Raw genomic sequence first — 72,089 nt, 5'->3', positions numbered from 1 at the left:
GCCTCACATTGCCAGGGACCTGTGTTCAATTGTGGCCTTGGGTTTCTGTCTCTGCGGAGCTTGCACTTTCTCCCAGCGTCTGCGTGGGTTTCCTCCCACACCCAAAGAGGTGCAGGTTAGGTGGATTGGCCATGCCAAATTGTTCCTTAGCACCCAAAGATGTGCAGAATAGGCAGATTGGTCAAGTTAAATTGCCCCTTAGTGCGCAGTAATGTGTCGGTTAGGTCAAGAGGTTATTGGGATCGGCTGCTCAAGTGAATGGCCTCCTTCTGCAATATTGGGATTCCCGGATTCTATCCCTCTGCAATCTCTCTCCATTTAGATATTAAGGATCTCTCTTTATTCTCCTTGCCAAAGGGGACAATTCAACACATTTTCACATAGTTGTGTTTCCCAGATTCCTGACCACCCGCTGAACCTATCCACGCCCCTCCTTATGTCCTCAGCGCAGGATAGGGTATTTAATGATAATAATCACTTACTGTCACAAGTAGGCTTCAAATGAAGTTGCTGTGAAAAGCCCCTAGTCACCGCATTCCGGCGCCTGTTCGGGGAGGCCAGTACGGGAATTGAACCCACGCTGCTGGCCTTGTTCTGCATTACAAGCCAGCTTACATAGAACGTAGAACTTAGTGCAGAAGGAGGCCGTTCGGCTCATCAAGCGTCCACCAACTTACTTCAGCCCTCACTGCCATCCTATCCCCGTAACCCAATAATCCCATCTAACCTTTTTGGTCATTAAGGGCAATTTATCATGGCCAATCCACCTAACCTGCACGTCTTTGGGCTGTGGGAGGAAACCGGAGCACCCGGAGGAAACCCACGCAGACATGGGGAGAACGTGCAGGCTCCACACAGTGACTCAGCGGGTAATCGAACCTGGGACCCTGGCGCTGTGAAGCCACAGTGCTAACCACTGTGCTGCCCACTCTGCTAAACCATCCTGGGTATTTCTCTGGGTGGCCAGCTTTGCAGTACCTGCTGGCCCTCCCCACTAATGTTTATAACAGCCGGGTGTCCCCGAGGGCGGGCAGTATGGTGTGGTTAGCACTGCTGCCTCCCACTGCCAGGGGCCCCGGGTTCGAATCCCGGCTTGGGCGAACGTGGGGAGTCTGTACGTTCTCCGCGTCTTCTGGGTGGGTTTCCTCCGGGCGGTCCAAAGACCGCGGGTTAAGGTCAGGCGGACTGGCCGTGTTAAAATTGCCCCTCGAGTGTCCTAAAGGTTGGGTGGGTTCAGTGGATGGGGTGAGAAGAGTGGGTCTGGGACTAGTGCTCCTAAAGGTGGGGTGATGCAGACTAGATGGGCTGAATGCTCTCCTTCCGCGCTTTTGGGGGTTTTGAGCCCCAAATTGATCCCTCTGATGAGTGGGGGTGGGGGGAGGGGGGGTTGTTTGGGGGCTTCCATTCTTGCTGGCTCCCCTCTCTGAATTCACCCTCTCAAATAATGGAACAACCCGGCCGTTTGCAAAACGCGGGGCGGATCGAGGCTCCCGGATCCGCCCAACAACCTGGGGCAGACCCCTTCCCGATCCTGGATCCACGCTCCAGAATTCGCGACCGACCACGAGACCATTCCCGGTCGGAGGGGGGGAAAGGAAAGGAAACGGGGGTTGCTGAAGCGGCGGCCGACTGAAAGCGACTCTCACCGGTGCCGGGGTCGCCGTAGAGCGCGTGGCACTCGCGCAGCACCCGCTCGCTCACCGACTCTGCGCCCCGTTCGGCGTTGGCCGCGCTGCGCGACTTAGTCGCCTTGCTGGCCGCCATCTTGCCTCCCGCTGTTGTTGTTTTCGACGTCATATGGAGCCGGCGCGCATGCGCAGCGGCCCTCTCCGCCCCAGTTCAAATCGCAACCGTCCCGCCTCCACCCCAAGCGCGTGCGCGCGTGCGGGGTGGCCGCGTGGGCCGCCGGGAGTTGTAGTCCCCCTCCGCCTCCTCTCCATCCCCGCCTGGGCTGAGGCGAGGCCGGCGGGACTACAACCCTTGCCGGCCCCCGCTCGCCCCCCCCCCCCCCACACAAACAGCGCCCGGGGTTTGTCCACCCTGATGTCAGGCCGCCATCTTGAACAGTGGCCAAGTGGTGGTGGAGGGGCCGGCTGGGCCGCCAACCGTACTGTCCCGGTTAGCACGGCTGCCTGCCGACGCCGAGGCCCCGGGTTCCAATCCCGGCCCAGGGTCACTTCGTCCATGTGGAGTTTGCACATTCTCCCTGCCCGCGTTTCGCCCCCGCACAGCCCAAAAATGACGTGTCGGCTAGGTGGATTGGCCGCGCTAAATTGCCCCTTAATTGGATCAAAAAAAGTTATTCAGTACCCTAAATTAAAATAATGTTTATTGTTAAAGGCTGTGACTCGAATGGATCAGAGCGGGCAAAATATACACAGAATACACGCCATTGTGTGATGAACGGATCGCAACAGACAGCGTATAGACAATCCTGTCTCGAATGGATCGCAACGGACAGCATGTACATCGTCCTTTCTCGAGTGGATCTCGGTAGGCGAAATACAGACCATCGTGTCCCGCATTGAACGCAACAGACAAATATCGATGATTGTGTCTCATATTGAACACAACGGACAGAATATACTCCATTGTGTCTCGAATAGTTTTGCAATCAAACTATGTTTCACCCCAATGCCCGATACGTCTGACAGTGCCACGCGTTTGAGCCTCAAACCCCCTCATCACCCACCGGCAGACTAGATATCACCTCGGTGTCGTGGAGGGTCCAAGGTGCCCGCCAGGCAGAGAGGAGGCCCATCGTTCCCTCTGTGTGGCGATGGATTTGACCTCAGGACCACGGATCATTGGAAAGGTCAGTGGCATCCAATAATCGGGATTAAGTGGGCTGACTGATTTCTCCGCAGGTGATTCTTATGAGGTTTAATGCAAAAGTAGAGGGAGCTGTACCCTGTCTGTAATCCCCTTGGCTACCCCCAATTCCCAAACCTGTGATTCAACGACGTGTTCTGGCCGCTTTTCTGTGTGCCACAGTGACGGGCTGATCGAATCAAGCAGCATGTTGCTTCGCTTGATCTTAATCGACTGGCCGCACTCAAGCTGCCGTTACAACACCGTTGGCTGAAACAGGCGGACAATTCCAGCCCCCGCTTTGACCCGGTGTCGTAAGTGAATAATTCTTATAACATTTCAAGATCTTTGGCCCTAGACTGCTGCAGGACTAAAATGCATCAGATTTGCAAGCAAAACACAAAAACTGTTTATTTACAACACAAAAAGAGTTAAACTGTGCAATAATGTAACTAGAATAATGGCCTGCTAACCTATTACTTCTTTTCATTGTCCCACCCTCTACACTCAGGGAAATGGGTAAAATGTTAGGGATTAAAATATGGAAGTAAGAGAGATGTGCTCTTATTGCTGATGCTGAAGGCTTTGTAGTAGGCTATCTTCTCAGGAAGCAGAGTATTGAAAACCACTAGTTGAATTGGATCTTCTGGCATGTGCATTCAGTCAGAACTCACAATTATCAGCCTCACTGAGGTATGATTAGAGTTCTCCAATTATCAGACTTTAAAAGGAAGTTTTCAAATAACTCGGCCTGCCTGCAGCTGATGTTGACCTGGATCTTCCTGCAGGTTTAACTGGCTGTGGAGAGAGAGAGAGAGAGAAGCTTTTCCTCAGGACCTTAGAGGGGTCATCAGGAGAGAGAGAGAAATGAGAACCTGTGGCTCTCCAAGCCGCTTCATCTTCAAAATGGAGCATATCTGAGTTTGGCAGAACATCAGCATCAATCAGCACAGACAATTAGCTATCGCCTTGGAATTTGACACAGTTGATTGGCTGCCAGCCAAGTCCATCAAAATGTGTCATCATTGGGCCAAACCAAACAGCACATTGTACCGGGGGTCCCCAGAGGCCAAATCTAACAGCACATCTGCTGCTGGGGGGGGGGGGGGGGGGGGGGGGGGGGGGGGGGGCTCAGTAATCATCCATATACAAACATTATAACAGCCAAGATAACAGAAAATAAAGGGAAATACATAAGAGAAATCGGGTTTAAATAGGAGGGTCCTGACACTACCCACGCTTGCAAATCCCCAGCCCAACCGTTTGCTGATTCACTGTTTGGGCGGCACTCATGGAACAATCCTGAGTAGGTTGATAGCTACATTAACAACTGATTGAAGATAATTGGTCGATCCTTAAACGGGAGGCCTCATTCATTCGTTGCTCAAGGATGTATGTCCATTCTCAGGGGACCTGTCCGCTGCGAGCTAAAGTGATATGCTTTGGCCTTGCGACTTTCTGTTTGAATCGCCTGGGGAGCCGATAGTGGCAAGTCCCCTTGTCCAATCATCACACTTTACTCCGGCTGTATCAATTGTGGTCGTCCCAGATTCGGCATTCTTGTGGTTTGTCCCGATGAGCCCGAAACGAGAGGCTTGAACAGCAATTCCTCTCTTTTTCAAAATTGCACTTGTCACGTTAAACTTCGAAAGGACTTTGGCGGGTGGAAAGAGTGATCTTATCAACCCCCTCCACACGCCCAAGGTCACGCCGGGCGAGGGGCAAGAGCAGAGCAAATGGCCAATGTGGTCGGGAGAAGGAAAAGGCAGAATATTATTTCAGCGGAGGAGAACTTCAAAAGGACACAGACAAGTTGTGGGAGTGGGCAGGCAAAGTGGCAGATACAGTTTAACTCGGAGAAATGTGAAGTGATTCATTTGGTGGGAGGGACGCGTAGAGACAATATAAAATAAAGGGTTCAATTCTAAAGGGGGGGCGTTGCAGAAGCAGTGGGGCCTGGGGATATATGTGTATCGATCATTGACGGTGGCAGGACAGGTTGAGAGAGAGCGCGGTTAATAAACACAGTCCACGAGGCTTTATTAACAGGGGGCACAAAGTGTCAGTCAGTTCCAAGCCAGTTAGTGAAGTCGAAACCAGACACGTCACTTTGTTGAGAGTTTATTGATGTTGTTCCGTCTCACATCTCTCCCTCGACTTCTCAGTGTTGCAGCCGTCCCATATTAAATGCTCATAAACTCCCCAAAATATACAAATCAGCAAGTTGACGGTCCATTAAAGGGTCACGTTAACAGAAAGCAACCACTGCCGTGTACCATTCAGTCACGGAATGGGCTGAAATGTGCCGGTGGTCACTATTACAATCCCAGACTAGACCCAATAGTGGCCTACAAACCCCATATTTTAGTTTAATTTTGTAAGACTGGTCCTGCCTCCAGGAGTAAGATCACACAAAATGGGGATGTGGTAGATTCAAACAAGCTTTATTCCGAACACAGTATTAAGATATCTTTAACGTCACACCAGGAAGGGGGGCATGGTGGCTCACTGGTTAGCACTGCTGCCTCATGGTGCAAAGGTCCTGGATTCGGTCCCAACCCCGGGTCACTGTCCATGTGGAGTTTGCACATTCCCCCCCCGTGTCTGCATGGGTCTCACCCCCACAACCCAAAGATGTGCAGGCTAGGTGGATTGGCCACGCTAAACTGCCCCTTAATGGAAAAGAATAATCGGGTACTCTAAATTTAAAAAAGGAAAAAAAAACATCATATCAGAAACTAGTTCAGAATTACTCCTTAGCCAACAGCGTGGCACAGTAACCCTTAACTGCTATCTTTATTTGCACTCAAACAACAGAATCATCTTAGTTCTCATAGAATCACAGAATCCCTACAATGCAGAAGGAGGCCATTCGACCTATCAAGTCTGCATCAGCCCTCTGAAAGAGCACCCTACTTAGGCTCACTACCCTGCCTATCCCTGGAACCCCACTACCCCACCTAACATTTGAACACCAAGGGGCAATTGATCATGGCCAATCCAGCTAACCCACACATCTTTGGACTGTGGGAGGAAACCGGAGCACCCGGAGGAAACCACAGCAGACACGGGGAGAATGTACAAATTCCGCACAGTCACCCGAGGCTGAATTGAACCCGGGTCCCTGGCGCTGTGATGGCAACGGTGCTAACCACTGTGCCACCGTGCCGCTCTCAATCCACTTTTAAATACATTTAGAACAGCTCATTTGCTGTTTAGGGGTGTCATGGACACTCCACTTTGAGATCTTGTGTTGATCTTTCAGGAATCACTGGAGGCAGGACAGGGTCCCAGAGGGACTGGAAAGTGGCTAATGTAACACCCCTGTTTAAGAAGGGAGGGAGGCAAAAGACGGGAAATGATAGGCCGGTTAGCCTGACTTCGGTCATTGGTAAGATTTTAGAGTCCATTATTAAAGATGAGATCGCGGAGTACTTGGAAGTGCATGATAAAATAGGACTGAGTCAGCACATCTTCGTCAAGGGGAGGTCATGTCTGACAAAACTGTTCGCGTTCTCTGAGGAGGTAACAAGGAAGTTAGACAAAGGAGAACCAGTGGACGTGATTTATTTAGATTTCCAGAAGGCCTTTGACAAGGTGCCGCATAGGAGATTGTTAAATAAGTTAAGAGCTCATGGTGTTCAGGGTAAGATCCTGGCTTGGATAGAGGATGGCTGACTGGCAGAAGGCAGAGAGCGGGATAAAGGGGTCTTTTTCAGGATGGCAGCCGGTGACTAGTGGTGTGCCTCAGGGGTCGGTGCTGGGACCACAACTTTTCACAATGATCTGGAAGAAGGAACTGAAGGCACTGTTGCTAAGTTTGCAGATTATACAAAGATCTGTAGAGGGGCAGATAGTATTGAGGCAGCAGACGGGCTACAGAAGGATTTGACAAGCTAGGAGAGTGGGCAATGAAGTGACAGACGGAATACAATGTGGAAAAAGTGTGAGGTTATGCACTTTGGAAGGAGGAATGTAGGCATAGACGATTTTCCAAATTGGGAAATGCTTATGAATCAGAAACACAAGGGACTTGGGAGTCCTTGTTCACGATTCCCTTAAGGTTAACGTGCAGGTTCAGTCGGCAGTTCGGAAATGCAATGTTAGCATTCATGTCGTGAGGGTAGGCAGCACGGTGGCACAGTGGTGCTGTCACAAACACACAAACATACCCCTTTGTTTCCACGTCCCAACACACACCCACACAAATATGCACCCCTGTACTCAGGTACACACACCCATTCACACCCTCAAACACACTGACAGACATTCTCACACACAGACACACAACCCCTCACACAGTCACACACACATACACACACACAGACATTCTCACACACAGACATACAAACCCTCACACAGACACACACACATACACACACACAGACATTCTCACACACAGACACACAAACCCTCACACAGACACACACACATACACACACACAGACATTCTCACACACAGACACACAAACCCTCACACAGACACACACACATACACACACACAGACATTCTCACACACAGACACACAAACCCTCACACAGACACACACACATACACACACACAGACATTCTCACACACAGACACACAAACCCTCACACAGACACACACACGTACACACACACAGACATTCTCACACACACATACAAACCCTCACACAGACACACACACATACATACACACAGACATTCTCACACACACACACAAACCCTCACACAGACACACACATACATACACACAGACATTCTCACACACACATACAAACCCACACACATATACAAACACACACATTCTCACACACGCACACATACAGACACACACACACCCATTCAAACCCTCACACACACATTGACACACACATACAGACACACACGCACCTACAGACACACACATTCTCACACACCCTCACATAGACACACACATTCTCACACACAGTCACACACACCCTCACATACACATATACAGACATACACACACTCACACACACATATACAGACACACACACACTCATACAGACACACACTCTCACACCCATTCACACTTCACACATGCATACATATAAACATGTACTCATTCTCTCTCACACATTTCCTCACACATTCACCCTTTCACACCCTCACACAGACACACACACAATCATTCATACTCTCACACAGACACTCTCTCACACGCACAAACATTCTCTCACAGACGCCCATTCACACTCTCACACTACTGCGATCCCAGACCAGACGCCAACAGTGGCCGGGATGCTGGACAGAAACCGCAATGTTTAATTTAATTTGTAAGACGTTGAGGAAAGGATTCCTTGCTCCAGGAGATTTCACACAAAATAGGGATGCAGTAAAGTAAAACAAACTTTATTACGAACACAGTATTAAAATATCTTTAACATCACACCAGAAAATAGCTGACAATTACCCCTTAAACAATGCTAATCAATACAGTGACACAATAACCCTTAACTGATATCTTTATTCCCACTCAAACATCAAGAAACCAAATCAAGAGGGCATTGTGGATAGCATAATTGCTTCACAGCTCCAGGGTCCCAGGTTCAATTCCGGTTTGGGTCACTTGTCTGTGCGGAGTCTGCACATCCTCCCCGTGTCTGCGTGGGTTTCCTCCGGGTGCTCCGGTTTCCTCCCACAGTCCAAAGATGTGCAGGTTAGGTGGATTGGCCATGGTAAATTGCCCTTAGTGTTGGGTGGGGTTACTGGGTTATGGGGTTAGGGTGGAGGTGTTGACCTTGGGTAGGGTGCTCTTTCCAAGAGCCGGTGCAGACTCGATGGGCCGAATGGCCTCCTTCTGCACTGTAAATTCTATAATTCTATGAAACCCATCTCTGCCATCAATCCACTTTTAAATACAGTTAGCAGACTCCGGAATATCTGCTGTACAGAGATTCTGGACACTCTACTTTGAGACTGTTGTAAGAGATAGACCCGAATCCTGGCACAACAACGCAGGATCTCCAGCTGAAGTCTTCATAGGACCAACGGCAAACTCACGCCTGTCTCGACTCACTGCCGAAATTGCCTACCCTCTTCCCGCCACATTCTACTTCTGGCCTGTCCCGAGCCAAATCTTTAAGTTGTGACAGTTGAGGAGTATTTATCTAAGATCTTCCCGATTAGTCGTGGTTGTCAGCTACCAGACAAGGTCTTGTGAATATCTAAAGTAAGACTCTAATTATAGTATACACAATGTGCCTTGTGTTCACTACCTTCAGTGTTCAGGGTAGACTGTGACTTAGATGACTATTTTTTCCTTAACGTCGACTAAATGTTTCTAATTCTTGAGGGCTAGGCATGGGCAAGTGACCCTCCAGATAGCCTCAAAGGGTGAGAATCTGATGATTCTTAGTTAAATGTGACTCTTATTTATTAAAATATGCAGCCACCTGGGTTGGCCACTTCCTCACACAAAATGGAAGAACGCAAAGGATACAGGGAAAAATGGACGGTTGCAAAGAGACAAGCAGTTTGCAGAACCTCTCTGTGGATTCTGTCTGTGGAGAAACCAGACAGCACAGAAACTAGCAGTTTGCACACTAATGAAGCGATTCCCGGTGATTCCCAGGCACAATGGACACAACAGTTAACTGCAATCGCTACATTCTATAGCAGGTCAGACATCCCGGCCCCAGTGGAGTCTGAAACAATAAGCCCCAAGAACCGCCCAGTGTTCAAGGAACAGCCCCGTTATTGGGGAAATTCAAATCAATCGATTGGGAAGCGACCCAATCGATTGCAAGTTTATAGAGGGTCCGCCCAGAAGGGCGCGAAGCCCCTGGGACCTATAAAAGTCAGGTCCCAGGATTGATTCTTTCTTCTTGACCAGCCGGCCCTCCCAGCAGAACACCTTTGCAGCAGAAGAACCTTGAGAAGGAGAGGCCTGGTCAGCAGCTGCCATCAAATAAGTGTCATACAACGCACGCTACGAGAGTAGACACTCCTGACCCCTTCAGTCCACACCGACTGGAAACCTGCGGACCCAGTGCAGAGCAAGAGGCCATTGTTCCCTGATCCAGCAGTTCCCTTATTCCAGATAAGTATTGGCCTATTAGTGGTAGGAATAGTTTAGTCTTAGTATTATATGCATGAGTAGTAAATAACTGTGTTATAATAAACGTGTCTTGTTTTGAACTTACTAACTGGTGTATTGAGTCATTGATTTGAACTTGAACCTTGTGGCGGTATCATAAAGATACCTGGCGACTCCAGAGCTAAGTAATAAACAGAGCCAATTGAGTGTAAAGCACACTCACCCAGAACGAGCAACAAATAGACACGGATCTGTAAGGTAAAATATATACGCAATTTATTGAAAGAAAAAAGGGTAATACAAGTGTTTTGATAAATGATACAGTTTGACAGATACAGGATTCGTGATGAGTTAGCCTCTGATCTTCTTTAAATACTTATTTGCTTAAACTATCAACATGTCATACTCACATCGACAGGTTGTCACGGAGTTCCATACTCAATCAGGAGTAGAACTCAACGAGTCGAGATATGTCTGTGGCTTTATCAGGCAAACTGCTCAGCTATACAGCTCTCGAAACGAAGAAGAAGAAGTGCCTTTGCAGCTTTCTGCTTCAACCTTTATATTGTTTTTACACTCAGAGAGAGCTAGGGAGTTCGAGGGGAGTTTTAGCATAGCCCCTGCTTCTGAAAAACAAGTTAACTCCCCACAGTTATTTCGAGACAGTCTCTCTTTTGGCCGGCAAGACCTTGGTTTCTAGGGAAGTCTAACAAGGCACTTGTTCTTAAAGATACGAGGCTGATACCTCTGGTAACTATCTCCAGAACAACACCAGCCTCCCTTCTTGGCAGGGTCTCTTGCCAAGCAGTAGCTCCCCCATAGTGGCCAGGCCACTAGACAAGTGATATCCTCCCTTAGTTGGCAAAGCTTATTTCCAGACAAGGCCACAAGACTAATGAGTTCACTTCATCTGGACTTTTCCAAAGATAATACATATTTAAAGAAAACATTATTGCGTTAAGTAATGGTTTACATTGATAATGGACTTCATCAGTCATCAGTTTTTAATATAGGGTTAAATACATGATTTAATATAGCATCAACTCTGATCAGCTTTTAATATAGTGAATATATGATTGAATATAAAATCAGTTCTGATCAGCCTTTAATATCGGTGGATACCGCCACAAGTGAACTACGGTGGAGCAGCTGCTTGACTTCTGCTCACAGCCCCATCTAAAACTCACCTTTCTGCAAATGCCTATTACTCTAACTCCTCCCAATAATTGCATCATCTCACTAAGCTGGGGGTGGGATTTACCGACCAACCCGCCACGTGTTTTTCAGCGGCAAAGGGGGCCCGTCGGCGGGATTTACTGGTCCCACCTACGTCAACATGAAACCCGTGGGCCAGCATGAATAACTGATAAATCCCGTCCAATGTATCTAATTAACTCCACAAGGAACCAGCTTAATCCAAAAAATGCTTCATCAGCCCAAGCTTTTATGATGCTTTAATTGCACCTTTAGCTACCAAAATCTTTCAAACCGGGATTCTTGAAAAATATGACTGCAGCTGTCACACACACATACTAGTCCAGGCTGACTGCACCAGAATATAATATAATATCTCTGAAATTTCAACATTCAGCACACCTCCCCCTTAAGAAAAATGATCCAGCAATATAAACAGATGGCTTCATTTTCCAAAATCTTTCAACTCTAAACATTTATCATTACTAACACTTGCTTCACAGCGCCAGGGTCCCAGGTTTGATTCCCGGCTTGGGTCACTGTCTGTGCGGCGTCTGCACGTTCTCCCCGTGTCTGCGTGGGTTTCCTCCGGGTGCTCCGGTTTCCTCCCACAAGTCCCGAAAGATGTGCTGATGAGTGAATTGGACATTCTGAATTCTCCCTTTGTGTACCTGAACAGGTGCCGGAAGGTGACGATTAAGGGTAACCTTATTGCAGTGTTAATGTAAGCCTACTTGTGACAATAAAGATTATTATTATTATAAAGCTAATACTTCATAAGATATATACCATATTACACTTAAGCATGCAGACTTCCGTGTGGAGGGTGCACATTATCCCCGTGTTTGCACCCCTACAACCCAAAGATGTTGTACCCAAAGGGTAGGGATTGGCCATGCTAAACTGCCCCTTAATTGGAAAAAAATAATTGGGTACTCTATAAATTTATTTTTTTAAACTTATAAGAAAAACCGTTCAAACATAAAACATGAGAAAAGTCCAATTTAGTCTATTTCTACCTTCGAACGTTCCATTTTTGTCACATTTCAAAGTGGAGATAAAGCATCTGCAATCACGTTTTTGCTTTCTGCTGCATGTGTCGATTTTAAGTTAAATGGTTGTGACAATAAACTATCGAAACAGTCTTGCATATCCAAACTTAAACCTTCTGAAAACTTTTATGTAATTTGGTCTGTATATACAATTGTCTGCGATGAGTTGTTAAATTCCTACATTCATGACAACACATAAACACTTACATTTAACCCTCTCACACACTCACACGCACAACCTTTCACCCTCTCACACACACTCACACGCACACCTTTCACCCTTTCACACTCTCACACTCACACACTCTCACACGGTCAAACACACACACAACCTTTCACACACACTCTCACACGCTCAAACACACACACAAAACTTTTCACACTTTCACACACACTTTACATGGTCAAACACACACAACCTTTCACGATCACACTCACACACGCTCACACAGACACTCTTTCTCTCTCTCTCTATCTCTCACACAGACACACACACACCCATCCTTTCACACCCTCACACACACACATTCAAGCACATACACACTCACCCAAACTTTCACACTCTCTCACACACACACTCGCACACGCTCAAACACTCACACAACCTTTCACACCCTCACACTCTCACACTCAAATACACTCACACAATTTGTACACCCTCACAGGCTTACACACACTCGCACTTTGTCACACTCACTCACAGACACACACTCTCACTCAAACACACACATATTTACTCACACTCACATATGCACATCCACTCTCACACGTACATTCGCCCTCTGACACAAAGGCACACATACTCACTCTCATGTGCACACACACACAGTGATGGACACATACATTCTCACACTCTCAAACATACATGATACTCACTCTCTCACACACATGCACACAGAGTCACAGACACACACACTATCTCACTTCCATACACTTACATGCATGCATTCACAATCACTGGAAGACACTCACAAACTCTCTCATACACACTCTCTCACTTGCATACTCGCTCTCTCTCTCTCACACACTCTCTCTCTCTCTCACACACTCTCTCTCACAGATACTCTCTCTCACACTCACACATTCTCACACACACACTCTCACACATATATTCTCACATACTCTCTCACACATACTTTCTGTCACACACTCACACTCTCATTCTCTCGTTCTCACACTCACACACACTCTTTCTCTCACACACACTATCTCTCTTTCTCACACACTCTCTCTCACACACTGGGCGAAATTCTCCGCACCCGCGGAAAGTCGTAAAACCGTCGTAAAAATCGGGAGCGTTTTACGACGGTCGCGAAGGCTTCATTTCCCGACGGATTCACTTCCTCGAAATGGGCTAGTAGCGCGGCCGCGTCAATTACGTGCGTGATGACGACGGAACGCGGCGACGACACGATCACGCCCACGTGACGCCGCCCGACGCCGTAAAAAGGCGCGGGCGACCACAGAATCTGTCGGGCAGGATGTCGGAGCCGAGGAGAGCTGCTCCTCGCTTTGTTGATGCTGACGTCGAGGCGCTGCTCGATGCCGTGGATCAGAGGAGGGGCATCATCCGCCCGCGGAGAGGGCATCGCCAACCTGCCAGCGCGGTACGCCAGGCCTGGCGTGACGTGGCTGCTGCCGTCAGTGCTGTGGGGCAGACCCCTCGCTCAGCTGAGCAATGTAGGAAGAAGCTACACGACCTCACCAGGTCTGCCAGGGTAAGTGCCATGAGGGTGCCCCCTAGTCACAACCATCCCTCCCCCTTAACTTAAGCACCCCCCCCCCCCCCCCCCCCCCCCCCCGCCTCCCCCCCCCCCCGGCACGGGAGGGGGGGGGAGAGGGATTGGGGCAGAGTTATTTGAGGATGGTTCACAAAGTTGTCGCAGACCCAGCGCTCTGGCCCCGAGGAGAGATGCAATCGTCTTATGACAACTTGCCCCTCCCCAAACTGTGCCAGTATCTGAACGGACTGCTGATACCTACCGTTTTGTAATGATCTACCTATGTTCCCTCCCCCAACAGGCCAAGGCCGCTCACAACCACCGTGAGCGGCACAAGACTGGAGGGGGTTCGCCCAACCTGCACCCCCTCAGCACCTTTGAACAGAGGGCCCTGGACCTTGTTGGGGGGTCTGCCAGCCGTGATATCGCGCTATGCGAGGTTGGCGGAACTGCAGCAAGTGAGACAACCCTCCCTGACAAACACTCACCCCTCCCCCATCCTCTGTCCCTTCACAAACCCTGCCCACTGGGACACCTCCCCCATCCTCTGTCCCTTCACAAACCCTGCCCACTGGGACACCTCCCCCATCCTCTGTCCCTTCACACACCCTGCCCACTGGGACACCTCCCCCATCCTCTGTCCCTTCACACACCCTGCCCACTGGGACACCTCCCCCATCCTCTGTCCCTTCACACACCCTGCCCACTGGGACACCTCCCCCATCCTCTGTCCCTTCACACACCCTGCCCACTGGGACCGTCCAGCGGCCTGCCGAGCAAATCGAAATAACCCGTCTCATTCTCTTCCCTAGGACGTGATGCCGAACGACCAGGGCCGTCTGCCTCCAAACGGACACAGGAATCTGCCGCCACCTCACCCGGGGCCTCACAACAGAGGGTGCCCGATCAGCGGGCAGCCCCATCCGCCCCAACCCAATCTGCGGACCAGGACGCACAGAGGGTTCGAAGTGCACTACCACCAGAAATGGCCAGGGACAACCCTCCTGTCGCTGAGTAGCCCCACACCCTGGAGGAGGCCCTAAACATTGAGAGCGTCGGGCTTGCGGCACTGCTTTCTCCCACCACATCCATCATCCCAGAGACACACACCCCGGCGGGCCTATTTAGTGATGAGTCTCCTGGGGCACAGTCTGGTTGGCACATCACAGCTGAGCAGGTACAGCAGGTGGAGGTCGGAGCAACAGAGGTCCCGGACTCGCGGAGGCCAGACCAGGCCCAGGATGCAGCTGGCTCCCAGACGTTTTCTGAGTTCCTGGAGTTTATCAACCCACCCGCACAGCCGATGCCTCAGGAAACCCAGGGAAACAATGGCGGGAGGAGGGCTGCCTTCCTGGCTCTGCAGACGCTGTTAGAGGAGTCGAACCGCGTCCAAGAGCAGGGAGTGGTGCCGCTCATGGCAGAGACCCAGTCCGACACCGCACGGGTGGCATCCGCGGTGGAGGCAATGGGTGAAACGGTTTCGGCCATGGGTCAGGTTATGCAAGGCGTTGGGGTTAGTGTGCACGCGTCATCCTCGGCCCTGGACAGGGTTGCCCTCTCACAGGCAGCAATGTGCCAGAGCCAAAACAACATTGCCGGCGCCATGCGGGCCATGGCCGAGTCTCAGCACGCCATGGCACAGTCCCAGCAGTCGATAGCACAGTCCCAGCAGTCGATAGCACAGTCCCAGCAGTCGGTCGCGGAGACCATCAACCGCCTGACACATGTGCTGGATGGCGTCGTGCACACACAGGTTGAGGTTGCACAGTCCCTGGTGGGAATGTCTAACTCCCTGGACTCCGTCTCTGCAAACCTTCGGATCCTGGTGGATACCGTTGCAGGCCTCCAGGACTGGCAGCGCCAAGTGTCGGTGGTGCGACGGGGCACCTCCCCGCTCGCACCTCTGTCCCAAAGTGAGGCCCGGGGGCCACCGGGCTCCCCGAGGGAGGAGGAGGTTTCGGGGCCCGTCCCATTAACTCCATCACGGGACGTCCCGGAATTCTCGGCCTCCCCCCGTCCCATCCCTGGTGCATCGGGTGGGCAGCAGGCAGAGCAGGGTGGCACAATGTCACCCGAGACGCCCGCAGAGCAGCCTGGCCCATCAAGGCCGGGTCGCCCCAGGAAACGCTTAGCCAAGGAGAAATGAGTCGAGGGGGGCGATTCGCAGCAATCCTCCTCCACTCCTGCTGTATCATCTGGGGAGTCACTTAGACGTAGTGGTAGGGCCCGTAAGGCAACTAAGATAGACACTGAGTAAGTTGGCACGGGTGAAGGGCACAGTTTAGTTGTAGGGGCTAGGGCACCTGTAAATAATTGTTAATATTAAACGCACTGTTCCACCTTACTTGTAATACCGTGTGATTGTTCCACAGCCACAGGAATCGTGATGGTGACCGAGTGTCGCTGGGGGTGACGGGTGGTGAAACCTCGGTGCCGGGTGTGCAGTCCCTGCCCCTACCCCCTCCCACAGCTAGCCCACGCGGGCACGTGATGGAGTGTCAGTGACGAACTCAGCGGCCACCAAGGTGGATGGTTCAGCTATTGCCATGGGTCAGACTCTCTCTAACGATTCTGAGCTCACAGCTCTTCGCAGAGCGGGCTGTCATCATTCCACATGGCACTGATCACACCCGCTGACACAGCCATCAATGTTGTGCCATTCCGTCTGTACCCAGTGATAAGCGTCATGTCGAAGTGGAGCAGTGTACACTGAGGGGGGGGGGGGGGGGGGGGGGGTTGTGGTGGTGGCAGTTGTGTGGTGACCCTCTGCATGACTAGAGATGCAGGTGGTGGTTTGGTGTTCATCGGGGACGTCACATGCGATGCGTGAACCGTGCTGCCACCAGGGCGTCGCGTGCCCGCCGTCCTTGCCGGGTTCGTCGTGCCGCCTCCTGGACATCACCAGCACCTGGGTCGTGTCTGCGTTCTGCGCCCGCCACTCCGCCAGCCTCCTCCTCCTCCCTCGCCTCCTCCTCCTCCTCCTCCTCCTCCTCCTCCTCCTCCTCCTCTGTGCTGGCACCACTGCCACTAGCTTCTCCCTCCGCCTCCTGCAGCAGGTCATCTCCCCTCTGCATCGCGATGTTGTGCAGCGCACAGCAGACCACTACAATGCGAGCGACCCTGTCGGCCTGGTACTACAGGGCCCCTCCGGAGCGGTCCAGGCACCTGAATCTCATCTTCAGGAGGCCAAGGCAGCGCTCCACCACACCCCTGGTTGCTGCATGGGCCTTGTTGTATCGTGTTTCCGCATTGGTCTGAGGCCTCCGTATAGGCGTCATCAGCCAAGACCTCAGCGGATAACCCCTGTCGCCTAGCAACCAGCCCCTCAGCCGGGGGGGACGTCCCTCAAACATCGCAGGGATGAACGACTGCGCCAGTATGTAGGAGTCATGCACACTCCCTGGGAACCTTGCACAGACGTTCATGAACCTCATGTGGGGGTCGCATACCACCTGGACATTAATGGAGTATGTCCCCCTTCTGTTTGTGAACACTTCCTTGTCCACAGCAGGCGGGCGCATGGGGACGTGAACACAGTCGATTGACCCCTGAACCCTCGGTATCCCGGCCACACTGGCAAATCCACGGGCTCGTGAGTCTTGACTTGCTTGGTCCTCGGGAAAGGTGATTTAGCGGTCCGCGATGGCATAGAGGGCGTCGGTCACATCCCGGATGCACCTGTGCACCGATGACTGGGAGATCCCGGAGACGTCCCCGCTCGGAGACTGGAAGGAGCCGGTAGCATAGAAGTTCAGAGCGACCGTCACCTTGATGGCTACCGGGATCGCGTGTCCTCCCCCCGTTCCACGTGGGGCGAGGTGCGACAGGAGTTGGCAGATATGTATCACCGTCTGCCTACTCAGCCGGAGTCTTCTCCTGCAGGTGATGTCCGTCATTGTTAGGAAAGAGACCCGGACACGGTACACCCTCGGCTTTGGTCGTCGCCTCTGGCGCCGTGGCTGCACCCTCACTCTCTCCTCTTCCTCTTCCTCCTCCTCCTCCCCCCCAGGCTGCTCGACGACTGGCTACTCCTCGGCCCTTCCCTCTGCTGCTGCAGCTGGCCCTGCAGCCACTGCGGGTTGTGGGTGTGGATGCTGCTGCATCTCCAAATCCAGTAGAGCGGCCCCAACCACTGCGCAGAACATAGCCGTTCTGTTCCCATACATCGTGCTAACCTACAGAAGGGTGGTGGGAGCCAGAGAAACGGGACATGTTAGACGGACGTTAGTCGACACCTCGGCAGCCGCCAGCCATGGGATACCAGTGTGTCCCGGTGGCCTGGTCGTGCTGCTGACACGCGGTCAGCCTAACCCCTGGTCACTTTCTGCATCCAACGGCCAGTAAACTATGGCCTCCTCACGGGTGCGTCAGTGGCCTGTGTCCGGAAGCCACAGGGGAACCAGCGGCCGTGTCCTCGTCACCGGCACACCATGGCATGGTGGCAGACATTTTGTTACGGGGTTGGACGGCTCACTCTCTACCTAACCCCCCCCTCCGTCGCCCCCACTGCCTCCCCCGTCGCCCCCCACTGCCTCCCCCGTCTCCCCCACTGCCTCCCCCGTCTCCCCCACTGCCTCCCCCGTCTCCCCCACTGCCTCCCCCGTCTCCCCCACTGCCTCCCCCGTCGCCCCCACTGCCCCCTCCGTCTCCCCCACTGCCTCCCCCGTCTCCCCCACTGCCCCCTCCGTCTCCCCCACTGCCTCCCCCGTCGCCCCCACTGCCCACTATCTCTCACACACTCTCACACTATCTCTCTCACACACTATCTCTCTTTCTCACACACTCTCTCTCACACACTATCTCTCTTTCTCACACACTATCTCTCTCACACACTATCTCTCTTTCTCACACACTCTCTCTCACACACTATCTCTCTTTCTCACACACTCTCTCTCACACACTATCTCTCTTTCTCACACACTCTCTCTCACACACTATCTCTCTTTGTCTCACACTATCTCTCTCACACACTATCTCTCTTTCTCTCACACTATCTCTCTCACACACTATCTCTCTTTCTCACACACTCTCTCTCACACACTATCTCTGGACCCCCTCCCGTTCTCAGGGATGTCTTCCCCGTTGTGGCCAGACTCGAGCGGTGCGCTGAGCGGTGCGCTGAGCGGTGCGCAGAGTGGAGCCCTGACCTCCTCCAAGCTGTCGTCAGCCAGGCCGACTGGTTGACGAATTTAAAAAGCAGGTGTGTTTCACGACGTGCAAACAGGGCGCCATGACGTCGGGACTTCGGCCCATCCGGGCCGGTGAATAGCGGGGGGGGCTATCAGTGGCGATTCTGGTCGTGTCAGGGGCGGGAAGGAGGCGTTTGTCGGGAATGGCGACTCCGACATTTTGCGGGGTTCGGAGAATAGCGGGAGGGCGTCGGAACAGCGTCGCCGTAAAAATTTCCGACGCCCGCTATTCTCCGACCCGTCGTGAGTCCGGAGAATCGCGCCCACTATCTCTCACACACTCTCACACTATCTCTCTCACACACTATCTCTCACACACTCTCACACTATCTCTCTCACACACTATCTCTCTTTCTCTCACACTATCTCTCTCACACACTATCTCTCTTTCTCTCACACTATCTCTCTTTCTCACACACTCTCTCTCACACACTATCTCTCTCACACACTCTCTCTCACACACACATGTGTACAAATAACAGGCACATATATATGCGAACACGAGCAAGAGGAATGAAACTTGAAAACAAAGGTGACCCTTTCCACAGACTGGTGAGCAAACAATTTTATTATGGACTGTCTATCTTGAACTGTTTGTCTTCCTCTGTGTACGGAGCACTAGAATACGTGTAGCCGAACTTAACAGTGTAGTCAAAGTAATCAATGTTCTGGCATAATGGCAGGAAAGGAACCATGTAGTCGGTCTCATGATGGCCCAGGGGAACACGCTGGTGGGTTGGGTATGACTTCAGGCGGGTGCTGTTAGCTCGGAGATAATGCTCAATAATCCTGTGAAGAAAATGTGTGCATGGGTTAGACCAGGCATCGTCAAATTCAGGGGCGCGACCATCGGGTGGGTCGCGGGCGGGTCGCGGAGCCGTCAGTCGCGGCGCTCCGTGACCCGCCTGCAAATCCGCATGCAACAGCCGGCTTTTAATAATGTCAGCTGCTATATACACGCGCACCGATGATCGGGAACGCATGCGCAGTGAGGCCGCATTTTTTGTTTTATGGTCGCAGCCCTTGTTTTTTCAAGTTCGGGGGGGCCAAAGGGACCCAAAACCATTTCCTCCATTTTTGTCAGCAACAAACAAGGTGAGAGAAAATGGGTCGCGCAGGTCGGCCGGCGTGGGTCGCGGAGGTTGGCCGGCGTGGGTTGCGAAGGTCGGCCGGGTTGGGTCCCGAAGGTTGGCCAGTTGGTAAAAATGGATCCCCGGAAAAAAGTTTGAAAAACACTGGGTTAGATACTGGGTACAGAAAGAGAGAGAGAGAGACACACAGAGAAAGGGAGTGAGACAATGACAGGGAGAATGAGAGAAAGAACGAGACAATGAGAGAGACTGACACAGGGTGAGAGAGAGAGACAGAGAGATAGAGAAAGACACAGAGATAGAGAGAGAGAAAAAGGCTGACAGAGAGAGACAACGAGAGCAATGGAGAGACAGAGAGACACAGAGAGGTTCAGGGAAAAAGACAGAGAGAGAGAGACAGAGAGAAGAGCAGCAAGCGATAGAGAGAGAGAGAAAGAGTCAGAGAGAAAGAGAAGAGAGGCAGACAGAGCGAGAGACAGACAGAGAGATAGAGAAAGAGATAGCGTGATAAAATAGGACTGAGTCAACAAGGCTTCGTCAAAGGGAGGTCATGTCTGACAAATCTGTTAGAGTTTTTTGGGGAGTGATGGAACCATCAATTCACCAGACACGTGTTTCCGATGTGAATCTAGGCTTTAATCGACTTACTTCAGAGCCAGCCTGTGACCTGTCGATGAACTCGTAGTGACCCAGGCTGACTCTGGACACGGGTACTTATACAGCTGCACTAGGGGGAGGAGTCATGGGTGGAACCAAGGGTGGAGCCCAGTACAAGTTCCTGAGTGCTCCCAGCGCTACTCCCCCTAGTGGTAGGACAGCGCTACTGCGCTTACAACAACAGTGTGAATTAACATATATATTAACATATATTACATTCATCACAGGGAGGTAACAAGGAAGTTAGACAAAGGAGAATCAGTGGACGTGATTTGTTTAGATTTCCAGAAGGCCTTTGACAAGGTGCCGCACAGGAGACTGTTTAATAAGTTAAGAGCTCATGGTGTTAAAAGTAAGATACTGGCATGGATAGAGGATTGGCAGAGAGTGGGGATAAAGGGGTCTTTTTCAGGATGACAGCCGGTGACTAGTGGTGTGCCTCAGGGGTCTGTGCTGGGACCACAACTTTTCACAATATACATTAATGATCTAGAAGAAGGAACTGAAGGCACTGTTGCTAAGATGCAGATGATACAAAGATCTGTAGAGCGACAGGTAGTAGAGGAAGCAAGGGGGCTGCAGAAGGATTTGGTCAGGCTAGGAGAGTGGCAAATGAAATGCAATGGGGAAAAGTGTGAGGTTATGCACTATTGGAGGAGGAATGTAGGCATAGACTATTTTCTAAATGGGGAAATGCATCGTAAATCAGAAGCACAAAGGGACTTGGGAGTCCTTGTTCACGATTCTCTTAAGGTTAACGTTCAGGTTCAGGCGACAGATATTGCAAATGCAATGTTGGCATTCATATCGAGAGGGCTAGAATAAAAGACCAGGGATGTACTTCTGAGGCTGTATAAGACTCTGGTCAGACCCCATTTGGAGGATTTGGAGCAGTTTTGGGCCCCGTATCTAAGGAAGGATGTGCTGGCCTTGGAAGGGCCCAGAAGAGGTTCACAAGAATGATCCCTGGAATGAAGAGCTTGTCATATGAGGAACGTTTGAGGACTCTGGGTCTGTACTCGTTGGATTTTAGAAGGATGAGGGGGATCTTATTGAAACTTAACAGGATACTGCGAGGCCTGGATAGAGTGACATGGAGAGGATGTTTCCACTTGTAGGAAAAACTAGATCCAGGGGGCACCGTCTCAGACTAAAGGGACAATTCTTTAAAACAGAGACGAGGAGGAATTTCTTCAGCCAGAGGGTGGTGAATCTGTGGAACTCTTTGCCGCAGAAGGCTGTGGAGGCCAAATTGCTGAGTATCTCTGAGACAGAGATAGATAGGTTCTTGATTAATAAGGGGATCAGGGGTTATGGGGAGAATGGGGATGAGAAAAATATCAGCCATGATTGAATGGCGGAGCAGACTTGATGGGCCGAGTGGCTTAATTCTGCTCCTACGTCTCATGGTCTTATGGTGCAGGGTCAGTGGCTTAGGGGGTGACGATGCAGGTTCATTGGGGTCAGGGGTGACGATACAGGGTCAGTGGGGTCAGGGGTGAATGTGCAGGGTCAGTGGGCTCGAAGGTGATGGTGTAGGGTGAGGGATTGGAGATGGGGTTTGTAAGGAGTGCGAGAGGTTCATTCACTTACTTGTCGATGAAGGCGTGGTGCAGCATAAAGATGGGGTCATTGGAGGCTGAGGGCACCTGGGAGATTGACCCGTTGAGGTAAATGTGCACCAGGTTGTGTAGGCCAATCATCTGCTTCCCCGGATGCTGGGAATCCTTGAAACCTGAGGAGATGCATTGTTCACATCAGCTCCGACCCCTCTCACAGAAAGCTGAACAGAACCACAAAGTAGCCCATTCGTTCCACACTCACTCTACTCTGTATTTAACCCCGTGCTGTACCTGTCCTGCGAGTGTTTGATGGGGACAGTGTAGAGGGAGCTTTACTCTGTATCTAACCCCGTGCTGTACCTGTCCTGCGAGTGTTTGATGGGGACAATGTAGAGGGAGCTTTACTCTGTATCTAACCCCGTGGTGTGCCTGTCCTGGGAATGTTTGATGGGGACAGTGTAGAGGGAGCTTTACTCTGTATCTAGCCCCGTGCTGTACCTGTCCTGGGAGTGTTTGATGGGGACAGTGTAGAGGGAGCTTTACTCTGTATCTAACCCCGTGCTGTACCTGGCCTGGGAATGTTTGATGGGGACAGTGTAGAGGGAGCTTTACTCTGTATCTAACCCCGTGCTGTACCTTTCCTGGGAATGTTTGATGGGGACAGTGTAGCGGGAGCTTTACTCTGTATTGTGGTGACATAAGAACTAGGAGCAGGAGTAGGCCATCTGGCCCCTCGAGCCTGCTCCGCCATTCAATGAGATCATGGCTGATCTTTTGTGGACTCAGCTCCACTTTCCGGCCCGAACACCATCACCCTTAATCCCTTCATTCTTCAAAAAACTATCTATCTTTACCTTAAAAACATTTAATGAAGGAGCCTCTACTGCTTCACTGGGCAAGGAATTCCATAGATTCACAACCCTTTGGGTGAAGAAGTTCCTTCTAAACTCAGTCCTAAATCTACTTCCCCTTATTTTGAGGCTATGTCCCCTAGTTCTGCTTTCACCCGCCAGTGGAAACAACCTGCCCGCATCTATCCTATCTAGTCCCTTCATAATTTTAAATGTTTCTATAAGATCCCCCCTCATCCTTCTAAATTCCAACAAGAACAGTACCAGTCTACTCAACCTCTCCTCGTAATCCAATCCCTTCAGCTCTGGGATTAACCTCGTGAATCTCCTCTGCACACCCTCCAGCTCCAGTACGTCCTTTCACAGGTAAGGAGCCCAAAACTGAACACAATACTCCAGGTGTGGCCGCACTAACACCTTATACAATTGCAGCATAACCTCCCTAGTCTTAAACTCCATCCCTCTAACAATGAAGGACAAAACTCCATTTGCCTTCTTAATCACCTGCTGCACCTGTAAACCAACTTTCTGCGACTCATGCACTAGCACACCCAGGTCTCTCTGCACAGCGGCATGTTTTAATATTTTATCATTTAAATAATAATCCCGTTTACTGTTATTCCGACCAAAATGGATAACCTCACATTTGTCAACATTGTATTCCATCTACCAGGGCCTAGCTTTTCGGCCAATTAAATTGGATATCCTAAATTAAAGAATTGGGCATTTTACAATCATACTGCAGTCTAACCTTAGGCTATTGGAATTCAGACTTGACCAAAGTCAAATACACAATCAATAGACACGCTGCCAGAATCTATCTGGACCTGCCCTGTCAATCACCCATCAAGGAGATCATTGCACCCTATTGATATGCACAGGTCTATTGTAGAACATAGAACTTACAGTGCAGAAGGAGGCCATTCGGCCCATCGATGCTGCACTGACCCACTTTAAGCCCTCACCCACCCTACCCCCGTAACCCAATAACTCCTCCTAACCTTTTTGAACACTAAGGGCAATTTAGCATGGTCAATCCACCTAACCAGCACATCTTTGGACTGTGGGAGGAAACCGGAGCACCCGGAGGAAACCCACGCAGACGCGGGGAGAACGTGCAGACTCCGCACAGACAGTGACCCAAGCCGGGAATCGAACCTGGGACCCTGGCGCAGTGAAGACACAGTGCTTGCCACTTGTGCCACTGTGCTGCCCAGATCGGGCCAGACCTTCTGTCACCCAGAGTTTCTACTGTTACCTTATATGGCAACAGGTCAGGGACAGCCTGCACCAACAGAGGTGGCCACCTGGGGCGGGCTCAGCTGCCCTGTGAAACGGACATCAACCAGACCATTGGGTGCTGTGACGCCCTCCAGAGGTTTCATTGGCAGAAAGCCAGAGGGAATGGCAAAAGGGGGCAAAAGAAGGGGTTAAAAACAGGCACCCAAGGCACATCAGCAGCACAGACCCGACATGAGCAGTGACCTTAACCAGGCCGAAGAGCGATGGGAGGAAGAGCCTGCCAGCGGGAACCACCTTGGTGAAGATGGAGCAGAGGAATGCTGTGATCGAATCCATCTTTGTGGGTGGTATGCACTGATCCCGGTACCCCCCCCCCCCCCCCCCCCCCCCCCCGAATATAATTTGTCGGTAACTTCTGGGTTAATTGTGTTCAATAAACATTGTTGATTTTGAACTTGTGTTTGTGGTTTATTCTCCTCGTTGATAAAGACACCCTCGGTAAAACTTTTGAGTAAGTGAACTGGTCAAACGTATGTGAGGTTTTTCAGTTACAACAGTGTCTAACCCCACGCTGTATCTGTGCTGAGAGTATCAGACGGGGACCGTGTACCTGGCGACTTGGCTAACTGGCGTGAGGTGTGACGCAAAGGACGGGCCTTACCTTCGACAGTGTTGCGGAAGCTGTACGGAGCGTACTGGTTGAATGGAAACGCGTCAAACTCTGCAATGCGTAGAGTCCGCATGACGTCAATTTTTGTTGGCAGACTCTGTGCCCTGTGGTCCCCTCCCGGCTTGCGGGTGATGAAGGTCTTCTCTCCAATTGGATCCGGGCATATCAGCTGGAAATTGTCTTCGTCATCACCATCGTAGTTGCAAATTGTCTGCAAGAAAAGTCTGGAATGTGACCCGTATGAACTTCTCTCCTGCCGGCCCCAGCGGTACCCAGCGTCTGACTTTCAGTGAGGCATAATTGGTGGAACGCCTGCATTAGAAATCCGGCCGATCGACCCAGCCCCCTTATCGACTCAGCCCCCTTCTCGATTCAGCCCCCTTCTCGATTCAGCCCCCTTCTCGACCCAGCCCCCTTCTCGACCCAGCCCCCTTCCCGACCCAGCCCCCTTCTCGACTCAGCCCCCTTCTCGATTCAGCCCCCTTCTCGATTCAGCCCCCTTCCCGACCCAGCCCCCTTCTCGACCCAGCCCCCTTCTCGACCCAGCCCCCTTATCGACCCAGCCCCCTTATCGACTCAGCCCCCTTCTCGACTCAGCCCCCTTCCCGACCCAGCGCCCTTTCCGACCCAGCCCCCTTCCCGACCCAGCCCCCTTCTCGACCCAGCCCCCTTCTCGACCCAGCCCCCTTCTCGACCCAGCCCCCTTCTCGACCCAGCCCCCTTCTCGACCCAGCCCCCTTCTCGACCCAGCCCCCTTCTCGACCCAGCCCCCTTCCCGACCCAGCCCCCTTCTCGACCCAGCCCCCTTCTCGACCCAGCCCCCTTGCTGCTGAAGCCCTCACCCATTTCGCCGTTCTGTTTGCTCATCAAACTGCGGCAGCTTTTACAACAAGACTGTGCTTTCACACAGTACCGCAAACAAGGCACCGAGGAGCCATGCAGAAACCAAACAGGGTGGCTCAGTGGTTAGCACTGCTGCTTCACAGCGCCAGGGACCCGGCCTTGGGTCACTGTCTGTGTGGAGTCTGCACGTCCTCCCCCTGTGTGCGTGGGTTTCCTCCGGGTGCTCCGGTTTCCTCCCACAGTCCAAAGATGTGTGGGTTAGGTGGATTGGCCATGATAAATTGTCCCTTAGTGTCCAAAGGTTAAGTGCGGTTTGGGGGGTAGGGTGGGGACTTGAGCTGGTAGGGTGCTCTTTCAGAGCATCGGTGCAGACTGCATGGGCCAAATGGCCTCCTTCTACTCTCTTGGCATTTTATAGAATTTCGCACCAAAAACTGGGCAGGAGATATTCAGAACAGGCTGGTTTTAATGAGTGCCTTAAAGGAGAGAGACAGAGAGAGAGAGACAAACACACACAGACAAAGAGAGACAGAGAGAGAGAAACAAAGATACAGACAGACATACAGACAGAACGAGAGAGTCCGTGAGACAGAGAGAGACAGAGTTTTGATACGTATGGAGGTTACAGAGATAGGGAGGGTTGTAGGGGCTGGAGGAGGTTACAGAGATAGGGAGGGGTATAGGGGCTGGAGGAGGTTACAGAGATAGGGAGGGGTGTAGGGGCTGGAGGAGGTTACAGAGATAGGGAGGGTTGTAGGGGCTGGAGGAGGTTACAGAGATAGGGAGGGTTGTAGGGGCTGGAGGAGGTTACAGAGATAGGGAGGGGTGTAGGGGCTGGAGGAGGTTACAGAGATAGGGAGAGGTATAGGGGCTGGAGGAGGTTACAGAGATAGGGAGGGGTGTAGGGGCTGGAGGAGGTTACAGAGATAGGGAGAGGTGTATTGGCTGGAGGAGGTTACAGAGATAGGGAGGGTTGTAGGGACTGGAGGAGGTTACAGAGATTGGGAGGATTGTAGGGGCTGGAGGAGGTTACAGAGATAGGGAGTGTTGTAGGGGCTGGAGGAGGTTACAGAGATAGAGAAGGTTGTAGGGGCTGGAGGAGGTTACAGATATAGGGAGTGTTGTAGGGGCTGGAGGAGGTTACAGAGATAGAGAAGGTTGTAGGGGCTGGAGGAGGTTACAGAGATAGGGAGGTTGTAGGGGCTGGAGGAGGTTACAGAGATCGGAGGGTTGTAGGCATGGAGGAGGTTACAGAGATAGGGAGAGGTGTAGGGGCTGGAGGAGGTTACAGAGATAGGGAGGGTTGTAGGGGCTGGAGGAGGTTACAGAGATGGGGAGGGTTGTAGGGGCTGGAGGAGGTTACAGAGATAGGGAGGGTTGTAGGGGCTGGAGGAGGTTACAGAGATAGGGAGTGTTGTAGGGGCTGGAGGAGGTTACAGAGATAGAGAAGGTTGTAGGGGCTGGAGGAGGTTACAGATATAGGGAGTGTTGTAGGGGCTGGAGGAGGTTACAGAGATAGAGAAGGTTGTAGGGGCTGGAGGAGGTTACAGAGATCGGAGGGTTGTAGGGGCTGGAGGAGGTTACAGAGATAGGGAGGGTTGTAGGGGCTGGAGGAGGTTACAGATATAGGGAGTGTTGTAGGGGCTGGAGGAGGTTACAGATATAGGGAGTGTTGTAGGGGCTGGAGGAGGTTACAGATATGGGGAGTGTTGTAGGGGCTGGAGGAGGTTACAGAGATAGGGAGGGTTGTAGGGACTGGAGGAGGTTACAGAGATAGGGAGGGTTGTAGGGGCTGGAGGAGGTTACAGAGATAGGGAGGGTTGTAGGGACTGGAGGAGGTTACAGAGATAGGGAGGGTTACAGAGATAGGGAGGGTTGTAGGCATGGAGGTTACAGAGATAGGGTTGTAGGGGATGGATGAGGTTTCAGAGAGAGCGAGGGTTGTAGGGGTTGGAGGAGGATACAGGGATAGGGAGGGTATAGGGGCTGGAGAAGGTTGTGGAGAGAGGGAGGGTTGTGAGGTTGGAGGAGGTTAAAGAGATTTGGATTGTTGGAGGAGGTTACAGTGATAGGGAGGATGGTGGGGGTTGGAGGAGGTTCTCGAGATAGGGAGAGTTGTAAGTCAACTGTGTAGGGCAAGAGGGGTGCAGTACGAGTATGGAGCGAAGGCGCGCCGCATGCTGGCACACCAGCTGCGGAGGCAAGCTACATCCAGGGAAGTATTGAAGGTCCGGACTGGGGCTGGGGATGTGGTGTCAGAGCCACGGAAGATAAGCGAGGCGTTTCGGGAGTATTACCAGGGACTTTACGAGACGGACCTGGGGGCGAGAGGAGGGGGACATGGGGTGGTTTCTGGATGAATGGAATTTCCCCAGGTGGAGGAAGCAAAGAGGCAAGTGTTGGAGCGGCCCCTGGGGCTGAGGGAGGTGCTGGATAGTATCAGGGGTATGAAGTCGGGGAAGGCCCCTGGGCCGGATGGGTACCCGGCGGAAATTTGTAAGGAATTTGAGGCAGACCTGGCACCACATCTGTTGGGGGCGTTTAATGAAGCACTGGAGAAGGGGGAGTTGCCAGAGACGATGAAGCAGTCAGCAATCACACTAATCCCGAAAAAGGGGAAGGACCTGGTGGAATGTGGGTCGTACAGGCCCATATCACTATTGAACACGGATGTGAAAGTATTGGCTAAGTTGATGGCGGGGAGGATGGAGGATTGAGTCCCCGGGGTGGTGGCAGAACATCAAACAGGCTTTGTGAAGGGCAGGCAGCTCGCGGATAATATAAGACAGTTGTTGAATGTGGTGATGACGGTCTGACGGCTCTGGTCCGGAGGTGGTGGTGTCCATGGCCGCGGAGAAGGCATTTGATCAGGTGGAGTGGCGGTGCTTGTTTGAGGTTTTGGGAAGGTTTGGGTTTGGGCCGAGATTTTTGGCATGGGTACAGCTGCTGTATGTGGTACCAAGGGCGAGGGTGAGGTCGAATGATACGAGCTCACAAAGCTTTGACTTACACAGGGGTACGAGGCAGGTGTGCCCGCTGTCTCCATTGCTGTTTGCGCTGGTCATAGAGCCATTGGCGACGGCTCTCAGGGGGTCGGCAGAGTGGCGGGGGATTATGAGGGGACAGAGGGAGCATCGTGCATTGCTCTACGCTGATGACCTCTTGCTGTATGTTTTGGATCCATTGGAGAGTATGGGAAGGATTACTGAACATAGAACATAGAACGGTGCAGCACAGTACAGGCCTTTCGGCCCACGATGTTGTGCCGACCATTTATCCTAATCTAAGATCAACCTAACCTACACCCCTTCAATTTACTGCAGGATGTGCCTGTCTAAGAGTCGCTTAAATATCCCTAATGACTCTGACTCACCCACCTCCGCTGGCCTGCTGGGGAGGTTTGGAGGGCTCTCGGGGTACAAACTGAATGTAGGGAAAAGCGAGGGATTCCCGGTGAATGAGCTGGCACAGCGGGCTAATTTAGGGGGGGATGCCATTTACGGTAGCGAGGGATAGGTTTAGGTAGTTGGGCATTCAGGTAGCGAGGGAATGGACGGGGCTCCATAAGTGGAACTTAACGAAGCTGGGGGAGGAGGCTAGGGAGGATCTTAAGAGGTGGGATACACTGTACCTAACATTGGCGGGAAGGGTCCAAGTGGTGAACATGAATATTCTGCCGAGGTTCTTGTTTATCTTTCAGGCTCTCCCGATCTTTATACCAAAGGCCTTTTTTCGGAAAGTGGACACATTCATCTCTGCCTTTGTATGGGTGGGGAAGGTGCCGAGGGTGGGGAGGACCCTGCTACAGAGGCAGAGGCAGCGGGGCGGGGGGGGGGGGGGGGGGGGGGTGGCGTTGCCAAACGTGCTTCATTATTATTGGGCGGCGAATGTGGACAAGGTGCGGCGGTGGTGGGAAGGAGAAGGGGTAGAGTGGGTTAGAATGGAGGAGGAATCTCGTAAGGGGTCTAGTTTGAGGGCTATGGTGACGGCAGCAGGGAGCCCAGTGGTGCAGTCCACGGTGAAGATATGGAATCAGCTGAGGATGCATTTTAGGGTGGAAGGGATGTCGGTGCTAACGCCGCTGTGCGGGAATCATGGGTTTGAGCCGGGGGGGGGGGGGGGGGGCGGGGGGGTGGGGGGGGGGGTGTGTGTGGGGGGGGGGGGGAGTGGATAGTGTATACAGGAGGTGAAGGGAAGTGGGGTTGGTCAAGGTGAGGGATCTGTATTTGGAGGATGTGTTCGCCAGTCTGGAGGAGCTAAGGGGGAGGGTAGAGCTGCCGAGGGGGAGTGTGTTCAGGGATCTACAGGTTAGGGACTTTGCACGAAAGATCTGGAAGGGGTTCCCTAGATTGCCGGGATACACCCTGCTGGAGCGATTGCTGCTTCTGGATGTGGAAGGGGAGGGAAGAATTGGGGATATATATATAAGTGGCTAGGGGAACAGGGAGGCGAGCGGATGGTGAAGATCAAGGAGAAATGGAAAGCGGAGTTGGGAATGGAGATCAATTGGGGAGTGAGGCACTGGGAAGGGTAAACGGGACCTGCTCCTGTGCAAGGATGAGCCTGTTACAGTTCAAGGTGGAGCACACCTTATGACTTGGGCGAGAATGAGTGGGTTCTTTCAGGGGGTAGCAGATGAGTGTGAGAGGTGTGGGCGGGGGCCAGGGAACCATGCGCACATGTTTTGGGGTTGTGAAAAATTGGGAAGATTGTGGGCGGGAGTGTTCGCGGTCTTAGCCAGGATAGTGGAGGAGGGAGTGGACCTGGTCCTTTGGTGGCGATATTTGGGGTTTCAGAGAAGCCAGAGCTGATGGGGAGGAGGAAGGCCGATGTCTTGGCCATCGCCTCTCTGATTGCACGGCGACGAATTTTGCTGGAGTGGCGGTCGGCATCGCCTCCTGGGGAGCAGCTTGGTTGGGTGACCTGTACGACTTCCTGCGGTTAGAGAAGATAAAGTATGAGTTAAGGGGCTCAGCAGGAGAGTTTGAGAAAAGGTGGGGGATGTTTGTGACCATGTCTGAGGGGCAGTTCATCGGGGTGGGGAGGTTGTAGGTGAAAAGGGAGAAAAATCTGTACAGATTGTAGAGTTGATTGTTGGGAAATATATTTGCCGGGGTGTTTGTTCACTGTAACCTGTTTTGATACATGTTTGTAATCAAATACATTTTTTAAAGAAGAGATAGAGAGGTGTAGGGGCTCAAGGAGGTTACAGAGTTAGGGAGGGTGTAGGGGCTGGAGGAGGTTACAGAGATAGGGAGGGTTGTAGGAGCTGGGGGAGGTTACAGAGATAGGGAGGGTTGTTGGGGCTGGAGGAGGTTACAGCGATAGGGAGAGTTGTAGGGGCTAGAGGAGGCTACAGAGATAGGGGTTTTAGGAGCTGGGGGAGGTTGCAGAGATAGGGAGAGTGTAGGGGCTGGAGGAGGTTACAGAGATAGGGAGAGGTGTAGGGGCTGGAGGAGGTTACAGAGATAGGGAGGATTGTAGGGGCTGGAGGAGGTTACAGAGATAGGGAGGGTTGTAGGGGGCTGGAGGAGGTTACAGAGATAGATAGCAAGTGTTTTGGAGCAATTTGGAAGCGAGGTTGAGAATTTTAAAATAGAGGCGCTGCCGGACCGTGAACCAGTGTGGGTCAGCGGACACAGAGAGGGTGTGCACGCGAGATTGGATTCTTGCCAAGAAAGCATTGTCCTTTTTCAGAACTTGTGATTCAATGACCCTTGGACAGGTTTGTGTGTGTTACTGTGTGAGAGTGTGTATGTGTGTGTGAGTGTGTGTCAGAGAGAGACTGTGTGTGTGTGCGTGAGTGTGTGTGTGTATATGAGAGTGTGTGTGTGAGAGAGAGAGAGAGACTTTGTATGTGAGTGTGCGTCTATGACTGTGTGTGAGACTGAGTGTGTGTGAGAGACTGTGTGTGTGAGAGACTGTGTGTGAGACTGTGTGTGTGAGAGTGTGTCAGAGAGAGACTGTGTGTGAGTGTGCGTGAGAATGTGTGTGTGTATGAGAGAGTGAGTCAGTGCGGCACTCCCTCAGTACTGACCCGCTGACAGTGCAGCAATCAGTGAGTACTGACACTCTGACACTGCAGCGCTCCATCAGCACTGACCCTCTGACAGTGCGGCACTCCCACAGTACTGACCCTCTCACCGTACGGCACTACCTCAATACTGACCCTCTGACAGTGCGGCACTCCCTCAGTCCTGACCCTCTGACAGTGCGGCACTCCCTCAGTACTGACCCTCTGACCGTGCGGCACTCCCACAGTACTGACCCTCTGAGAATGCAGCACTCCCTCAGTACTGACCCTCTGACAGTGCGGCACTCCCTCAGTCCTGACCCTCTGACAGTGCAGCACTCCCTCGATATTTACCCTCTGACAGTGCGGCACTACCTCAGTGCTGACCCTCTGACAGTGCAGCACTCCCTCAGCACTGACCCTCTGACACTGCAGCACTCCATCAGCACTGGCCCTCTGTCAGTGCGGAACTCCCTCAGTACTGACCCTCTGACACTGCAGCACTCCATCAGCACTGGCCCTCTGTCAGTGCGGCAATCAGTGAGTACTGACCCTCTGACACTGCAGCGCTCCATCTGCACTGACCCTTTGACAGTCCAGCACTCCCTCAGTACTGACCCTCTGATGGTGCGGCACTACCTCAGTTCTGACCCACTGACAGTGCAGCACTCCCTTAGTACTGACCCTCTGACAGTGCGGCACTCCCTCAGTACTGACCCTCTGACAGTGCAGCACTCCCTCAGTACTGACCCTCTGACAGTGCGGCACTCCCTCAGTACTGATCCTCTCGCAGTGCTGCACTCACTCAGTACTGACCCTCTGAGAATGCAGCACACACTCAGTACTGACCCTCTGACATTGCGACAATCCCTCAGTACTGTCCCTCTGACAGTGCAGAACTCCCTCAGTACTGACCCTCTGACAGTGCGGCACTCCCACCGTACTGACCCTCTTTCAGTGCAGCACTCCCTCAACACTAGCCCTGTGACAGTGCAAACTCCCTCAGTACTGACCCTCTGACAGTGCGGCACTCCCTCAGCACAGACGCTCTGACAGTGCAGCACTCCCTCGGTATTTACCCTCTGACAGTGCGGCACTACCTCAGTACTGACCCTCTGACAGTGCAGCACTCTCTCAGTACTTACCCTCTGACAGTGCAGCACTACCTCAGTACTGACCCTCTGACACTGCAGCACTCCATCAGCACTGACGCTCTGACAGTGCAGCACTCCCTTAGTACTGACCCTCTGACACTGCAGCGCACCATCAGCACTGACCCTCTGACAGTGCAGCACTCCCTCAGTACTGACCCTCTGACAGTGCGGTACTCCCTCAGTACTGACCCTCTGACAGTGCGGCGCTCCCTCAGTACTGATCCTGTGATAGTGCAGCATTCCCTCAGTACTGACCCTCTGACAGTGCGGCCCTCCCCCAGTATTGACCCTCTGGCAGTGGTGCACTCCCTCAGCGCTGACCCTCTGACAGTGCGGCCCTCCCTCAGTACTGACCCTCTGACAGTGCGGCACTCCCTCAGTACTGATCCTCTGACAGTGCGGCGCTCCCTCAATACTGACCCTCTGACAGTGCAGCAGTCCATCAACACTGACCCTGTGGCAGTGCGGCACTCCCTCAGTCCTGACCCTCTGACAGTGCAGCACTCCCTCGATATTTACCCTCTGAAAGCACGGCACTACCTCTGTACTGACCCTCTGACAGTGCAGCAATCCCTCAGTACTTACCCTCTGACAGTGCAGCACTACCTCAGTACTGACCCTCTGACACTGCAGCACTCCATCAGCACTGACCCTCTGACAGTGCGGCACTCCCTCAGTACTGACCCTCTGACAGTGCGGCACTCCCTCAGCACTGACCCTCTGACAGTGCAGCACTCCCTCAGCACTGACCCTCTGACAGTGCGTCATTCCCTCAGTACTGACCCGCTGACAGTGCAACAATCAGTGAGTACTGACCCTCTGACAGTGCAGCACTCCCTCAGTACTGACCCGCTGACAGTGCAGCACTCCCTCAGTACTGACCCTCTGACGGTGCGGCACTCCCTCAGTACTGTTCCTCTGACAGTGCGGCACTCCCTCAGCACTGACCCTCTGACGGTGCGGCACTCCCTCAGTACTGTTCCTCTGACAGTGCGGCACTCCCTCAGCACTGACCCTCTGACAGTGCAGCACTCCCTCAGTACTGACCCTCTGACAGTGCAGCACTCCCTCAGTACTGACCCTCGGACAGTGCAGCGCTCCCTCAGTACTGACCCTCTGACAGTGCGGCACTCCCTCAGCACTGATCCTCTGGCAGTGCTGCACTCACTCATTACTGACCCTCTGAGAATGCACCACTCCCTCAGTACTGACCCTCTGACATTGCGACAATCCCTCAGTACTGTCCCTCTGACAGTGCGGCACTCCCTCAGTACTGACCCTCTGACAGTGTGGCACTCCCTCAGTCCTGACCCTCTGACAGTGCGGCCCTCCCTCAGCACGGACGCTCTGACAGAGCAGCACTCCCTCGGTATTTACCCTCTGACAGTGCGGCACCCCCTCAGTACTGACCCTCTGACAGTGCGGCACTACCTCAGTACTGACCCTCTGACAGTGCAGCACTCTCTCAGTACTTACCCTCTGACAGTGCAGCACTCCCTCAGTACTGACCCTCTGACAGTGCAGCGCTCCCTCAGTACTGACCCTCTGACAGTGCAGCACTCCCTCAGTACTGACCCTGACAGTGCGGCACTACCTCAGTACTGAACCTCTGACAGTGCAGCACTCTATCAGTACTTACCCTCTGACAGTGCAGCACTACCTCAGTACTGACCCTCAGACAGTGCGGCACTCCCTCAGTACTGACCCTCTGACAGTGCAGCACTCCATCAGCACTGACGCTCTGACAGTGCAGCACTCCCTTAGTACTGACCCTCTGACACTGCAGCACTCCCTCAGTACTGACCCTCTGACAGTGCAGCACTCCCTCAGTACTGACCCTCTGACAGTGCAGCACTCCCTTAGTACTGACCCTCTGACAGTGCGGCACTCCCTCAGTACTGACCCTCTGACAGTGCGGCGCTCCCTCAGTACTGATCCAGGTACAGTGCGGCATTCCCTCAGTACTGACCCTCTGACAGTGCGGCACCCCCACAGTATTGACCCTCTGGCAGTGGTGCACTCCCTCAGCGCTGACCCTCTAACAGTGCGGCCCTCGCTCAGTACTGACCCTCTGACAGTGCGGCACTCCCTCAGTACTGATCCTCTGACAGTGCGTCGCTCCCTCAGTACAGACCCTCTGACAGTGCAGCAGTCCATCAGCACTGACCCTGTGACAGTGCGGCACTCCATCAGCACTGACCCTCTGCAGTGCGGCACTCCCTCAGTACTGACTCTCTGACAGTGCAGCACTACCTCAGTACTGATCCTCTGGCAGTGCTACACTCCCTTAGTGCTGAGCATCTCACAGTGTAGCACTCCCTCAGTCCAGACCATCAGACAATGCGGCACTACCTCAGTACTGGCCCCCTGACAGTGCGGCACTTCCTCAGTACTGACCCTCTGACAGTGCGCCAGTCCCTCAGTACTGATCCTCTGGCAGTTCTGCACTCCCTCAGTACTGACCCTCTGACAGTGTTGCACTCCCTCAGTACTCCCCCTCTGATAGTGTGGCACTCCCTCAGTACTGATCCTCTGGCAGTAATGACTCCCTCAGTACTGACCCTCTGACAGTGTAGCAGTCCCTCAGTACTGATCCTCTGACTGTGCGGCACTCCCTCAGTATTGACCCTGTGACACTGTAGCGCTCCATCAGCACTGACCCTCTGACAGTGCAGCACTCCCTCAGTACTGACCCTCTGACAGTGCAGTACTCCGTCAGTAGTTACCCTCTGACAGTGCAGCACTCCATCAGTACTGTCCCTCTGACAGTGCTGCACTCCCTCAGTATTTACCCTCTGACAATGCGGCACTACCTCAGTACTGACCCTCTGACAGTGCAGCGCTCCATCAGCACTGACCCTCTGACAGTGCAGCTCTCCATCAGTACTGATCCTCTGACACTGCAGCGCTCCATCAGCACTAACCCTCTGACTGTAGCACTCCCTCAGCACTGACCCTGTGACAGTGCAGCACTCCCTCAGTACTGATCCTCTGGCAGTGCTGCACTCCCTTAGTACTGAGCCGCTTACAGTGTAGCACTCCCTCAGTCCTGACCATCAGACAGTGCGGCACTTCCTCAGTCATGACCCTCTGACAGTGCGCCAGTCCCTCAGTACTGTCCCTCTGACAGTGCGGAAATCCCTCAGTACTGACCCTCTGACAGTGTTGCATTCCCTCAGTACTCCCCCTCTGATAGTGCGGCACTCCCTCAGTACTGATCCTCTGGCAGTAATGCACTCCCTCAGTACTGACCCTCTGACAGTGTAGCAGTCCCTCAGTACTGATCCTCTGACTGTGCGGCACTCCCTCAGTATTGACCCTGTGAAACTGTAGCGCTCCATCAGCACTGACCCTCTGACAGTGCGGCACTCCCACAGTACTGACCCTCTGACAGTGCGGCACTCCCTTAGTACTGACCCTCTGACAGTGCAACACTCTCTCAGTACTGATCCTCTGGCAGTGCGGCACTCCCTCAGTACTGACCCTCTGACAGTGCAGCATTCCCTCAGTACTGTCCCTCTAACAGTGCAGCATTCCCTCAGTACTGACCCTCTGACAGTGCGGCACTCCCTCAGTACTGACCCTCTGACAGTGCAGCACTCCCTCAGTACTGACCCACTGACAGTGCAGCACTTCCGCAGTACTGACCCTCTGACACTACAGAACTCCCACAGTATTGACCCTCTGACAGTGCGGCACTCCCACAGTACTGACCCTCTGACAGTGCAGCACTCCCTTATTACTGACCCTCTGACAGTGCTGCACTCCCTCAGTCCTGAACCTCTGACTGTGCGGAACTCCCTCAGTGCTGATCCTCTGGCAGTGCTGCACTCCCTCAGTACTGACCCTCTGAGTGCAGTACTCCTGAGTACTGACCCTCTGACAATGCGGCACTCCCTCAGTACTGACCCTCTGACTGTATGGCACTCCCTTAGTATTGACCCTGTGACACTGCAGCCCTCCATCAGCACTATCCCTCTGACAGTGCAGCACTCTCTGAGTACTAACCCACTGACTGTGCAGCACTCCATCAGCACTATCCCTCTGACAGTGCGGCACTCCCTCAGTACTGACCCTCTGACAGTGCAGTACTCCTGCAGTGCTGACCCTCTGACAGTACTCCCTCAGTACTGACCCTCTGACAGTGCAGCACTCCCTCAGTATTGACCCTCTGACAGTGCAGCACTCCCTCAGTACTGACCCTCTGACAGTGTAGCGCACCCTCAGCACTGACCCTGTGACAGTGCGGCACTACCTCAGTCCTGACCATCTGACAGTGCGGCACCCGCTCAGTACTGTCCCTCTGACAGTGCGACACGCCCACAGTACTGACCCTCTGACAGTGCAGCACTCCCTCAGTACTGACCCTCTGACAGTGCAGTACTCCTCCAGTACTGACCCTCTGACAGTACGGCACTCCCTCAGTACTGACCCTCTGACAGTGCGGCACTCCCTCAGTACTGACCCTCTGACAGTGCAGCATTGCCTCAGTACTGACCCAAGGACTGTGCGGCACTCCCTCTGTATTGACCCTGTGACACTGCAGCGGTCCATCAGCACTGATCCTATGACAGTGCAGCACTCCCTCAGTACTGACCCTCTGACAGTGCAGCATTCCCTCAGGACTGACCCTCTGACAGTGCGGCACTCCCACTGTACTGACCCTCTGACAGTGCGACACTCCCTCAGTCTGATCCTCTGGCAGTGCTGCACTCCCTCAGTACTAACCCTCTGACAATGTAGCATTCCCTCTGTACTGACCCTCTGACAGTGCAGTACTCCTGTAGTACTGACCCTATGACAGTGCAGCACTCCCTCAGTACTGACCCTCTGACAGTGCGGCGCTCCCTCAGTACTGATCCTCTGACAGTGCGGCACTCCCTCAGTACTAACCCTCTGACAATGTAGCATTCCCTCTGTACTGACCCACTGACAGTGCAGCACTTCCGCAGTACTGACCCTCTGACACTACAGAACTCCCACAGTATTGACCCTCTGACAGTGCGGCACTCCCACAGTACTGACCCTCTGACAGTGCAGCACTCCCTTATTACTGACCCTCTGACAGTGCTGCACTCCCTCAGTCCTGAACCTCTGACTGTGCGGAACTCCCTCAGTGCTGATCCTCTGGCAGTGCTGCACTCCCTCAGTACTGACCCTCTGAGTGCAGTACTCCTGAGTACTGACCCTCTGACAATGCGGCACTCCCTCAGTACTGACCCTCTGACTGTATGGCACTCCCTTAGTATTGACCCTGTGACACTGCAGCCCTCCATCAGCACTATCCCTCTGACAGTGCAGCACTCTCTGAGTACTAACCCACTGACTGTGCAGCACTCCATCAGCACTATCCCTCTGACAGTGCGGCACTCCCTCAGTACTGACCCTCTGACAGTGCAGTACTCCTGCAGTGCTGACCCTCTGACAGTACTCCCTCAGTACTGACCCTCTGACAGTGCAGCACTCCCTCAGTATTGACCCTCTGACAGTGCAGCACTCCCTCAGTACTGACCCTCTGACAGTGTAGCGCACCCTCAGCACTGACCCTGTGACAGTGCGGCACTACCTCAGTCCTGACCATCTGACAGTGCGGCACCCGCTCAGTACTGTCCCTCTGACAGTGCGACACGCCCACAGTACTGACCCTCTGACAGTGCAGCACTCCCTCAGTACTGACCCTCTGACAGTGCGGCACTCCCTCAGTACTTACACTCTGACAGTGCAGTACTCCTCCAGTACTGACCCTCTGACAGTACGGCACTCCCTCAGTACTGACCCTCTGACAGTGCGGCACTCCCTCAGTACTGACCCTCTGACAGTGCAGCATTGCCTCAGTACTGACCCAAGGACTGTGCGGCACTCCCTCTGTATTGACCCTGTGACACTGCAGCGGTCCATCAGCACTGATCCTATGACAGTGCAGCACTCCCTCAGTACTGACCCTCTGACAGTGCAGCATTCCCTCAGGACTGACCCTCTGACAGTGCGGCACTCCCACTGTACTGACCCTCTGACAGTGCGACACTCCCTCAGTCTGATCCTCTGGCAGTGCTGCACTCCCTCAGTACTAACCCTCTGACAATGTAGCATTCCCTCTGTACTGACCCTCTGACAGTGCAGTACTCCTGTAGTACTGACCCTATGACAGTGCAGCACTCCCTCAGTACTGACCCTCTGACAGTGCGGCGCTCCCTCAGTACTGATCCTCTGACAGTGCGGCACTCCCTCAGTACTAACCCTCTGACAATGTAGCATTCCCTCTGTACTGACCCTCTGACAGTGCGGCACTCCCTCAGTACTGACCCTCTGACAGTGCGGCACTCCCACAGTACTGACTCTCTCACAGTGCTGCACTTCCTCAGTCCTGACCCTCTGATAGTGCGGAACTCCCTCAGTACTGATCCTCTGACAGTTCAGCACTCCCTCAGTGCTGACCCTCTGACTGTGCGGCACTCCCACAGTACTGACCCTCTGACTGTGCGGCACTCCCACAGTACTGATCCTCTCGCAGTGCTGCACCCCCTCAGTACTGACCCTCTGACAGTGTAGCACTCCCTCAGTACTGACCCTCTGACAGTGCAGTACTCCTGCAGTACTAACCCTCTGACAGTGCGGCACTCCCTCAGTACTGACCCTCTTACTGTACGGAACTCCCTCAGTATTGACCCTGTGACAGTGCAGCACTCCCTCAGTCCTGACCCTCTGACTGTGCGGCACTCCCTCAGTACTGACCCTCTGACAGTGCAGTACTCCCACAGTACTGACCCTCTGATAGTGCGGCACTCCCTCAGTACTGACCCTCTGACAGTGTGGCACTCCCTCAGTACTGACCCTCTGACAGTGCGGCACTCCGTCAGTCCTGACCCTCTGACAGTGCGGCGCTCCCTTAGCACAGACGCTCCGACAGTGCAGCACTCCCTCCGTATTAACCCTCTGACAGTGCGGCACTCCCTCAGTACTGACCCTCTGACAGTGCAGCATTTCCTCATTACTTTCCCTCTGACAGTGCTGCACTTCCTCAGTACTGACCTTCTGACACTGCAGCGCACCATCAGCACCATCCCTCTGACTGTGTAGCTCTCCCTCAGCACTGACCCTGTGACAGTGCGGCACTCCCTCAGTATTGACCCTGTGACACTGCAGCGCTCCATCAGCACTGACCCTATCACAGTGCAGCACTCCCTCAGTACTTACCCTCTGACAGTGCAGCACTCCCTCAGCAATGATCCTGTGACAGTGAGGCACTACCTCAGTCCTGACCATCTGACAGTGCGGGACCCGCTCAGTACTGTCCCTCTGACAGTGCGACACGCCCACAGTACTGACCCTCTGACAGTGCGGCACTCCCTCAGTACTGACCCTCTGACAGTGCGGCACTCCCTCAGTACTGATCCTCTGGCAGTGCTGCACTCCCTCAGTCTGATCCTCTGGCAGTGCTGCACTCCCTCAGTACTAACCCTCTGACAATGTAGCATTCCCTCAGTACTGACCCTCTGACAGTGCGGCACCCCCTCAGTACTGATCATCTGGCAGTGCTGCAGTCCCTCAGTACTGACCCTCTCACAGTGCGGCACTCCCTCTGTACTGACCCTCTGACAGTGTAGCACTCCCTCAGTACTGACCCTCTGACAGTGCAGTACTCCTGTAGTACTGACCCTCTGACAGTGCGGCACTCCCTCAGCACTGTCCCTCTGACAGTGCAGCACTCCATCAGCACTGTCCCTCTGACAGTGCGGCCCTCCCACAGTACTGAGCCTCTGACAGTGCGGCACTCCCACAGTACTGACCCTCTGACACTGCAGCAGTCCATCAGCACTGACCTTCTGACAGTGCGGCACTCCCTCAGTACTGACCCTCTGACAGTGCGGCACTCCCACAGTACTGACCCTCTGACAGTGCGCAACTCCCTCAGTACTGATTCTCTGACAGTGCTGCACTCCCTCAGTACTGACCCTCTGACAGTGTAGCACTCCTTCAGTACTGACCCTCTGACAGTGCGGCACTCCCTCAGTACTGACCCTCTGACCCTGCAGTACTCGTGCAGTACTGACCCTCTGACAGTGCGGCACTCCCTCGGTACTGACCCTCTTACTGTACGGAGCTCCCTCAGTATTGACACTCTATCAGGGCAGCACTCCCTCAACAGAGGTGCTGTGACAGTGCGGCCCTGCCTCAGTCCTGACCCTCTGACAGTGCAGCACTCCCTCAGTACTGACCCTCTGACAGTACGGCACTCCCTCAGTCTGATCCTCTGGCAGTGCTGCACTCCCTCAGTACAAACCCTCTGACAATGTAGCACTCCCTCAGTACTGACCCTCTTACAATGTAGCACTCCCTCAGTACTGACCCTCTGACAGTGCTGCACTCCCTCAGTACTGACCCTCTGACAGTGCAGTACTCCTCCAGTACTGACCCTCAGACAGTTCAGCACTCCATCAGTACTGTCCCTCTGACGGTGCCGCACTCCCACTGTTCTGACCCTCTGACAGTGCGGCAGTCCCTCAGTACTGACCCTCTTCTGTGCAGCACTCCCTCAACACTGCCCTTGTGACTGTGCGGCACTCCCTCAGTCCTGACCCTCTGACACTGCAGCACTCCATCAGCACTGACCCTCTGACAGTGCAGCACTCCCTCAGTATTTACCCTCTGACAGTGCGGCACTACCTCAGTACTGACCCTCTGACAGTGCAGCACTCCCTCAGTACTGACCCTCTGACAGTGTGGCACTCCATCAGTACTGACTCTCTGACAGTGGGGCACCCCCTCAGTATTGACCATCTGACAGTGCGGCACTCCCTCAGTGCAGACCCTCTGACAGTGCAGCACTCCCTCAGTACTGAGCCTCTTACACTGCAGCGCTCCTTCAGCATTGACTCTCTGACAGTGCAGAACTCCCTCAACACTGCCCCTCTGACAGTGTAGCACTCCCTCAGCACAGACGCTCTGACAGTGCAGCACTCCCTCAGTACTGACCCTCTGACAGTGCAGCACTCCCTCCGTATTTACCCTCTGACAGTGCGGCACTACATCAGTACTGACCCTCTGACACTGCAGCGCTCCATCAGCACTGACCCTCTGGCAGTGTAGCTCTCCCTCAGTACTGTCCCTCTGACAGTGCGGCCCTCCCACAGTACTGTCCCTCTGACGGTGCCGCACTCCCACTGTTCTGACCCTCTGACAGTGCGGCAGTCCCTCAGTACTGACCCTCTTCTGTGCAGCACTCCCTCAACACTGCCCTTGTGACTGTGCGGCACTCCCTCAGTCCTGACCCTCTGACACTGCAGCACTCCCTCAGTATTTACCCTCTGACAGTGCGGCACTACCTCAGTACTGACCCTCTGACAGTGCGGCACTCCCTCAGTACTGACCCTCTGACAGTGCAGCACTCCGTCAGTACTTACCCTCTGTCAGTGCGGCACTCCCTCAGTACTGATCCTCTGGCAATGCAGCACTCCCTCAGTACTGACCCTCTGACACTGCAGCACTCCCTCAGTACTGACCCTCTGACAGTGTAGCACTCCCTCAGTCCTGACCCTCTGACAGTGTAGCACTCCCTCAGTGCTGATCCTCTGACAGTGTAGCACTCCCTCAGTACTGACGCTCTGACAGTGCAGCACTCCCTCAGTACTTACACTCTGGCAGTGCAGCACTCCCTCAATACTGACCCTCTGACAGTGCGGCACTCCCTCAGTACTGATCCTCTGACAGTGTAGCACTCCCTCAGTACTAACGCTCTGACAGTGCAGCACTCCCTCAGTACTTACACTCTGGCAGTGCAGCACTCCCTCAATACTGACCCTCTGACACTGCAGCACTCCATCAGTTCCGACCCTCTGACAGTGCAGCAGTCCATCAGTACTGACCCTCTGACACTGCAGCGCTCCATCAACACTATCCCTCTGACTGTATAGCACTCCCTCAGCACTGACCCTGTGACAGTGTAGCACTCCCTCAGTTCTGACTCTGTGACAGTGCGGCACTCCCACAGTACTGACCCTCTGGCAGTGCTGCACTGACTCAGTACAGTGGGGCAGCAGGGTAGCATGGTGGTTAGCATAAATGCTTCACAGCTCCAGGGTCCCAGGTTCGATTCCCGGCTGGGTCACTGTCTGTGTGGAGTCTGCACGTCCTCCCACTGTGTGCGTGTGTTTCCTCCGGGTGCTCCGGTTTCCTCCCACAGTCCAAAGATGTGCGGGTTAGGTGGATTGGCCATGATAAATTGCCCGTAGTGTCCTAATAAATGTAAGGTTAAGGGAGGGGGTTGTTGGGTTACGGGTATAGGGTGGATACGTGGGTTTGAGTAGGGTGATCATGGCTCGGCACAACATTGAGGGCCGAAGGGCCTGTTCTGTGCTGTACTGTTCTATGTTCTATGTTCTAGTACTGACCCTCTGACAGTGCGGCGCTCCCTCAGTACGGACCCTCTGACAGTGAGGCGCTCCCTCAGTACTGACCCTCTGACAGTGCGGCGCTCCCTCAGTACTGACCCTCTGACAGTGCGGCACTCACTCAGTACTGACCCTCTGACAGTGCGGCACTCCCTCAGTACTGACCCTCTGACAGTGCAGCACTCCCTCAGTACTGACCCGCTGCAGTGCAGCACTCCCTCAGTACTGACGCTCTGACAGTGTGGCACTCCCTCAGTACTGACCCTCTCACGGTGCGGCACTCCCTCAGCACTGACCCTCTGACAGTGCAGCACTCCCTCAGTACTGACCCTCTGACAGTGCGGCACTCCCTCAGTACTGACCCTCTGACAGTGCGGAGCTCCCACAATACTGACCCTCTGACAGTGTGGGACTCCCTCAGTACTGCCCCCCTATCAATGCAGCACTCCCTCAACACTGGCCCTGTGACAGTGCGGCACTTCCTCAGTCCTGACCCTCTGACAGTGCGGCACTCCCTCAGTACTGATCCTCTGGCAATGCAGCACTTCCTCAGTACTGACCCTCTGGCAGTGCGGCACTACCTCTGTACTGACCCTCTGACAGTGCAGCGCTCCCTCAGTGCTGACCCTCTGACAGTGCAGCACTCCCTCAGTACTGACCCTCTGACAGTGCTGCGCTCCCTCAGTACTGACCCTCTGACAGTGCAGCATTCCATCAGTAATGACCCTCTAAAACTGCAGCGCTACATAAGAACATAAGAACATAAGAACTAGGAGCAGGAGTAGGCCATCTGGCCCCTCGAGCCTGCTCCGCCATTCAATTAGATCATGGCTGATCTTTTGTGGACTCAGCTCCACTTTCCGGCCCGAACACCATAACCCTTAATCCCTTTATTCTTCAAAAAACTATCTATCTTTACCTTAAAAACATGTAATGAAGGAGCCTCTACTGCTTCACTGGGCAAGGAATTCCATAGATTCACAACCCTTTGGGTGAAGAAGTTCCTCCTAAACTCAGTCCTAAATCTACTTCCCTTTATTTTGAGGCTATGTCCCCTAGTTCTGCTGTCACCCGCCAGTGGAAATAACCTGCCCGCATCTATCCTATCTATTCCCTTCATAATTTTAAATGTTTCTATAAGATCTCCCCTCTGTCAGAGGGTCAGTACTGTGGGAGTGCCGCACTGTCAGACGGTCAGAACTGAGGGAGTGGTACACTGTCACAGGGTCAGTGCTGAGGGAGTGCTATACAGTCCGAGGGATAGTGTTGATGGAGCGCTCCCCCTTTTAAATGTTTCTATAAGATCCCCCCTCATCCTTCTAAATTCCAACAAGTTACATCAACACAATCTCTCTGACTGTATCACACTCCCTCAGCACTGACCCTGTGACAGTGCGGTACTCCCTCAGTACTGGCCCTCTGAGAGTGTAGCACTCCCCCAGAACTGACCCTCTGACAGTACAGTACTTCTGCAGTTCTGACCCTCTTACAGTGAGGCACTCCCTCAGTACTGACCCTCTGACTGTGCGGCACTCCCTCAGTAGTGACCCTCTGACAGTGCAGCACTCCGTCAGTACTTACCCTCTGTCAGTGCGGCACTCCCTCAGTACTGATCCTCTGGCATTGCAGCACTCCCTCAGTACTGACCCTCTGACAGTGTTGCACTCCCTCAGTGCTGATCCTCTGACAGTGTAGCACTCCCTCAGTACTGACGCTCTGACAGTGCAGCACTCCCTCAGTACTGACCCTCTGACAGTGCGGCACTCCCTCAGTACTGACCCTCTGACAGTATGGCACTTCCTCAGTCCTGACCCTCTGACAGTGCGGAATTCCCACAATACTGACCCTCTGACAGTGTGGCACTCCCTCAGTACTGACCCCCTATCAATGCAGCACTCCCTCAACACTGGCCCTGTGACTGTGCGGCACTCCCTCAGTCCTGACCCTCTGACAGTGCGGCGCTCCCTCAGCACAGACGCTCTGACAGTGCAGCACTCCCTCAGTATTTACCCTCTGACAGTGCAGCACTGCCTCTGTACTGACCCTCTGACAGTGCAGCACTCCCTCAGTACTGACCCTCTGACAGTGCGGCGCTCCATCAGTACTGACCCTCTGACAGTGCAGCACTCCATCAGTTCTGACCCTCTAACACTGCAGAGCTCCATCAACACTATCCCTCTGACTGTATAGCACTCCCTCAGCACCGACCCTGTGACATTGCGGTACTCCCCCAGTACTGACCCTCTGACAGTGCAGTACTTCTGCAGTTCTGACCCTCTGACAGTGCGGCACTCCCTCAGTACTGACCCTCTGACTGTGCGGCACTCCCTCAGTAGTGACCCTCTGACAGTGCAGCACTCCGTCAGTACTTATCCCTCTGTCAGTGCAGCACTCCCTCAGTACTGACCCTCTGACAGTGTTACACTCCCTCAGTACTGACCCTCTGACAGTGTAGCACTCCCTCAGTACGGACCATCTGACAGTGCGGCACTCCCACAGTACTGACCCTCTGGCAGTGCTGCACTCCCTCAGTACTGTACCTCTGACAGTGCGGCGCCCCCTCAGTACTGACCCTCTGACAGTGCAGCAGTCCATCAGCACTGACCCTCTGCAGTGCAGCACTCCCTCAGTACTGACCCTCTCACAATGCGGCACTCCCTCAGTACTGACCCTCTCACAGTGCGGCACTCCCTCAGCACTAACCCTCTGACTGTCTGGCACTTCCTCAGTCCTGACCCTCTGACAGTGCGGAACTCCCACAATACTGACCCTCTGACAGCGCGGCACTCCCTCAGCACAGACGCTCTGACAGTGCGGCATTTGCTCAGTACTGATCCACTAGCAGTTCTCCACTCCCTCAATTCTGACCCTCTGACAGTGTAGCACTCCCTCAGTACTGACCCTCTGACTGTGTAGCTCTCCCTCAGCACTGACCATGTGACAGTGCGGTACTCCCTCAGTACTGACCCTCTGACAGTGCAGTACTCCTGCAGTACTGACCCTCTGACAGTGCGGCATTCCCTAAGTACTGACCCTCTGACTGGGCGGCACTTCCTCAGTACTGACCCTCTGACAGTGGGGCACTTCCTCAGTACTGACCCTCTGACAGCGCGGCACTCCCTCAGTACTGACTCTCTGACAGTGCGGCACTCTCTCAGTACTGACCCTCTGACACTGCAGCGCTCCATCCGCACTGTCCCTCTGACAGCGCAGCACTCCATCAGTACTGACCCTCTGACAGTGCGGCACTCCCTCAGCACTCACCCTGTGACAGTGCGGTACTCCCTCAGTACTGACCCTCTGACAGTGCAGCACTCCATCAGTACTGACCCTCTGACAGTGAGGCACTCCCTCAGTACTGTCCCCGTGACACTGCAGCGCTCCCTCAGTACTGACCCTCTGACAGTGCGGCGCTACCTCTGTCCTGACCCTCTGACAGGGCGACACCCTCAGTACTGTCCCTCTGACAGTGCGGCACTCTCACAGTAATGAACCTCTGACAGTGCGGCACTCCCTCAGTACTGACCCTCTGAGAGTGTAGCACTCCCTCAGTATTGACCCTCTGACTGAGCGGCACTCCCTCAGTACTGACCTTCTGAGAGTGTAGCACTCCCTCAGTATTGACCCTCTGACAGTGAGGCACTCCCTCAGTACTGACCCTCTGACAGTGCAGCACTCCATCAGGACTGACCCTCTAACACTGCAGCGCTCCATCAACACTATCCCTCTGACTGTATAGCACTCCCTCAGCACTGACCCTGTGACAGTGCGGTACTCCCTCAGTACTGGCCCTCTGAGAGTGTAGCACTCCCTCAGTTGTGACCCTCTGACAGTGCAGTACTTCTGCAGTTCTGACCCTCTGACAGTGCAGCACTCCCTCAGTACTTACCCTCTGTCAGCGCGGCACTCCCACAGTACTGATCCTCTGGCAATGCTGCACTCCCTCAGTACTGACCCTCTGACAGTGTAGCACTCCCTCTGTACTGACCCTCTGACAGTGCAGCAGTCCATCAGCACTGACCCTCTGCAGTGCAGCACTCCCTCAGTACTGACCCTCTGACAGTGTGGCACACCCACAGTACTGACCCTCTGGCAGTGCTGCACTCCCTCAGTACTGACCCTCTTACAGTGCGGCAGTCCATCAGCACTGACCCTCTGCAGTGCAGCACTCCCTCAGTACTGACCCTCTGACTGTGGCACTCCCTCAGTACTGACCCTCTCACAGTGCGGCACTACCTCAGCACTGACGCTCTGACAGTGCAGTGCTCCCTCAGTACTGACCCTCTGACAGTGCAGCACTCCATCAGTACTGACCCTCTGACAGTGAGGCACTCCCTCAGTACTGTCCCCGTGGCACTGCAGCGCTTCCTCAGTACTGACCCTCTGACAGTGCAGTGCTCCCTCAGTACTGACCCTCTGACAGTGCAGCACTCCCTCAGTACTGACCCTCTGACAGTGCAGCACTCCATCAGTACTGACCCTCTGACAGTGAGGCACTCCCTCAGTACTGTCCCCGTGGCACTGCAGCGCTTCCTCAGTACTGACCCTCTGACAGTGCAGTGCTCCCTCAGTACTGACCCTCTGACAGTGCGGCACTCCCTCAGCACTGACCCTGTGACAGTGCGGTACTCCCTCAGTAGTGACCCTCTGACAGTGCGGCACTCCCCTCACACTTGCCCTCAGACTGACTTGCGGTCACTCCTCAGTACTGACCCTCTGACAGTGCAGCACTCCCTCAGTACTGACCCTCTGACAGTTCAGCACCCTCAATAACTGATCCCTGACAGTGCGGCACTCCCTCAGTCCTGACCCTCTGACAGTGCGCACTCCTCAGTACGAGCCTCTGACAGGCACATCCCTCAGTATGACCTCGACAGTGCCGCCACTTCTCTGACCCTCTGACAGTGCGGAAGTCCCTCAGCCCTGACCCTCTGACAGTGCGGCACTCCCTCAGGACTGACCCTCTGACAGTGCGGCACTCCCTCAGTACTGACCCTCTGACAGTGCAGCGCTCCCTCAGTATTTACCCTCTGACAGTGCGGCACTCCCTCAGTACTGACCCTCTGACAGTGCGGCACTCCCTCCGTTCTGACCCTCTGACAGTGCAGCACTGCCTCAGTACAGTCCCTCTGACAATGCGGTTCTCCCTCATTACTGACCCTCCATCAGTGTAGTACTCCCTCAACACTGGCCCTATGACAGTGCGGCACTCCCTCAGTCCTGACCCTCTAACAGTGCGGATCTCCCTCAGTACTGATCCTCTGACAGTGTAGCACTCCCTCTGTTCTGACCCTCTGACAGTTCAGCACTCCCTCAGTACTGATCCTCTGGCAATGCTGCACTCCCTCAGTACTGACCCTCTGACAGTGTGGCACTCCCTCAGTACTGACCCTCTATCTATGCAGCACTCCCTCAACACTGTCCCTGTGTCAGTGCGGCACTCCCTCTTTCCAGACCCTCTGACAGTGCGGCACTCCATCAGACCAGACCCTCTGGCAGTGCGGCGCTCCCTCGGTATTGACCCTCTGACAGTGCAGCACTACCTCTGTACTGACCCTCTGACTGTGCAGAAGTCCCTCAGCCCTGACCCTGTGACAGTGCGGCACTCCCTCAGGACTGACCCTCTGACTGTGCGGCACTCCCACAGTACTGACCCTCTGACAGTGCGGCACTCGCACAGTACTCACCCTCTGTCAGTGGTGCACTCTCTCAGTACTGACCCTCTGACAGTGCGGCACTCCCTCTGCCCTGACCCTCTGACAGTGCGGCACTCCCTCAGTCCTAACCCTCTGACAGTGCGGCACTCCCTCAGTACTGACCCTCTGACAGTGCGGAACTCCCTCAGTACTGATCCTCTTGCAGTGCTGCACTCCCTCAGTACTGACCCTCTGACAGTGTTGCTCTCCTTCAGTACTGACACTCTGACAGTGCGGCACAACCTCGGTACTGATCCTCTGGCTGTGCTGTATTCCCTCAGTACTGACCCTCTGACAATGTAGCACTCCCTCAGTACTGACCCTCTGACAGTGCAGCACTCCATGAGTTCTGTCCCTCTGACAGTGCGGCACTCCCTCAGTACTGACCCTCTGACAGTGTTGCACTCCATCAGTACTGACTCTCTGACAGTGCGGCACTCCCTCAGTACTGTCCCTCTTACAGTGCGGCACTCCCACATTAATGACCCTCTGACAGTGCGGCACTCCCTCAGTACTGATCCTCTGGCAGCGCTACACTCCCACAGTACTGACCCTCTGACAGTGCGGCACTACCTCAGTATTGACCCTCTGACAGAGCGGCACTCCCTCAGTACTGACCCTCTGACAGTGCAGTACTCCTGCAGTACTGACACTCTGACAGTGAGGAACTCCCTCGGTACTGACCCTCTGACGGTGCGGCACTCCTTCAGTACTGACCCTGTGACACTGCATCGCTTCCTCAGTACTGACCCTCTGACAGTGCAGCACTCCATCAGTACTCACCCTCTGACAGTGCGGCGCTCCCTCAGTACTGTCCCTGTGACAGTGCAGCGCTCCCTCAGTACTGACCCTCTAACACTGCAGCGCTCCATCAACAATATCCCTCTGACTGTATAGCACTCCCTCAGCACTGACCCTGTGACAGTGCGGTACTCCCTCAGTACTGACCCTCTGACAATGCAGCACTCCCTCTGTTCTGACCCTCTGACAGTGCGGCACTCCCGCAGTACTGACCCTCTGACAGTGCAGCACTCCCTCAGTACTGACCCTCTGAAAGTGCAGCACCCCCTCAGTACTGATCCTCTGACAGTGCAGCACTCCGTCAGTACTTACCCTCTGTCAGTGCGGCACTCCCTCAGTACTGATCCTCTGGCAATGCTGCACTCCCTCAGTACTGACCCTCTGACAGTGCAGCACTCCATCAGTACTGACCGTCTGACAGTGCAGCGCTCCCTCAGTACTGTCCCCGTGACACTGCAGCGCTCCCTCAGTACAGACCCTCTGACAGTGCAGCACTCCCTCAGTACTGACCCTCTGAGAATGTAGCACTCCCTCAGTATTGACCCTCTGACAGTGCGGCGCTCCCACAGTAATGAACCTCTGACAGTGCGGCACTCCCTCAGTACTGACCCTCTGAGAATGTAGCACTCCCTCAGTATTGACCCTCTGACAGTGCGGCACTCCCTCAGTACTGACCCTCTGACAGAGGCACTCCCTCAGTACTGACCCTCTGACAGTGCAGTACTCCCTCAGTACTGACCCTCTGACAGTGCGGCGCTCCCTCAGCAGTGACCCTCTGACAGTGCGGCACTCCCTCAGTACTGACCCTCTGACAGTGCGGCACTCCCTCCGTACTGACCCTCTGACAGTGCAGCACTGCCTCAGTACTGTCCCTTTGACAACGCGGTTCTCCCTCATTACTGACCCTCCATCAGTGTAGTACTCCCTCAACACTGGCCCTATGACAGTGCGGTACTCCCTCAGTCCTGACCCTCTAACAGTGCGGATCTCCCTCAGTACTGACCCTCTGACAGTGCGGCGCTCCCTCAGCAGTGACCCTCTGACAGTGCGGCACTCCCTCAGTACTGACCCTCTGACAGTGCGGCACTCCCTCCGTACTGACCCTCTGACAGTGCAGCACTGCCTCAGTACTGTCCCTTTGACAATGCGGTTCTCCCTCATTACTGACCCTCCATCAGTGTAGTACTCCCTCAACACTGGCCCTATGACAGTGCGGTACTCCCTCAGTCCTGACCCTCTAACAGTGCGGATCTCCCTCAGTACTGATCCTCTGACAGTGTAGCACTCCCTCTGTTCTGACCCTCTGACAGTTCAGCACTCCCTCAGTACTGATCCTCTGGCAATGCTGCACTCCCTCAGTACTGACCCTCTGACAGTGTGGCACTCCCTCAGTACTGACCCTCTATCTATGCAGCACTCCCTCAACACTGTCCCTGTGTCAGTGCGGCACTCCCTCTTTCCATACCCTCTGACAGTGCAGCACTCCATCAGACCAGACCCTCTGGCAGTGCGGCACTCCCTCTGTACTGACCCTCTGACTGTGCAGAAGTCCCTCAGCCCTGACCCTGTGACAGTGCGGCACTCCCTCAGGACTGACCCTCTGACTGTGCGGCACTCCCACAGTACTGACCCTCTGACAGTGCGGCACTCGCACAGTACTCACCCTCTGTCAGTGGTGCACTCCCTCAGTACTGACCCTCTGACAGTGCGGCACTCCCTCTGCCCTGACCCTCTGACAGTGCGGCACTCCCTCAGTACTGACCCTCTGACAGTGCGGAACTCCCTCAGTACTGATCCTCTGGCTGTGCTGTATTCCATCAGTACTGACCCTCTGACAATGTAGCACTCCCTCAGTACTGACCCTCTGACAGTGCAGTACTCCTGCAGTACTGACCCTCTGACAGTGCGGCACTCCCTCAGTACTGACCCTCTGACAATGTAGCACTCCCTCAGTACTGACCCTCTGACAGTGCAGCACTCCATGAGTTCTGTCCCTCTGACAGTGCGGCACTCCCTCAGTACTGACCCTCTGACAGTGTTGCACTCCCTCAGTACTGACTCTCTGACAGTGCGGCACTCCCTCAGTACTGACCCTCTGACAGTGCAGTACTCCTGCAGTACTGACCCTCTGACAGTGCGGCACTCCCTCAGTACTGACCCTCTGACAATGTAGCACTCCCTCAGTACTGACCCTCTGACAGTGCAGCACTCCATGAGTTCTGTCCCTCTGACAGTGCGGCACTCCCTCAGTACTGACCCTCTGACAGTGTTGCACTCCCTCTGTTCTGACCCTCTGACAGTTCAGCACTCCCTCAGTACTGATCCTCTGGCAATGCTGCACTCCCTCAGTACTGACCCTCTGACAGTGTGGCACTCCCTCAGTACTGACCCTCTATCTATGCAGCACTCCCTCAACACTGTCCCTGTGTCAGTGCGGCACTCCCTCTTTCCAAACCCTCTGACAGTGCGGCACTCCATCAGACCAGACCCTCTGGCAGTGCGGCACTCCCTCTGTACTGACCCTCTTACAGTGCAGCACTACCTCTGTACTGACCTTCTGACTGTGCAGAAGTCCCTCAGCCCTGACCCTGTGACAGTGCGGCACTCCCTCAGGACTGACCCTCTGACTGTGCGGCACTCCCACAGTACTGACCCTCTGACAGTGCGGCACTCGCACAGTACTCACCCTCTGTCAGTGGTGCACTCCCTCAGTACTGACCCTCTGACAGTGCGGCACTCCCTCTGCCCTGACCCTCTGACAGTGCGGCACTCCCTCAGTACTGACCCTCTGACAGTGCGGAACTCCCTCAGTACTGATCCTCTGGCTGTGCTGTATTCCCTCAGTACTGACCCTCTGACAATGTAGCACTCCCTCAGTACTGACCCTCTGACAGTGCAGTACTCCTGCAGTACTGACCCTCTGACAGTGCGGCACTCCCTCAGTACTGACCCTCTGACAATGTAGCACTCCCTCAGTACTGACCCTCTGACAGTGCAGCACTCCATGAGTTCTGTCCCTCTGACAGTGCGGCACTCCCTCAGTACTGACCCTCTGACAGTGTTGCACTCCCTCAGTACTGACTCTCTGACAGTGCGGCACTCCCTCAGTACTGACCCTCTCACAGTGCGGCACTCGCTCAGCACTGGCCCTCTGACAGTGCGGCACTCCCTCAGTACTGACCCTCTGACAGTGTTGCAGTCCCTCAGTACTGACTCTCTGACAGTGCGGCACTGCCTCAGTACTGACCCTCTGACAGTGCAGCACTCCCTCAATACTGACCCTCTGACATTACGGCATTCCCTCAGTACCTACCCTCTGACAGTGCGGCACTCCCACAGTACTGACACTCTGACAGTGCGGCACTACCTCAGTATTGACCCTCTGACAGAGCGGCACTCCCTCAGTACTGACCCTCTGACAGTGCAGTACTCCTGCAGTACTGACCCTCTGACAGTGAGGAACTCCCTCAGTACTGACCCTCTGACGGTGCGGCACTCCTTCAGTACTGACCCTCTGACAGTGTTGCACTCCCTCAGTACTGACTCTCTGACAGTGCGGCACTGCCTCAGTACTGACCCTCTGACAGTGCGGCACTCGCTCAGCACTGACCCTCTGACAGTGCGGTACTCCCTCAGTACCGTCCCTTTGACAGTGCAGCACTCCATCAGTACTGTCCCTCTGACAGTGCAGCACTTCCACAGTACTGACCCTCTGACAGTGCGGCACTCCCACAGTACTGACCCTCTGACAGTGCGGCAATCCCTCAGTACCGACCCTCTGACAGTGCAGCACTCCCTCAGTACTGACCCTCTGACAGTGCAGCACTCCCTCAGTACTGACCCTCTGACAGTGCAGCACTCCCACAGTACTCACCCTCTGACAGTGCAGCGCTCCCTCAGTACTGACCCTCTGACAGTGCGGCACTCTCTCATTACTGACCCTCTGACAGTGCAGCACTCCCTCAGCACTGACTCTCTGACAGTGCAGCACTCCCTTAGTCCTGACCCTCTGACAGTGCAGCCGTCCCTCAGTACTGACCCTCTGACAGTGCAGCACTCCCTCAGTACTGACCCCCTGACAGTGCGGCACTCCCTCAGTTCTGACCCTCTGACAGTGCAGCACTCCCTCAGTACTGACCCTCTGACAGTGCAGCACTCCCTCAGTACTGACCCTCTGACAGTGCAGCACTCCCTCAGTACTGTCCCTCTGACAGTGCAGCCGTCCCTCAGTACTGACCCTCTGACAATGCGGCACTCCCTCAGTACTGACCCTCTGACAGTGCGGCACTCCCTCAGTTCTGACCCTCTGACAGTGCAGCACTCCATCAGTACTGACCCTCTGACAATGCGGCACTCCCTCAGTACTGACCCTCTGACAGTGCAGCGCTCCCTCAGTACTGACCCTCTGACAGTGCAGCACTCCCTCAGTACTGACCCTCTGACAGTGCAGCGCTCCCTCAGTCCTGGCCCTCTGACAGTGCGGCACTCCCTCAGTACTGACCCTCTGACAGTACAGCACTCCCTCAGTACCGACCCTCTGACAGTGCAGCACTCCCTCAGTACTGACCCTCTGACAGTGCGGCACTCCCTCAGTACTGACCCTCTGACAGTGCGGCGCTCCCTCAGTACTGACCCTCTGACAGTGCGGCACTCCCTCAGTACTGACCCTCTGACAGTCCGGCACTCCCTCAGTACTGACCCTCTGACAGTGCGGCGCTCCCTCAGTACTGACCCTCTGACAGTGCAGCGCTCCCTCAGTACTGACCCTCTGACAGTGCGGCGCTCCCTCAGTACTGACCCTCTGACAGTGCGGCCCTCCCGCAGTACTGACCCTCTGACAGTGCGGCACTCCCTCAGTACTGACCCGCTGACAGTGCAGCAGTCCCTCAGTACTGACCCTCTGATATTGCGGCACTACCTCAGTACTGACCCTCTGACAGTGCAGCAGTCCCTCAGTACTGACCCTCTGACATTGCGGCACTCCCTCAGTACTGACCCTCTGACAGTGCGGCACTCCCTCAGTACTGACCCCCTGACAGTGCTGCGCTCCCTCAGTACTGACCCTCTGACAGTGCTGCGCTCCCTCAGTACTGACCCTCTGACAGTGCGGCATTCCCTCAGTACTGACCCTCTGACAGTGCGGCACTCCCTCAGTACTGACCCTCTGGTGTGCAGAGAGGGGGTGTCGATCTCGGATCCCTCTTACCTTCCAGTTGGTGAGCGGTGTTGTGCCCAGCAGCTTCCCAGTATGGTCGTTGCTGCCCATTAGGTCATCAGTGCAGATGTCGCAGGTGCTGGAGCGGGTCCAGTCCCAATAGGGCAGCGCAAAGTCCTCGTCCTGGGTGAGGTGCCGTATCTCCTTCTCAAAGAACAGCAGGTACTTGCGGTGCCACACCACGAAGGCAGGGCCCATGTGGGCAAAGTTGGGCTCATCGCGTGACTTGATGGGCTTAGCGGCCACATAGTGGACCCAGGTGCAGATGTCGTAGACGGTGGCATTGTGGAAGTAATAGCTGTTGATGTCTGAGGTGTTGCGGGTGACCAGTATGACGTAGCGCTCGCTGACCGTGGTCTTTGCCAGCTGCAGGTAGTCCAGGAAGCGCTGTTTGGCCGCCCAATCCATTTCGTGCAGGCCCGGTCGCACGTTCAGCATCCATTGCTCACACCTGGCCCCTCGGTAGCCGTCCTTGCACTCGCCGCAGTCGAAGCCCGAGAAGCGGCCCTGGCACACGCAGATTTGGTTGTACAAAGATTTGGGCCAGCCCTTGCGGAAGTCCCGCTTGGATAGCTTCGCGTGGCCGTCGCTGGCGGGCACCTGGCAGGCCCCCCGGCTGCTCTCATTGCCGCACACCGAGCCGTCCCCCGTCCATACTGGGCAGCAGGTCTTGCTTCTCAGGGCGCTGCTTGTGGCGCACACCCTGGGGAACTGGGCCCCGGCGCCCGAGGCCAGCACCAGAGGAAGCAGCAGCGGCCACAGCCTCCAAGCCATTTCCACCCCCCTCTTTGGCCACCCCTGACTAGAATGGGTTCCTGCAGCTGACAGACGCCGCATTTATATGATTGCTCGCCCTCCCAGGCTGCGTGTCAGGGCGTTGCAAATGTCTGAACTGACGGGATTGGCATTGCTTCAGTTGGCCGGTCCCTACAGATCTTATCAGCCTCAGTTTAAAGAGCCTCAGTCCCCATTGCTCTGCCGGTCCCGAACGCCAGGATTAACCCTCACCGAACCCAACCAAGGACCGATGTCCCACACCCCTCACACAGACACCGAGGGACAGATGGGCGCGTGATCTCACGCAAGCGGTTGCAGGAATGTGCCGTGCGCCATCCAGCAACTGCCCCCCGAGAACCAGCAGAGAGTCAAAGGCCACTTGGCTCACAGCCCCCCAACTCCTCGCAATGGGCATGGCCCACTTCAGTCAGCATAATGCATTCTGCACCGTGCACTCGCTACCTGTCCACACCCAAATCCACACAGCAGCAGGCAAGAGACTGTACCAGTCAGGCCACTGTGGGGACCTCTGCCAGGGTCGGCAGCAGTTGAACGGAAAACTGCGTGTCAAACTGCTGTAAACTATCTCAGGGAGACCGAGAGTTCCTCTGCTGGTCGCATTGCAGATTGCACAGACCTGAATCCCCTGTGTGAAGGCGATTCCTCAGAGGAAGATTTACAGTCTGCAAGTTCTAAGGGCAGCACGGTAGCATTGTGGATAGCACAATCGCTTCACAGCTCCAGGGTCCCAGGTTCGATTCCGGCTTGAGTCACTGTCTGTGCGGAGTCTGCACATCCTCCCCGTGTGTATGTGGGTTTCCTCCGGGTGCTCCGGTTTCCTCCCACAGTCCAAAGATGTGCTGGTTAGGTGGATTGGACATGCTAAATTGCCCTTAGTGTCCCTTAGTGTTGGGTGGGGTTACTGGGTTATGGGGATAGGGTGGAGGTGTTAACCTTGGGTAGGGTGCTCTTTCCAAGAGCCGGTGAAGACTCGATGGGCCGAATGGCCTCCTTCTGCACTGTAAATTCTATGTCTAATGGGTGGAAGCCCTAAAAGATCCAAACTCACTGATGATTGGCACCTCGCATTCTGAGTGAAGATCTACAAATCTCTCATATCCTTTTAATCCCTGTTATTTATAATCCTTTCCCAACACCCCGACTGTTTGTCTTGTGTGTGTCTGGGAGGAGGTTTTCCGGAATAAATAGACCAGTTGATTATGCTTCCATTATTTCCATTACATGTTCATCTCTTACTCTTTTTATAAATAATCAGTTCGTTAATGTTTTACTTATAAATCTGGTGCCTGTAACCCACTGGAGCAGTCAAGGGTTAAAGGTCTCAGGAAGACGCAAATTATTGGTTCATTCACCTATGTTGGGACACCGGGGTCTGTGGGGCTGGAATTGACCGTTCACTCGCCCAGGGTTTCATAACACTGTCCTGGGAGTGTTTGATGGGGACAGTGTAGAGGGAGCTTTACTCTGTATCTAACCCCGTGCTGTACCTGTCCTGGGAGTGTTTGATGGGGACAGTGCAGAGGGAGTTTTACTCTGTATCTAACCCCGTGCTGTACCTGTCATGGGAGTGTTTGATGGGGTCAGTGTAGAGGGAGCTTTACTGTGTATCTAACCCATGCTGTACCTGTCCTGAGAGTGTTTGATGGGGACAGTGCAGAGGGAGATTTACTCTGTATCTAACCCCGTGCTGTACCTGTCCTGGGAGTGTTTGATGGGGACAGTGTAGAGGGAGCTTTACTCTGTATCTAACCCCGTGCTGTACCTGTCCTGGGAGTGTTTGATGGGGACAGTGTAGATGGATCTTTACTCTGTATCTAACCCCGTGCTGTTCCTGTCCTGGGAGTGTCTGATGGGGACAGTGTAGAGGGAGCTTTACACTGTATCTAACCCCGTGCTGTACCTGTCCTGGGAGTGTTTGATGGGGACAGTGTAGAGGGAGCTTTACTCTGTATCTAACCCCGTGCTGTACCTGTCCTGGGAGTGTTTAATGGGGACAGTGTAGAGGACGATTTACTCTGTATCTAACCCCGTGCTGTACCTGTCCTGGGAGTGTTTGATGGGGACAGTGCAGAGGGAGATTTACTCTGTATCTAACCCAGTCCTATGCCCATCATGGGAGCGGTTCATGGGCCTTCTGGTGGCATCCAGGGAGTGAGGGTCACACATTAGGTGGCTCTTGCCCAAGTTGGAATTGTTTTGATCCTTTTACCCGTTTCTCCGCGGGGGGGCGGGCTTTGCAGATGCAAAGTGTCGGAATATCGAGAACTAAGATTTCTTCTTTGGTCAGAAATGCATAGGCCATCCCAAACCAGGAATGCAACAAATAAGGGACAACAGTCAGACCAGGAGGACGCTCAAAATGGCGGAGAGCTTTGTGGAATTGTTGCCCGCACAATGGTCAACAGAATCCTGTTGGAATTCCTGACGGCTAAATTTCAGCAACAAAGGGGGGATGCCTCTGAAGACCTGGCCGAGGTGGCTGAGCCGATTCGGGTGGCCATAGAGGGAGTGGAGCAACGATTTGAGGCGCAAAATGCGTCGTTCCAGAAGATGGAGGAGTTGGCATGTGACCATGAGGATCGCTCGGCCTCGCTGGTGCCACAGGCAGTGTTGGTGGCGAAGGGCCAGGAAAAGGTAAGGGAGAGGGCGAATGATTTGGAGAATCGCTCGAGGAGGCAGGATCTCCGGATCGTGGTACTGCCTGAGGGGACTGAGGGTGTGCAAGCCGCAAACTACGTAGTGAAGATGTTTGAGAAGCTGATGGGGTCTTCGGCCGACCTGCTGAAGTGCATCGGTTGCTGAGGAGGAAGGTGAAAGTGGGAGAGTTGCCGAGGGCCAAGATTGTGCGGCTGAATGGATAGCTGGAGAAGAAGTATCTGCGGTCGGCAAAGAGATTAGAGAGTGCGACTGGGAAGGCCATGCTGTACGTATTTATCAGGACCTGGGACTGGAAATGGCCAAGCAACGAGCCGGGTTCAATAGGGTCAAAGTGACCCTAATCAGGGACAAAGTGAGGTTCGGCGTGTTGAAGCCTGCTCGTTTGTGGGTCACGTACCAGGATCGGAGGAACTATTTTGATCCGCGAGTCGGTTTATGAGAAACCTTGGACTTGGGAACTGATAAGTACATGGGGAGTTGGTGGATACACCTGTGAGTGAATTGTTTGTGTTCATGCCGGGTTTGATTAATGCCTGTTGTTGTTTTTCCCGCTGTGTTTACGTAGTTACTAGTTATATGTGTTGAATTGTATATGCTGTGTGGGAGTTGTGTTAGTCATGTGTAAAAATGTCTGGATTTCGGTCGGTGGGAGAGAGAGGGAAGTGGGGATGGAGAAGGGCATGAGGGCTGGAATGAGCAGAACGGGTGGACGGGCGCTCTGGGGTGGTGAAGGTGGTTGCCTCGGGTGAGGGTTTCCATGCCAGCAGGTAGGCTAATTATCGGGAGTGAAGTAGGGGGGGGTAGATCTGTGGAGCAAGATGAAGAGGGGTGGCTCAGCCAAGATGGTTCTCATTGTTATTTGTTGGGGGGGAGTGTGCGTTTGGATGGGCGGGTTGCTTGGTGCTGGGGTTCGGGGGGGGGGGGATTTGCTGACGTGGATGGTGTTGGTGTGTTGTAATTGGTTAAGGGAGATGGCGGCGGCCATCCTGGGGAGGGTCTGGAGGGAAACAAGAGGATTCAGAGGAGCCTCTTAAGGACGCGGTGTTGCTGAATGGGCCGGGGGGGAGGTGGGGGGGGGGGGGGGGGGGGGGCTATGGGGGGGGGGGGGGGGGGTGAAATGACCCGGCTGATATCTCGGAACGTTTGGGGATTAAATGGTCCGATGATCAACGTTGCGTGTCTTTGCTCCTTTGAAGAGTTTGAAGGCAGATATAGTGTTCTTGCAAGAGATGCGTTTGAAGGTCGTGGAGGTTGAGGAAATGTTGTGTGGGACAGGTATCCCAATCAGGGATGGACATGAAGACGAGGGGGTGGCAGTGCTGGAGTGTAAGAGGGCACCAGATATCTGAAGGACCTGTTGGGGTATGCGGAGTGGATGGGCGAGGTGGGACCATGGCAGTTTGAGAGGCCGAGAGAGAAGGCACTCATTCTTTCTGCATATTCACCGAATGTATTCACGGATTAATGTTCTCGTCCTGGGAAAGACGTTATTGGCGGGGATAGTTGGGTCGGAATATTCGGTGATCGTGGTGTCCGCCCACGCGTCGCATTGAGCGGACTTGTGGATGGAAAGGGGAAGCTCCCAGCGACTGCAGTGGAGGTTAGATGTGTTAGCTGACAAGGGGATTTGCGATAAGATGGGGATGGCTATCCGGAACTATGTGGAGCACAATAAGACGGCTGAGGTTTCTGTCTCTGTGTTATGGAAGGTGTTGAGGGCGGTGGTTCGAGGGTTTTATCTCTATCTGGGTGCACAGGGAGGAGGTGGCGAGGCAGAGGCTGGTGGAAGCTATTCAGGCGGTAGAACGGAGGTGTGCGGTGACCCCGGAGGAGGCGTTGTCAAAGGAAAGGAAGGAGCTCCAAATGGCATTTGGGCTTATGTGTTCCTTGGAAGGCAGCGGGACAATTGCGTCGACCCAGAGGGGCGATGTCTGAGCCTAGGGAAAATGCCTGCAGGATTCTTGCACACCAGCTGAGGAGGCAGATGGCGGCGAGTGAGTTTGGGGGACGAGAGACTGTGGGGGCGAGGTGGTCACTGAGCCAGGGGAGTGAAGGGGGTATTTGAGGCTTTTTACTGGAAATTGCACAGTTCGGAGCCCCCGGCGGGGAATGAGGGTGTGAGGTGGTTTCTGCAAGGATTGGAGTTCCTGATGGTGGAGGGCGGGAAGGTGCAGGGGGTTGGGTGCTCGATTGGGCTGAGGGAGGTAATGGGATGTGTGGGGTCAAGGCAGTTAGGGAAGGCCCCGGGCCTAGACTGGTTCCCGGCAGTTTTATAAGCAGTTTGGTTCAGAATAGGGGCCCCTCATAGACGAAGTGTATAATGGTACAACGGGGCTGGTTTAGCTCACTGAGCTAAATCGCTGGCTTTTAAAGCAGACCAAGCAGGCCAGCAGCACGGTTCGATTCCCGTACCAGCCTCCCCGGACAGAGGCCGGAATGTGGCGACTAGGGGCTTTTCACAGTAACTTCATTGAAGCCTACTCGTGACAATAAGCGATTTTCATTTTCATTTCATTTTTCATAATGAGTCGGTGGGGAATGAGGAGCTTCCGGTCTCCCTGTCTCGGGCTTCCATTTCCCCCATTTTAAAACAGGACAAGGACCCGGAGCAGTGTGGGCCATATCGCTCAATATCACTGTTGAATGTGGGCAGGAAACTATTGCTGAGAGTGCGAGCAATGTCTACAGACAACTGTGTGCAGAGGTGAAAGGGGATGACCAGGCGGGCTATCTGACAGGGTGGCAGCTCTCAGCTAGTGGCCGACAAAAGCTCTTTGCTTTAGGAATTGAGTTGTTGGCTATGGCACATAGGACATTGGTCGGGGTGGAGGGGTATTATCGGCGGCTGGAGGGAGGGGATGGAGCATCGAGTCTCGCTGTGTGCACACGTTCTCGTCCTGTATGTTTCAATCCTGTGGAGAGCTTTGTTAGGGTTATGGGGATACTGGGGGAGTTTAGTTTGTATTTGATGAATAAGCTTGTGTCTTGGGTTACTCCAAAGGTTCTTTATGATTCGGACACAAGGTAATAAAGAGAACAACGACAAAAGTTTGTCTACTCTACTTTATTAGCAAAGAATAATACAAATAAGAAGATAACATAAAAAGAATACTCCAAGAATCTCACACCCATCTGCTCTTCAGGGACCCCGGTGTCGATGGCGACTGGCATCTATTGCGACTCAGGTCCGAGGTGAAGTCCAACGAACGCGCAAAAGGGCCTGATATTTATACAGTGGAGTAAATAAGTCCAATAGATAAGCAGTTTGGAAAGTCAGCAAGGTTCACAAGATCGCCTGAGTCTGGACACCTGGTGCCTCATGTTGCAGTAAACATCCTGGTGCCTCATGTTGCAGTAAACATCCTGGTGCCTCATGTTGCAGTAAACATCCTGGTGCCTCCTGTTGCAGTAAACATCCTGGTGCCTCATGTTGCAGTAAACATCCTGGTGCCTCCTGTTGCAGTAAACATCCTGGTGCCTCATGTTGCAGTAAACATCCTGGTGCCTCATGTTGCAGTAAACATCCTGTTGCCTCATGGTGCAGTAAACCATAAGACCATAAGACATAGGAATGTAAGTAAGGCCATTCGGCCCATCGAGTCCACTCCGCCATTCAATCATGGCTGATGGGCATTTCAACTCCACCTACCAGCATTCTCCGCGTAGCCCTTAATTCCTCGCGACATCAAGAATTTATCTATCTCTGCCTTGAAGCCATTTAGCGTCCCGGCCCCCACTGCACTCCGCGGCAATGAATTCCACAGGCCCACCACTCTCTGGCTGAAGAAATGTCTCCGCATTTCTGTTCTGAATTTACCCCCTCTAATTCTAAGGCTGTGCCCACGGGTCCTCGTCTCCTCGCCTAACGGAAACAGTTTCTTTGCGTCCACCCTTTCTAAGCCATGTATTATCTTGTAAGTTTCTATTAGATCTCCCCTTAACCTTCTAAACTCCAATGAATACAATCCCAGGATCCTCAGCCGTTCCTCATATGTTAGACCCGCCATTCCAGGGATCATCCGTGTGAATCTCCGCTGGACACGCTCCAGTGCCAGTATGTCCTTCCTGAGATGTGGGGCCCAAAGCTGGACACAGTACTCCAAATGGGGCCTAACCAGAGCCTTATAAAGGCTCAGTAGCACATCGCTGCTTTTATATTCCAACCCTCTTGAGATAAATGACAACATTGCATTCGCTTTCTTAATCACGGATTCAACCTTCATGTTTACCTTTAGGGAATCCTCGACTAGCACTCCCAGATCTCTTTGTACTTTGGCATTATGAATTTTCTCACCGTTTAGAAAGTAGTCTATGCTTGGATTCTTTTTTCCAAAGTGCAAGACCTCACATTTGCTCACGTTGAATTGCATCAGCCATTTTCTGCACCACTCTCCCAAACTGTCTAGGTCCTTCTGCAGCCTCCCCACTTCCTCAGCACTACCTGCCTGACCACCTAACTTCGTATCATCGGCAAACTTCGCTAGAATGCCCCTAGTCCCTTCATCCAGATCATTAATATATATGGTGAACAGCTGCGGCCCCAACACTGAACCCTGTGGGACACCGCTGGTCACCGGCTGCCATTCCGAAAAAGAACCTTTTATCCCAACTCTCTGCCTTCTGTCAGACAGCCAATCCTCAACCCATGCCAGTAGCTCACCTCGAACACCATGGGCCCTCACCTTACTCAGCAGCCTCCTGTGTGGCACCTTATCAAAGGCCTTTTGGAAATCCAGATAGACCACATCCACTGGGTTTCCCTGGTCTAATCTACTTGTCACCTCCTCAAAGAATTCTAACAGGTTCGTCAGGCACGACCTCCCCTTACTAAATCCATGCTGACTTGTTCTAATCCGACCCTGCTCATCCAAGAATTTAGAAATCTCATCCTTAACGATCGATTCTAGAATTTTACCAACAACCGAGGTTAGGCTAATTGGCCTATAATTTTCCATCTTTTGTCTTGATCCTTTCTTGAACAAGGGGGTTACAACAGCGATCTTCCAATCGTCCGGGACTTTCCCTGACTCCAGTGATTTTTGAAAGATCTCAACCAACGCTTCCGCTATTTCTTCAGCCACCTCCCTCAGAACTCTAGGATGTAGCCCATCGGGGCCAGGAGATTTGTCAATTTTAAGTCCTTTTAGCTTTTTTAGCACCATCTCTTTTGTAATGGCAACCATACTCAACTCAGCCCCCTGACCCTTTATAATTTTTGGGATATTACTCATGTCTTCCACTGTGAAGACAGACGCAAAGTACTTATTACGTTCTCCAGCCATTTCCTCGTCTCTCATCACTAGCCTTCCAGAATCAGTTTGAATTGGCCCAATGTCTACTTTGGCCTGTCGTTTGTTTCTTATGTATTGAAATAAACTTTTACTATCATTTCTTATATTACTAGCTAGCCTGCCTTCATATTTGATCCTCTCCTTCCTTATTTGTCTCTTTGTTAACCTCTGTTTGTTTTTGTAGCCTTCCCAATCTTCTGATTTCCCAGTGCTTTTGGCCACTTTATAGGATCTCTCTTTTTCTTTGATACATTTCCTGACCTCCTTTGTCAGCCCTGGCTGTCTAATCCCTCCCCGGATAATCTTTCTTTTCTTGGGGATGAACCTCTGTACAGTGTCCTCAATTATGCATACAAACTCCTGCCATTTTTGCTCTACTGTCTTTCCCACTAGGGTCTGCTTCCAGTCGATTTTCGCCAGTTCCTCTCTCATGCCCTCGTAATTACCTTTATTTAACTGTAACACCATTACATCCGATTTTGCCTTCTCTCTTTCAAACTGCAGACTGAACTCAACCATATTATGATCGCTGCTTCCTAAGTGTTCCCTTACTTTAAGATCTTTTATAAAGTCTGGTTCATTACATAGCACTAGGTCCAGAATAGCCTGCTCCCTTGTGGGCTCCATGACAAGCTGTTCCAAAAAGCCATCTTGTAAGCATTCCATGAATTCCTTTTCTTTGGATCCACTGGCTACGTTATTTACCCAATCCACCTGCATATTGAAGTCCCCCATGATCACCGTGACCTTGCCTTTCTGACATGCCTTTTCTATTTCCCGGTATATGTTGCGCCCCTGGTCCTGACCACTGTTAGGAGGTCTGTACATAACTCCCATTATGGTTTTTTTGCCTTTGTGGTTCCTCAATTCTACCCACACAGACTCCACATCATCCGACCCTATGTCGTTTAGTGCCATAGATTTAATTTTGTTCTTAACTAACAAGGCAACCCCACCCCCTCGGCCCACCTCCCTGTCTTTTCGATAGGTTGTATATCCTTGGATGTTTAACTGCCAGTCCTGAACCCCCTGCAGCCATGTCTCTGTGATGCCTACCACATCATAATCATTCACGATGATCTGTGCCATTAGATCGTCTACTTCCTGGTGCCTCATGTTGCAGTAAACATCCTGGTGCCTCATGTTGCAGTAAACATCCTGGCCCTGGAAGGCTGCCAAGTATCCCCACAGTGAACAGAATTAACCCATCCCTTACATTCCACCCCCAAGATAATTGGGATCATTCACAGTTGTCTTTGATGGTCCCTTTGTTTAGGAACAGCCTTCAACACAGGAATGGGTGCTTCTTAAAAATAGGTCACAAGCATTGAGTAAAACTAAAAGTGAGTTGTAAAGTTTTATTCGTAAGGGCCTCTCGACATCCTTTCACAGGTACATTTGGTTGTCATAAATACAAGATACATATCGCAAAAGTAAGTACAAAGAACATGAGGAAGCCTTGCACCATCGAGGCTTCCTCAGGATCCCAACCACTCCGTAGCCCAACTCCAAAGAGTGTTGTTTGAGTTTTTTAATGTGTTTTGCGAAGTCAGTGATATTTTTGGTTTTCTCCCATGTCAATTGTGAGTGTGATGCTAAGACCGGGTCATGGGATGAGCTTTTGACCTGGAATTGACTATTTAAATCATATTGAGTTGCCATACACAGATTATGTGTTTAACTAAACTAAAATAAATGCAATTTTAACTTGTGAGTTAGATATAATAAATTTCCAGTTTTCACAGGGTGAGATCTTCCACCCCTTATCTCTTTATTATTCTTGGTCACTTTCTTCCTCTCGCCCTTGAGTGGGGTGATCTGTGCAGGGAGAAAATTCACTACAGGTATCAGTGCGTTTGATTCTATCCCAAATGATTTTAAAGTCAGTTTCTCTATGGAGTACAGGGAAGTGTCTTGATCACTTCATATGAACACAAGACATAGGAGCAGAATTAGGCAACTCGGCCCATCGAGTCTGCTCCGTCATTCAATCATGGCTGATATTTTTCTCATTCCCATTCTCCTGCCTTCTTCCCATAGCCCCTGATCCCCTTATTAATCAAGAACCTATCCATCTCTGTCTTAAAGACACTCAGTGATTTGGCCTCCACAGTCTTCTGCGGCAAAGTGTTCCACAGATTCACCACCCTCTGGCTGAAGAAATTCCTCCTCGTCTCTGTTTTAAAGGATCGCCCCTTTAGTCTGACATGGCGTCCTCTGCTACTTTTTCCGACAAGTGGAAACATCCTCTCCACCTCCACTCTATCCAGGCCTCGCAGTATCCTGTAAGTTTCAATAAGATCCACCCTCATCCTTCTAAACTCCAACGAGTACAGACCCAGAGTCCTCAACCGTTCCTCATACGACAAGTTCTTCATTCCAGGGATCATTCTTGTGAACCTCCTCTGGACCCTTTCCAAGGCCAGCATATCGTTCCTTAGATACGGGGCCCAAAACTGCTCCCATACTCCAAATGGGGTCGGACCAGAGCCTTATACAGCCTCAGAAGTACATCCCTGGTCTTGTATTCTAGCCCTCTCGATATGAATGCTAACATTGCATTTGCCTTCTTAACTGCCGACTGAACCTGCACACTAATCTGTAGAGAATCATGAACAAGGACACGCAACTCCCTTTGTGCTTTTGATTAGGGACTTATTTAGCTCACTGGGCTAAATCGCTGGCTTTTAAAGCAGACCAAGCAGGCCAGCAGCACGGTTCGATTCCTGTATCAGCCTCCCCGGACAGGCGCCGGAAGTGGCTTTTCACAGTAACTTCATTGAAGCCTACTCGTGACAATAAGCGATTTTCATTTTTTCATTTTCATTTCATTTCTTAAGCATTTCCCCATTTAGAAAATAGTCTATGCCTAAATTCCCCCTGATTTTCCACATTGTATTTCATTTGCCACTTCATTGCCCACTCTCCTAGCTTGTCCAAATCCTTCTGTAGCCCGCCTGCGTCCTCAATACTACCTGTCCCTCCACAGATCTTTGTATCATCTGCAAACTTAGCAACAGTGCCTTCAGTTCCATCTTCCAGATCATTAATGTATATTGTGAAAAGTTGTGGTCCCAGTCACCGGCTGCCATCCTGAAAACATAGACCACAGAACATTACAGCACAGTACAGGCCCTTCGGCCCTCGATGTTTCGCCGACCTGTGAAACCACTCTAAAGCCCATCTACACTATTCCCTTATCGTCCATATGTCTATCCAATGACCATTTGAATGCCCTTAGTGTTGGCGAGTCCACTACTGTTGCAGGCAGGGCATTCCACGTCCTTACTACTCTCTGAGTAAAGAACCTACCTCTGACATCTGTCCGATATCTATCTCCCCTCAATTTAAAGTTATGTCCCCTCGTGCTGGACATCACCATCCGAGGAAAAAGACTCTCTGTCCACCGTATCTAATCTTCTGATCATCTTGTATGCCTCAGTTAAGTCACCTCTTAACCTTCTTCTCTCAAACGAAAACAGCCTCAAGTCCCTCAGCCTTCCCTCATAAGATCTTCCCTCCATACCAGGCAACATCCTGGTAAATCTCTTCTGCACCCTTTCCAATGCTTCCACATCCTTCCTATAATGCGGCGACCAGAATTGCACGCAATACTCCAAATGCGGCCGCACCAGAGTTTTGTACAGCTGCAACATGACCTCATGGCTCCGAAACTCAATCCCCCTACGAATATAAGCTAACACACCGTGCACCTTCTTAACAACCCTCTCAACCTGGATGGCAACTTTCAAGGATCTATGTACATGGATACCGAGATCTCTCTGCTCATCCACATTACCAAGAATCTTCCCATTAGCCCAGTACTCTGTCTTCCTGTTATTCCTCCCAAAATGAATCACCTCACACTTTTCTGCATTAAACTCCATTTGCCACCTGTCAGCCCAGCTCTGCAGCTTATCTATATCCCTCTGTAATCTGCAACATCCTTCCGCACTGTCCACAACTCCACCGACTTTAGTGTCATCTGCAAATTTATTCACCCATCTTTCTACGCCTTCCTCCAGGTCATTTATAAAAATGACAAACAGCTGTGGCCCCAAAACAGATCCTTGTGGTACGCCACTAGTGACTGGACACCAATCAGAACATTTCCCAACAACCACCACCCTTTGTCTTCTTCCAACTAGCCAATTTCTGATCCAAACTGCTAAATCACCCTGAATCCCATGCCTCTGTATTTTCTGCAATAGCCTACCGTGGAGAACCTTATCAAACGCTTTACTGAAATTCATATACACTACATCAACTGCTTTACCTTCGTCCACCTGTTTGGTCACATTCTCAAAGAATTCAGTAATGTTTATGAGGCACGTCCTACCCTTCACAAAACCGCGTTGACTATCTCTAATCAAATTATTCCTTTCCAGATGATTATACATCCATAGAATTCATAGAATTTACAGTGCAGAAGGAGGCCATTCGGCCCATCGAGTCTGCACCGGCTCTTGGAAAGAGCACCCTACCCAAGGTCAACACCTCCCCCTATCCCAATAACCCAGTAACCCCACCCAACACTAAGGGCAATTTTGGACACTAAGGACAATCCACCTAACCTGCACATCTTTGGACTGTGGGAGGAAACCGGAGCACCCGGAGGAAACCCACGCACACACGGGGAGGATGTGAGGACCCCGCACAGACAGTGACCCAAGCCGGAATCGAACCTGGGACCCTAGAGCTGTGAAGCCATTGTGCTATCCACAATGCTACCGTGCTGACCTCTATCTCTTATAAACCTTTCCAAGACTTTGCCCACAACAGAAGTAAGGCTCACTGGCCTATAGTTAGCGGGGTTGTCTCTACTCCCCTTCTTGAACAAGGGGACAATATTTGCTATCCTCCAGTCTTCTGGCACTATTCCTGTAGACAATGATGACATAAAGATCAAGCTTCCCAGAGAATCCTAAGATAAATCCCATCCGGCCCAGGGGACTTATCTATTTTCACACTTTCCAGAATTGCTAACACCTCCTCCTTATGAACCTCAAGCCCTTCTAGTCTAGTATCCTGTATCTCAGTATTCTCCTCGACAACATTGTCTTTTTCCTGTGTGAATACTGAAGAAAAATATTCATTTAGCACCTCTCCTATCTCCTGGGACTCCAAGCACAACTTCCCACTACTGTACTGTCCTTGACTGGCCCTACTCTTACCCTAGTCATTCTTTTATTCCTGACATATCTATGGAAAGTTTTAGGGTTATCCTTGATCCTACCTGCCAAAGACTTCTCATGTCCCCTCCGAGCTCTTAGCTCTCTCTTTAGGTCCTTCCTTGCTAACTTGTAACTCTCGAGTGCCCTAACTGAACCTTCACGTCTTATTTTTACATAAGCCTCCTTCTTCCTCTTGACAAGTGTTTCACCTACTTTAGTAAACCACGGTTCCCTCGCTCGACCACTTCCTCCCTGCCTGACAGGTACATACTTATCAAGGACATGCAGTAGCTCTTCCTTGAACAAGCTCCACATTTCCATTGTACCCATCCCCTGCAATTTCCCTCCCCATCCGATATATCCTAAGTCTTGCCTCATCGCATCATAATTGCCTTTCCCCCAGGTAGAACATCGTGGTCCCAGGTACCAACTCATGCCGCATGTTCACCCACCTTATTCCGGATGCTCCTGGCATTGAAGTAGACACACTTTAAACCACCTTCCTGCCTGCCGGTACACTCCTCACTACTCTTAACCTCCTGTATACTGGAGCTACAATTTAGGTTCCCAATCCCCTGCTGAACTAGTTTAAACCCTCCCGAAGAGCATTAGCAAATTTCCCCCCCAGGATATTGGTACTCCTCTGGACCCCTTTATCCCCATTCTCTGCCTTCTGCCAGTCAGCCAATCCTCTACTCTAAGGATCTTACCCTTAACACCATGGGCTCTTAACTTATTTAACAGTTTCATGTGAGGCACCTTGTCAAAGGCCTTCTGGAAATCTAAATACATCATGTCCACTTTGTCTAACTTCCTTGTACCTACTCAGAGAACTCTAACAGATTTGTCAGACATTTTTTTTTTTTTTATAAATGTTTTTATTCAGTTTTCATATTTTATATTGAACAAATTACAAATTGTTAGGAGAGAAAAAGAACAAAAAAAAAAAAAAAAAAAAAAAAAAAAAAAAAAAAAACAACAAACAAACACGCAAAAATTAACATACATATTTACAGGTAAGCATCTTCGTAGTAGTAACTGCGCCCGCCCCCCCCCCCCCCCCCCAACATGTTTATTTAGTTTGGTTTTGGGCCTTAGCTAGCCATCGAACCCCCGTACCGAACCTGTAGCCCCTCCCGCTACCTTCCCCCGACTATTCTTCCTCTTGTACATTGGCCACAAATAGGTCCCGGAACAGTTGCATGAATGGCTCCCACGTTCTGTGGAAGCCGTCGTCCGACCCTCGGATGGCAAATTTGATTTTCTCCATTTGGAGAGATTCCGAGAGGTCGGACAGCCAATCCGCAGCTCTGGGCGGTGCTGCTGACCGCCAGCCAAACAGGATTCTACGGCGGGCGATCAGGGAGGCAAAGGCAAGGGCGTCCGCCCTCCTCCCCAGGAATAGATCTGGCTGTTCTGAAACCCCGAAGACCGCCACTATCGGGCATGGCTCCACCCTCACTCCCACCACTTTGGACATAACCTCGAAGAAGGCTGTCCAGTACTCCACGAGTCTGGGGCAAGACCAGAACATGTGGGCGTGGTTGGCCGGGCCTCTTTGGCACCGTTCACATCTGTCTTCCACCTCCGGGAAGAACCTACTCATACGGGTTCTTGTTAAGTGGGCTCTATGTACCACTTTTAGTTGCGTCAGGCTGAGCCTTGCGCACGTGGAGGTGGAGTTGACCCTATGCAGTGCTTCGCTCCAGAGTCCCCACCCTATCTCCATCCCCAGGTCGTCCTCCCATTTCCTTCTTGTTGCGTCCAGTACGGTGTCGTCCCTATCTACCAGTCGGTCATACATGTCACTACAGTTCCCTTTCTCTAGGATACTTGCGTCCAGTAGGTCTTCCAGTAGTGTCTGTCGTGGCGGTTGTGGGTACGTCCTTGTCTCCTTTCGTAGGAAGTTTTTGAGCTGCAGGTACCGTAGCTCGTTCCCCCCAGCTAGCTGAAACTTCTCTGTCAGTTCGTCCAGTGTTGCGATCCTGTCGTCCGTGTATAGGTCCCTGACTGTCAGTGTCCCCCCGTCCTGCCTCCACCTTTTGAAGGTGGCGTCAGTCAGTGCTGGTGTGAACCTATGGTTGTTGCAGATGGGAGCCCTGTTCGACATTTTGGTCAGGCCAAGTTGCTGCCGCAGTTGGTTCCAGGATTGGAGGGTGGCTGTCACCACTGGGCTGCTGGAGTGTTTTTTGGGTGGGGATGGGAGTGCTGCCGTGGCGAGGGCCCGGAGGGAGGTTCCCATGCAGGAGGCCTCCTCCGCACGCACCCACTCAGCCTCTGGCTCCTGGATCCATCCCCTTACTCGCTCGGCTGTTGCTGCCCAGTGGTAGAATTGTAGATTCGGGAGGGCTAGCCCTCCCCTGGTTTTTGTTTTTTGTAAGACCTTCTTTGGGATCCTAGCATTTTTACCCCCCCATACGAACGCCATGATGAGTTTGTCCAGCGCTTTGAAAAAGGCCTTGGGGATGTAGATCGGAATGGATCTAAACAGGAAGAGGAACCTGGGCAGTACGTTCATTTTGATCGTCTGAACTCTCCCCGCGAGGGAGAGCGGGAGTGTGTTCCATCTTTGCAGGTCCTTTTTAACTTCCTCCGTCAGGCTGGTGAGGTTCCATTTGTGGATCCCTTTCCAGTCATGGGCTATTTGGATCCCCAGGTAGCGGAATTTATGTCGGGCTTGATTGAACGGCAGCCCCTTTAGTGCTGCCCCCCCCCCCCCTTGCGGGTGTACTGGGAAGATCTCACTTTTGCTCATGTTGAGTTTGTAGCCCGAGAAGGCTCCAAACTCTTTCAGGAGCGCGATGATTCCGTCCATGCTGCTTTGTGGGTCCGAGATATAGAGGAGCAGATCATCCGCATAGAGTGAGACTCTGTGCTCTCTACCTCCCCTTCGGATCCCCCTCCAATTTTTTGCTGCCCTGAGCGCGATTGCTAGCGGTTCAATTGCTAGTGCGAACAGCAGCGGGGACAGT

At 53.0% G+C, this 72,089-nt stretch overlaps 1 protein-coding gene across 1 annotated transcript; it reads right to left on the bottom strand.

The window, feature by feature from the left end:
- Positions 1-19,582: 19,582 nt before the first annotated feature.
- LOC119954801 (tyrosinase-like) lies at positions 19,583-55,970 on the bottom strand. Its single transcript, XM_038780342.1, has 4 exons — positions 55,188-55,970; positions 25,078-25,297; positions 22,355-22,496; positions 19,583-19,802 (listed from the first exon to the last, which is right to left on the bottom strand). The coding sequence occupies exons 1-4, from the start codon at positions 55,968-55,970 to the stop codon at positions 19,583-19,585; spliced, it is 1,365 nt and encodes a 454-aa protein (XP_038636270.1).
- Positions 55,971-72,089: the final 16,119 nt, after the last annotated feature.

The sequence above is a fragment of the Scyliorhinus canicula genome, chromosome 20 (genome assembly GCF_902713615.1).
Source record: "Scyliorhinus canicula chromosome 20, sScyCan1.1, whole genome shotgun sequence".
Classification (NCBI taxonomy): Eukaryota; Metazoa; Chordata; class Chondrichthyes; order Carcharhiniformes; family Scyliorhinidae; genus Scyliorhinus; species Scyliorhinus canicula.
Note: the sequence above shows the minus strand (reverse complement) of the source record. Positions and strands in the feature narration are given on the sequence as shown.

Excerpts from the sequence above, each read along its gene's own strand:
- LOC119954801 (XM_038780342.1), bottom strand. The coding sequence starts at position 55,970 with ATGGCTTGGAGGCTGTGGCCGCTGCTGCTTCCTCTGGTGCTGGCCTCG. Across the intron at positions 25,298-55,187 it reads CACCGCTCACCAACTGGAAG|ACAATTTGCAACTACGATGG; the intron begins GTAAGAGGGATC and ends CTTTTCTTGCAG. Across the intron at positions 19,803-22,354 it reads CACCACGCCTTCATCGACAA|GATTATTGAGCATTATCTCC; the intron begins GTAAGTGAATGA and ends TTTTCTTCACAG.